At 34.3% G+C, this 72,089-nt stretch overlaps 2 pseudogenes across 1 annotated transcript; one reads left to right on the top strand and one right to left on the bottom strand.

The window, feature by feature from the left end:
- The first annotated feature begins 11,330 nt into the window (after positions 1-11,330).
- On the top strand, positions 11,331-37,384 carry LOC143255554 (sulfotransferase ssu-1-like; annotated as a pseudogene). Its single transcript, XR_013030709.1, has 3 exons — positions 11,331-11,645; positions 12,475-13,200; positions 36,520-37,384. The product of XR_013030709.1 is annotated as a sulfotransferase ssu-1-like (transcript).
- On the bottom strand, positions 17,651-47,719 carry LOC143232725 (amine sulfotransferase-like; annotated as a pseudogene).
- Between the last annotated feature and the right edge of the window lie 24,370 nt (positions 47,720-72,089).

Raw genomic sequence — 72,089 nt, forward strand, 5'->3', positions numbered from 1 at the left:
CGTACTAGATGTTAATTCTTGCCTGTACTGTTATATAAGGATGATCAAAGTGTTATCCCTACATCTACTTCCTTTCTTGTAAAGCTTTTTGTTTTTTTAGTTATTGGCTATATACTTGTGCGCCAGCAATACCAAGCGTGGAACGCACGTATTTTCAATTTGATTTTATTAGTCATCGTTTTCTGGGACAGCAGCAAGTCTTCGAAATTATAACGCCAAAATTAGAAACTCCACATCTATCCGTGAACACAGCAAATAGCCCGATGTCCTTTTGCTACAAAAAACAAAACTTATTACTCATAAGGATCTGTAGTAACCTACTCTTAAATCTAAGTACAAGCCCAAAACAACGCAACATAACTTATAAAATAGTTAAGTAGACAATATAACACTTATAAGAGCGAATACTCCGTGTGAAACTGTCATCTCACTGAAATTTACTGACAACATTATTTTAGTTTTTCAGTGTTCAAAGAAGCAGCGGAAAGAAGAAACAGAAATTCAGACTGTGTGCTATGATATTTACAAACAATGCCAGAAGTGGGTCAGGCATAATAGATATGTTGTTATAAAAGGAAATTACCCACAGTGGCTCAGCGGTATGTCTGCGGACTTACAACGCTAGATTCCAGGTTTCGATACTTGTGATGGGCAGAGCACAGATAGTCCATTGTGTAGCTTTGTGCTAAACGCAAAAAAACAATAAAAAAGCACTGATTAGTGTAGTAAAGTTATGAAGAAGTACTGAAGAGATATTTAAAACTAACTGGAGTTACCATCCCTTAGATGGAAGATATACAAATTCGTGATTTAATTCAAGTTCATGTTAGGACATGAAAACTTCCTTCACTTGTATGTAACTGGAAAGAAATGTCCACAAAAACTGCAAAACAGAAAATGTGAAATCGTAAATTTGCATGGCCCCAGTAAACCTTCATCCCAAATTTGGGGAAGTTTCATGAAGAGAAGACGATATAGTAGGAACAAAAATACGCAAAAATGCTCTTTAAAAAAACACAAAACTGAAATTTTCTTTATATACTCCCGCATTGGCTTAATAAACCTCCTTACTAGTTCTGGTGAAGATCCATCCACTCTTTGCAAAATAGTTTCTTGAACATAAAACAGATTTCGATGAAAAACGTGGGCCATCCCTACGTAAGCATTGCTGTCTGTTCACACGTATGGTACATCTGGCTCACTTCTACTGTAACTCATAAGTACGACGATACTTTTGATATACACTCTTATGTATTACGATTTCAAAACTAAGTTATATTGTAATTAAGATTTAGAAGTTCATTAAATGTTGATATGTTTACCAAATTTATGATATAAACAAGAATGAAACACTCGGTTTTCTTTATTGATACAAATTTATTTTATGATAAAAACAATAATACAACTTATAATAATGGTTATTACAAATAGTTATTAAAAACTAACAAACAATATTGAGCCTTCTATTTAATCAGAAACTTTCTTAATATCTTATCAAGGGTTCACGATGAACGAATTAATTTCGATGTCAGATAGGTACACTTCATTTAACGACGAGCCAGCGAGTTCCTCGTGCGTGTTATTCACAGCAGAAGTTATATAATGTCATCGTAAAAGTACTGACGTCCCAAAGTTAATCGGATGAAATTATACGATTTGAACTGTTTGAGATCCATAAACGTTTCTGATCAAATATCTATAGTTTCCCGATTAATAAGCGATAATTACAGTTACAGATTTCGAAATTTAAATAATAGCAGCTCTAGCAAACCAATAATATATAGTATTGTTGTCACCTTGTGTTGGTTAATTTTATAAGCATGAGGCACACAAATACTGATGGTTACTAATGTTCATAAACACACATAGTGCATTGTTAATTGACACTCGAGAATTTTCTACATCTTTAATGAATAAATGAGAATTTCGCATCCATTATAATATGTATATTATAATTTATACCGGACGATTTTCGAATTTATTTCTTTTATTAAGATTTGAAATTTAATTGAAAAAAAAATTGTCTTTTATTCAGATCTCGAACATGGACCTTAGTCCGTTATGGCACGTTTGAATGTAGAAGACAATTAAATGTCGATATGTATCAACCTCATTATTTTGCCAATAAAATTGATACACACAATTGTCTTTCTTAACAAAAATATATTTTAATACAACAATAAATTCATAATAATGATTGTTACAAACAATGATTTATATCAAACGTTTTACAAACTTACAAACGATACTGAGTTTTTTTATTTGATCTGGAATTGAATATCTTATGAACGGTTGAGGATGAGCGAATTGATTCTTTGTTGATACACAAGTACACTTCTATTGACAGGAATATATATATACACTACATGGCCAAAACTATGATTTGACGGGTAAAGGTGAAGTCAAGTAACTGGTCAGGCTAGTCAAGTTCTTCCACACCAACCTCGGCAAATCATGTCTTTATGGGCCTCGCTTTGTGCACGGGGGCATTGTCATGCTGAAATAAAAAGGGCTTTTCCCAAACTGTTGCTACAAAGTTGGAAGCCCACAATTCTCTAGAACGTCCTTGTATGCCATATTTTTAAGATTTCCTTTCACTGGAGCTGAAGAACCAAGCCTAAACCATGAAAAACAGTCCCAGACCATCATTCCTCCTCCACAAAACTTTGAACTTGGCACTCTGCATTAAGGCAGGTAGCGTTTGCCTGGCATCTACCAAAACCAGATTTATCCTTGAGACTCTCAGGTTGTGAAGCGTGATTCATCGCTCCAGAAAACGCGTTTCTACTGCTCCAGAGTCCAATCCAGTCGACATTGTGTGCAGCTGCTTCGCAATGGAAACCCATTTTATGTAGCTCTCGACGAGCAGTTATTATGCTGATGTTGCTTATAGATGCAGTTTGCAACTCTGTAGCGAATGTTGCAACTGTGAACTGACGATTTTTACGGCAGTCCCCTTCTGTGAGCTTGTGTGGAATACAAGCCAAACCCACTAACTGAAAGGGGTGTTCACATTCTTTGGAACATGAGTGCAACAAAACTAAGATTGTAACAGACTTACTGTTATACGTTTATTTTAATATTTGCGTCTGTTTAAGTTTAATTCGTGAGACGTTTATTGTTGGACGTGCATTGCGCAAGTCCCACTTGTTCTCGAGAATAGTTTACAAATTTAGAGCAACAATACCATATATTGTGAACTATAAATGCAAAGTTTTGATTTTTTTACACATAATCATTAAAACTTGTTATGTGTAATTGTTTTACACGTGTTAATAATTTTAAACTTCTTTATCTTTAGTTCATAAATGTTATTTATTTTCTAAAAATTATGACTACTGAAATCATCACACAAACACAAGTACAACACAAATTGGCTGTATTAAAGTTCCAGGTTTTATCAATTGAATTACACAGTTTATGTAACACAGATAAGTTGTTTGTTTCTCAGTTCATATTTACTGTATTATATTGTTTTACTAACACAAATATTTGTAAAAACCAGACAAGTGGTTTTATTAGACAGCTCACCGTATAGTTATGAATATTCTTGCATTTTGAAATCATAATTATAAATTTTCGTTACATTTTAAGTAATTGTAATTTTTTGTTATTTGCTAAGTTTTATTAGTTCTCAAGAAGTGCACTTTTATATGATTCTTGACAACTGATCTTTTTCTTCCGTTTATCTATAATCGTGTAGGTTTCCAGTATCTATTGATTAAACAATACAGCTGTAACTTGCCTAAGGGTACTTGACCAAACTTTGTAGATAATGCGACATTTACAATTAGCACTCAATCTTTGTGGTGATAATTTGCTCATTATATATATCTATATATAAATCTGGTTATTTCTATTTCACGAGAACCATGAATTTAGTGAGTGGCACACATGAACTCTGCTAAAAAGGAGCTATGATTCCATGCTTTGTTTTCTGTATTATAACGCAACACACGTTTTTTGTGATGTCTTACTAGGCAATATCTTTCATTCACATTATATTTTACTAAGTTGAAGAATTTTGTATATGTGTGAAAAGGTCTCGAAATATTGTATTATTCGGTAAGGGGGTATGGTGGTTATAGCATTCGATTAGTAAGTCGAGGATCGCTGGTTCGAATCCCCGTCACAAGAAAGATGATCTCCCTTTCAGCCGTAGGGGCGTTATAATGTTCCAGTCAATCCCACTTTTCGTTAATAAAAGAGTATCTCAAGAATTGGCGGTGAGTGGTTATCACGAGCTGCCTTCCCTCCAGTCTTACGCTGCTAAATTAGGTACGACAAGCTTAGATAGCCCTCCCGTAGCTTTGCGCACAATTAAAACAAAACAAGCAAACTGTTTACTGGTAGCAAACCACTTTTACTGTTACTAGTTATATGTTTTCGTGTAGAATGCCCCCCGAGTGGTTCAGCGGTATGGCTGCGGACTGACACCACTAAACCCGGGTTTCGATACCCGTGGTGGGCAGAGCACAGATAGCCCATTGTGTAGTTTTGTGCTTGATTCAAAAACTACAACAACAGTGTAAAATATCACCTTTACCAATTTTTAAGAAACATTCCTAACAACGTAGGACTTCTAATTGTAAGAATTACTTACATACTTGTCATTTGAGAATTTATCAATACGAAAATGATTGCACTCTACATAGGCTTCGCCTTTATATAAATATATATTTGCAATATAACGTTTTCATACATTGTCATCTCTTGATGTAAAGATTATCTTAATGTCGGTCTATCGCTCTGAGGTACTTGTACCACCATGGAGCAATCATTCCAACTTTACTGGCCCCAAAATTAAAGAAAGTGATGAGACTGGTATTAATTGACAATGTATATAACCATTGAATTGTAAAAATATAAAATTATAAAACATATTTTGGAAAATTAATTTTGACATACGAATGGCGATGCCTAAAAGAACACAGAAAAGGCAAGGATGAATAGAAAAATCACACACATTAGTACTGTGTCAATGTGACAATGGTTATTAGTCACTATGAAACTGTATATCAATATACAGTTTAAATGCTTTTACTCAAAACTGAATTCATGAATTTAATAATTTGTTGTTTTTAAAAGTTATTTTTGAAAAGAATCTTTACTTATGTAGTAACGTTTCTATGGTTTTTGTGTATTTATACCTACCTGTTTCTGTTATTTTTTACATTGCTATCAACCATAGTACAATTGCTAAATTCAGCACCGAGTAAAACTTTAGCCTAATACCAGAGTTCATCATCTTGACTTGGATACGACAATCATATTAACGGTGTATATCAGCAATTCCCATAAACAGTTGTTATGTTGTGAACCAGATGAAGCAAATTAATTGTAGTTTTTATTATTATTATTTAATCGTTTTCTAATCGGATTTTAGGGTAGATATCAAGAACAAGATATTTATTTTATTTTATTTTTAACACTGGGTATGTAATGTAATTCGCTAAGAAGAAATTAACTTTAGAAGCTGTTTGTACTTTCAGATCTTTACATTTTAAATAAATTTGCAACAAGACGGACAGAATTTTCATCTGTACGATCACAAGCTATGAACGCATGTGTAAGATGGTTTGACTACTCAAATGTTTTCCATAATTCATGAAGAGCCCTCCAACCTTGCCATCTTATAAGTCTGTTCATAATAGCATTTTGAATATGCTATTATTGTAGAACAATACTGGATTAGTAACAACTGAACTTGAATCTAGAAAATGGCAAACAAACTGGACAGAGTGTGTAACGTACAATTACAAGAAATCCATTAAATGTGGATACAAAAGAACAAAAATCTTTACAAATGAAGTCAGACAAAAATCACAGTGTACGTACTTATATTGTTAGCTATAAAAAATAGCACACAGTAAAACTGTTCGATTCGAGAGTTCAACAATAAATGTTATCAAAATACCCTCTTATCTGAAAGGAAACATCGCTTTCCTTTTCCCTGTGTCGTCATCACGTGGCTGGACACTCTTTCTCTCTCTCTTGACGTCCCTTGCTGAGACAGCGATAGATCTTAGGATTTAAAACGCTAAAATCAGGCGTTCAACTCTCCTCGGTCGACACAGCAGATATCTCGGTGTGAGTTTGTAATAAGAAAACACACACATACATACTCTTTCTCGATAACGTCAGGTTTTACCCAATGGATCAGCAGAAGAAGCGTTAACGTTTTCATCCCTGTCCAAAATGGTGACACTCAACCTGGTAAAGAGAGGTCAGACTGATTCAAAGAAAGCGTTAACATTTTTTTCTGAATCGTGTATTATATGTCATATATATATACATATTCAGAATTAAATAATAAATTTAGAATTAACATTAATATCGGAAAGAAAGAAACCTGTGATTTATTCCTATATCACATCAATTTCGAAACATAAAGGCTTTGCATTTTTAAACTATGCTAGTCATAACCTTGGGAATATTACTTTATTCCTCGTTTTCTCTTATTTTAGATGGACAGTACAGTTCCGAAACGTATTCGAAGTGTATCCCCTCTACCCCTGAATCGCCCCTAATCGCCATACACTTTCTTACCACTCACATGAATTGTTTTTAAAGCCATAAAATTAACATTCAACAAGTAATTAGTTTCGCTTTTAAAGCTCATACAAGATATGGTTTACTTTGTAAGCTAGAACAGAAATTCCAAACAATAACACTTAAAAAGTAATATATATCTTGATCAAAAACTTTTGTTTAAATTTTGAAACGAAATTTGGAGTAGAGTCAGATGTACAAAATACAGAAGACAGTCAGGTGTCACAACGTACTGGCATTCTTAAAAGAACTGCACAACAAAGTTTTTGCTTCTTGAACACTGTTGGGTGTTCCTCATAGATTTATGGCTGCTGATCACCAAAACCACATCCAAATTTGCCCATCACTTACCGTTTCATCAAAATATTCAGTTTTACCAAGACATTGCTATAATGGAAAAACGATATCAGGGCAACTGGAATCTGGCTTGTTGACTACTGTTGGACACTGCAATGTGATTCACCGGACATTGAATACAAACGAAAATCAGGAGTAAAACACTTTTAATTACGTTGAACTTATTTATCTACCTAGAATTTATTATAGAGAAAAGTATAGCTGTGCTCTTTGTAATAAATTATCGTTACTTAAGCCATTTCGTGTCATTTAGTTAAGTCCTCTTTCTTTCAGTAAAATATTATACTGAAAGAATAAGGATAAGAGGTCATCAATAAAGAAAGAGTGGTTTAATTTAAAATAAGAGACGGAATTTTATTTATCAAAACAAGCCGTTTCATTATAATACTAACAAATACTCATCAAGGTTTGATTATGTGGCCGAAAATAAGCATCGCTTCTTTCCACAGTTCCAGTTTAAAATAATGTGTATATAGCAGGCATCACTTTCGGTCACAGTTCCCTTTCAGAATGTTGTGTATAAAACAGGCATCATTTCTGGTCGTAATACCCGGTCAGAATGATGTTTATAGAACAAACATCACTTCTGGCTTGAATCCTCATTCAGAATAATGTAAGTAGTAAAACCCGTCTCTCGGGGGTTAAGTAGTTTGTTTGTTTTTGAATTTCGCACAAAGCTACTCCAGGGCTATCTGTACTAGCCGTCCCTAATTCAGCAGTGTAACACCAAAGGGAAGGCAGCTAGTCATCACCACCCACCGCCAACTCTTGGGCTACTCCTTTACCAACGAATAGTGGGATTGACCGTCACATTATAACGCCCCCACGGCTGAAAGGGCGAGCATGTTTGGCGCGACGGTGATGGAGTGTTAAGTAATCAAAGGTGACGACGTTAAAAGTTACAAATGTTGTGAAAGTTAAACACACGTTGCTAGATATGGGTTCGTTAGTTTTATGAATTAAAAACAACGTATAGAGATTTCTATGTTTCTGTTTCGTTATAGATAGTGTGAAAGCTGTAGTATTAGTAATCAGTAGCTCTTTCATTTAGTTGTATGGATGATTATTGGTTATGAATAATTTGTGAAACAGTGTCCTACAGAAAATTGACTGAAGTTATGAACAGTTCAGAAATGTATTCCATACTTTCACAAGTTTTATATACATTTGGAGGTAATTTATTAATTTTATTACAAATAATGGTTTTAATATAATGAAATATATACGTTGACGTCGTATATTGTCGCTGTGTATTTGTTAAAATGCTGTCGTTATAATAGAAATTAAGTATATGTGAAACTGCGCCTTTTGTAAAATGTGGAAATTATTTTGTCACAAATTAGTAATAGTGTTGTCGTATAGTAACCATTTTATTAACGAAGTAAACTGTTGTATAAAGTATAAGTTTTAATTATTGTATGTTAGAGCTTTTTTAGGGCAATTTAAACATACAGACAAGTATTGTGTGCGTCGTAAAATCGTATATAATTGTGTTATGATAAATATTGTTTTTTAAAATTTATTATATTTCTGAAAATCTTTAATGATTTAAATAAAATATAGTGCTCTTAGAACAGGAAATTTGATTAGCTGATGAATTAATATGAAACGTTCTTTCTAGAACTAATTGTTTCTGATTGATTTACCGTTAAGCATCTTTTTTATGAATGAATTGGTCTTAACCACCGTCTTTAGGATGATTTACTTATAAATGATTTAATTAACTATTGAATTTGTGATTAATTATATTCTTGTTGAGCCATGTACTGTGCGAGTCGTAGTTGCATAGAAACATGTCCTCTACTTTCTCGTAGGATGATTTAATTATTAATTAATTAATTAATTAGTGTTCACTCTCCTTTTTAGGATTAACTAATCAATTTGTGTACTTTTTAAGGTGCTTTATTTTTTTTAAATTTAGCTGACTAATTATAATTTCTTTAGTTAAACATTCTTTTTATAACGATTTAATTAATTTTTGAGGATAGAAATAACTAGAGTATTCATGACAGAAAAAACGTTGCTTTTATAAGACAGCCGTTTGGGTTCGTTAGGTTTTCTTTCAGAACTTTCTTGTAATGATCATAATTCAAAACGTTTAAAGCTCCGTCAAATGTCGGGGCCTGGCATCCCCGTCGCGCCAATCATGCTCACCCTCCCAGCCGTGGGGGCGTTATATGTGACGGTCAATCCCACTCTTCGTTGGTAAAAGAGTAGCTCAAGAGTTGGCGGTGGGTGGTGATGACTATTTGCTTCCCTCTAGTCTTACACTGCTAAATTAGGGACGGCTAGCACAGATAGCCCTCGAGTAGCTTTGTGCGAAATTCAAAACAAACAAACAAAACTTCTAAGAAGTGTTTAGGTACGCCACTCATAACATTTAGTGCTTTAGTACAAAAAAAATACCATTTTCGTTTATAACACGTATATAATTCTCTATGTAAAAATGCTAACTTTGTATAGTGAGATCAGGATTTCTGATATCGGTTTCATTTTACTTATTACTGGAAAGCTATCACCCTTGCCACTGATTTCTAAGTGGAGATGTCCCTTTCTTCACACCGTAAGGTCGAATACCTGAGGGCAGTTTCAGCTACATTGTCTGACAACTGGAAACTGGAAACCAACACTGTTGCCGATAAACGACATAAGATATCAATTTCCAAGAAAATTATAAAAAAACGTATTTTTTGAGAACGAATAAAACTTGGTAAATAACAAATAATTACAATTATATAAAAAGTGATTAAAATCCTAAGAATTGTTTACAACTATGATTTCAAAATGCAGAAATATTGATAACTGAGATCCAGAACAATCTCTCACCCAAATATTTTTTGTTATATAGTCTACCATTTTATTTATTTTTTATTACTTTTTTACATATATCTTGAATATCTCTTTCTTTGTTTCAAGGTAAGAACTTGAATTACGTCAGGAAAATTACTTCAAAAGAGTGTTTGTTCTTGTAGTGAGAATATAACTAGGTAGGTAATTTGCTAATTATAGCTTATATTTTTCAAGATGAGAAATTACACATTGTCTCGTTAGAAATAAATGGTTCTATTTCAATGAAACAATTGCGAAACACATTTTTCTGTAGAATAAAATAGTTGGTAATTGTTTACTTGTTGTTTTTAATTTCGCGCAAAGTTACACGAGGACTATCTGCGCTAGCCGTCCCTAATTTAGCATTGTAAGACGAGAAAAAAGGCATCCACTCATCACCACCCACCGCCAACCCTTGGACTACTCTTTTACTGACGAATAGTGGGATTAAACGTCACATAATAACGCCCCTATGACTGAAAGAGCGAACATATATGGTGTGACCGGGATTGAAACCCACGACCCCTTAGATTAGTAGTTGCGTGCCTTAACCATCTGGATATGCTGGTCTCAATACAAGAGACTAAAATTTTTCATAAAATGACCAGAAAATACAAAATACATTTATATTAAAAAAAACAATTTTGTCTGAATACAAAAAAATAAAATATGAAAATTTAATTAATTTAAAGAAAAGTTAAAACAATTACCTACAATTGAAACATCGTTAAAAAGTTCTTGAATATTTATAAAAATTTTGGTGATCGACACCATTTAATTACCGTATTCAACTTTTATAGTTATAATTTTTCACAAAATATGAATCGTATGCTTTGACAAAGAAAGGCCAAATTTTTGCAAAACTCTATTTATACAGTGATCATGGAGGTAAGACATTGTCTTGTATCCTTTATGACTACACAATAAGCTGTTTTATAAAACCACTTGCCGTGTTACTTACAAATATTCGTACTTCTAAAACAGTATAATACAATAAATACTCTATGAACTGAGAAAAAAACCACGGATTTGTATTTCATAATCTGTGTAAATACAGTTTACAAAACTTAAATTTTAATACAGCTAATTTGTGTTGTATATAGGTTTCTGTGAAAATTTCAATAATCACAATATTTGGAAAATAATTTCAACTGAAGATAAGAAATATAAAACTATCGACACATGTACGATCATGTGTAAAACTAAAACAAAACTTTATATTTACAGTTCACTATATGTCATAATTTTTGATATTTTATTTTATTTTATTTTTTTTTTTGTATCTTCTGTCTTAATAGAATCACTTATTGATTCTATGCTAAAAGCGTTTTCATTTAATATTTCTTCGAAGACGTTAGATGTTGTCGTCGGGAAAACTCATGTGTGAAGAATAGAGCTAGCTAGCATCCCTGCCAAGTGAAGTGCATCGGTGTATCAACATAAAAATAATTTGCTTATCGTGGACTAGACCAGATAAAAGACGGAATATTGTTTGCGAGTTTGCAAATTCGTCTATAAATAATTATTTGTAATAACCGTTATTATGAATTATATTGTTTGTTAATGTATTAAAATATATTTGTGTTAAGAAAGACAACACTCTTGTTGCCAAATATCGTAAACGTGATACATATTGACATTTAATTATCTTCTACGTTTAAATTCAAATTTCCGGTATTTTGAAATCGTTTTAATAATTTCATCTGTACGCGTGTTCCAATTGCTCCCGCTCTACGTGCCTCGACACTTCAAGTTCAAGCTTCAATCAAGAAATGTTTTTCTTATCGTTTCATCTTAGTTTCACCGAACTCTTAATAGCTTTCCTTGGATGCTTAAATGGCAACACGATTAGCTGGTGCTCTACCCAATTAGTTAGGTATTAATTTCAAAACCCTGATTCCATTCAGGTATAAAAATATAAATTTATAAAATATAAATTCTTCTTTATAAATTGCTCTGTTTTTAAGAAAAATTAATTTAATAACTTATTTCTGAACAGTAAAAATCTGTGTACGTATGTAATGTGTAATATATGAAATGTGATTATATCTTACAAAATACTAGTCTCTTAAAATACAACAAAGACAGCGTCACTTTAGAAAGACTAAAGGTCAAATTTATATTACTGGATACGATAAGAAGGGTGCCAAGTCTTTGTAACTTCTATTTTGTTTGTAAGCCAGCACGTCTGAAAGGTCAGTATAATAGAAATTTAAAGTATATTTAATCTAAACATTTATGTTTTCATGTTATAATTTGAAGCCATTGTAGAACGAAAGAAGCATGATTTATGCTTTCTAATTTTTATGGTGGTTACAAGAATGATTAAATCTATCAAACCCATACAGAGATTCGTAAGTGAAAATAACAAACAAAATATATTTTTTTCTCTTGGGAACCGTTAAATAACTATCTAGACGTTATAAAGATTTTTCACGTAAAATGTGAAAATATTTTGATGGATAAAAGTGTTTTTTATTCTTAATGTGAAAATTACTTTGCATGTTGGATACTCAATTTCCATAGTCTTTCAATGCAAGATATTATACAAATACATTTACAATTAGTTTTATTATCAGTGCTTAAGAAATGTAAACTCAATAATCAGATGTTTATCTTGTTTTATAGCATTTGTTTACTTCCATACTATTATTTTTTAACTGATATAACAATACTCTGACCTGAAACAATTGTGCATTCCTCAGTAGCTAAGATAATATCATTATTCTTTCACAGATATTCCTGAAGAATGGTCCAAAATGTGAATTTAAGACCTGCTTACCAGGAAGTAGATGATTTTAAATTACCAAAGTGTTTTTCATCCAACTGCTTTCGAAAAGCTATCTCGTATAAAGCGAGAAATCCATATTCCTCTAACGCAAAATACATCTATGTAGCTAGGAACCCGAAAGACACCTATGTGTCATTTTATTATCACACGAAAATGATCCCGTCATACGAATTTACAGATGGCACGTTTGATGAATTCTTTAATAATTTTATCTACGGTAGTGACGACTGGCTCCCTTTCCTCTATTCTTGCACTACTTAGGGTCGACCCAGATAGCCCTCGGGTTGGTTAGCATGAAATAAAAAACGTAAAAAAATTCTTCGAACCTCGTGCCCTCTCCACAAATTTAAACAATACCACTTTAATGACGTTATTTATGACCAGATAAGTGAAATCCAATCTTGGTGTAAAAAGTAGTTATCTATGTTATGAGGAAGGCAAGTGTCCACAATTTATTGTGTTGCTTTGCACTATGAGAGAGAGAGAGAGAGGGAGGGAGAGAGATCGTATTACTTCTTGGACTGTCTTATTTGACCGTTATTCTTATGATGCATGTACAACCATGAGATGCGCAGTGTATTTTTGCACTCAACGGGACGCAAACCATAAACCCACTATTTTACAGTGCAAGCACGCCAAGGAAAAATGTATGGAAGTCATCTGAACCAAAGGTAAAGCACTGTGTTTATATACTTATTATTTATTGAGTTACTCAGTTTCTATTAGAAGCCATTATCAAGATTGAAACTTTTAGTAAATGCACTCAGTCTGTGTGTCTGTTTTTCTCGTGTACGTTTAGGCTAATCTCTATGTTGATTATTTTGCTATTCTTTGATAATATATCGCCTTTCGTTGTTTTCTATTCAACCTTTGGCCTTTCTGTTGTTGAACTTAACCTTCTTCACACCGTATTAGTTAGTTTTTTTACAGCGATTTCGGAAAAAAACAATCTCTGTGCGACTCTCCTTACATTTTCTAGTCGTTTTTATTATTTCTCAAAAAATTATAATTTTTGAAGTAGGTGGCTGTTTGGAATATATTTGTAGTTTTCATGTAGAATCGGGATATTATTATGATGAAATTCTTTTTTTAATTAACCGTTTTAGTTTGTAAGTCGATAGCCATCAATTGTAGCATTTTAAATTTAATAATTCCAGTGTTGTTATAGTGACCCAGTAGTGGTCTGTTGGATTTTTTTTCAAAGTTCAGCATAAAGCAACACACTGAGCTATGCCCGTCACAGGTATCGAATCCGGTTTCTAGCACTGTATATCCGAAAACTTGCCGATCTGCCACTAGGAGAGGGGTTACCATAAAGTAAACAATCCGTTAGATAGACTTGTTATTTCTTTAGCAGAAGAACATGTTGTAGAGCAGAAAACGAGTACTCATGATACATCGTTGAAAGATTTGTATCAATCCAAACCGAATCATATATATTTCTGGAACAGACGCAGTTGCTTGAAAACAACGAAGAAAAACTTTAGTGAAATAAGATACCGTTTTTTTTAAGTAAATAGCCTTTAATTTTTAAAATATCTACGTTAATCTCAAAGGGTAAGCAATCGTATGTTTATAAATAAAAACCAGAAAATGACTGAAAATATTAGTTATTTTTAAATTGGTTGCATCACCATAGTTTGTATCATCGCTGACACGAAGTGTGTTAGTGTGCACAAACTATTCTCCATATTATATTTTCCTTTTGTGAAATCTATATTAGTTAATAGAAAAATAGAAAAAAATTCGATTTTAATCTCTTTCAAAGATTTTGTCTCTGTACAGCGTTGTAAAAATCTTAAGGTTAATAAACATAAAGAAAACATATACATTTTGCGTTGTTAAACTCAAGCACTTATTTGAGTAAAGCTTCGAAAGATGAAAACAAAAAATAAACTTTTTTTAGCATTTGATAGAGAAAATGTAAACACTACGAAATTAGCCTAAATACTAGCTGGTCAAAAGTTTAAGACCATACTGAAACGAAGTGTTAATCGGTAAACACGTAACAATATTTAGTCGTTTGTGTTCAAGCATTAGCGTTGTCAACATCTCCCACTGACATCTCTTGTGTTACATTAACATGGCAAAGACTAAAAAATTGACAGAATTTGAACGTGGCAGAAATTTCGAGCAAAGTCTCTCTCAACGTTCCTTCGCTGGTGAGATTGGGTGTAGTAAAACTGGGGTTGCAAATTTCTTAAAAGAGGGATACGGAAGGAGAATTTCAAGAGGTCGGCCCAGGATAATTTCGCCGGCGTTGAACAGGATTCGACGGGTTGTCCGGCAAGACACCAGCTGATCGTCGAACCAGATTAAGGCACTTACGGACGCAGAATGCGGCTCAAGACCAATAAGACGCCATCAATAAGAGAACAATAAGAGAAAGGCTTTAATAACCAGCAAACATCTTTAAAGGCCACGCCTCCTTCCATACCACAAAATAGCTCGATTAAATTTTGCTGAGAAGCACCAAACATGGGACATAGAGAAGTGGACGAAAGTTTTGTTCTCTGATGAGAAGAAATTTAACCTGGATCGTCCAGATGGTTCCCAACGATACTGGCACGATAACAGTATCCCACCGGAGACATTATTTACACGATACAGTGGAGGGGGTTCCATCATGATCTGGGGTGCTTTCTCCTTCCACGGAACAATGGAGCTTCAGGTTATACAGGGCATGTTTGAGAGAACATCCTTATTGACTGAAGACCCTCGCTTGTGTAGAAATGACTGGATCTTTCAGCAGGACGATGCTGCAATCTACAATGCATTCAGGACAAAGGATATTTTTCATGGCGACTAACGTGATTTTTTTTTTTAACCATCCAGCATATTCGTCCGAACTGAACCCCATTGAAAATGTTTGGGGGTAGATGGCAAAGAAAGTCTATAGAAATGTACGCCAATTCCAAACAGATCTTCGTGAAGCCATCTTCACCACTTGGAATAACATACCAGCTAGTCTTTTGCAAACGCTTATATCGCCCATGCCAAAGAGAATGTTTGAAGTTATTCACTTGACGGCTGTGCAACTCACTACTGAGATCTCTTGTTGGTCATTTCCTGTCCTATTTAGAACTTTTTTTTGATATGGTCTTATACGTTTGACCAGCTAGAATTTAGGCTAATTTCGTAGTGTTCACATTTTCCATATTAAATGCTAAAAGGTTTTTTATTTTCTTTTTTTTCTTACTTTCATCTTTCGAAGCTCTACTCAAATAAGTGGTTGAGTCTAACAACGCAGAACGGATATTTTTTTTCTTTATGTTCATTGGCCTAAAGAGTTTAGTCAGCAGTGTATTTTCGGAATAACATATTTGCTTTGACTACGTATCTAAGCCAATCCAATGTCATCCCCAAGTTTACAAGAAGTTTTCACAGAATTAGTGAAATACACTACGTGTTTTTAACGTTCACAGTTTCACTTCTGTGGCTGTTTATCCATGATAAACTTGGAAAAGGGGATCAAATACGGTATAACTTAGGAAAAAATATATTGTACATCATTTTAGAAAAACCCCAGAGTGAATACCAGGGAAGCTGCAAGGTTTATTCCAAATACGTTTTTCAGTATTGGATTTTTGTAAAGTTGTCACTGCATATACGAAAATCACGATTACATGAATTACGTAGTTGAGAATATTGGGTTAATATTACGTCACAAAATAAAGAACTGTAAAGTGATATCGCAAGGAACCCGATGTGTTTCAGTCGCTTCGAATATATATTTATAGCGAATATTTACACAATTATCATAAACTACTGTACTGATATAAACATCACTGCCGAAGTGAAGAGATTACGATTTCATTCAGAGCTTATAAATATAAAATATCACAATGGGTATTGCCAGGAGTTTGTTTTTAATGGACGTATGTTTCATTATGATTATGAAGAAACTACACTAAAATAAGTAATCCTGGAATTTTTAAAAATGTACTGGATACCAGCTATCAACTTTTAATTGAAATTTATATTACAGTTATACACATAAACTAATGTAAATAACTATTTTATACCTTTTACGTTATATAGGTAGACATGCAGTACAGTCTTGACTGAAATGTAAATACTCCTTGAAACGTGTCTTCATTCTTACTGCATCAATTGCCATAAACTGCCGGTTGTTTATTGCTGATCCACAGCTACATTAGTTTTTTCACTCCTGTTGAGTGTTCTTTGACGTGTGTTTAACATTTAGTAGTTTTAGAACAGAAATAAGGTTCCCATATTTACTGCCCGAAACAGTTAAAATTACGACAATGCATTTTTTGCATTTGATATTCAATTGTATGTTTATTGCATCACGTTTCAAAGCCGCATATAAACAAATTTTTTTTAAAGCTCAGATAGTTAAAAATAATAATCTACTAAGGAGTAATATAAGGTAAAACGTGATTCAGTGAACAACGCTTCAAATATATACTTTAAGTAAAATTGTTAGAGTGTAGCATTACGGATTGTAAGTTGTCCTTATTTGGTTGATCTTCAGTGTTTTCTCAACCAGCTAGTAAACTTTATAGAACTTAGATTACCATATCTGCAATATTCCACCTTTTCTTATGAACCCTGAAATTGAAAGAACGGCCTTGCTTGCACTAGATATGACAAATGTCGTGTATTTTAATTTACTCCAACATAATCTTCTTTCGTTTCGTAAGTTATAACTCTACGTTAAACAAAAAATGAACAGTTACATGCGAAATATCACGAGAAAAGATTAAATTATTAACTTTACATAATATCTTAAAACAATTTTGCAAAATATTTAATAATATCAAAAGGAGACCGCTATTCCTACAGAATAAAATACAATATAAATAAAACATGAAACGGTAAGACATTTTAGGTGAATAAAATTAGTTTAGTTTAAATTTTTTTATATACGATCTTTATTTTTCTGTTACTTGAAACATGATATCTAAAAAGAAAAACGTTTCAAAGCAGTTTCAAGAAATGTTTTTTATTCCATTTACAAATTTAAGTTGCTACTGTCACAAAAAAATCAAAGGACCAGTAAAAAATAACACAAGGTTAAGCTTTCAAGTATTTGTTTTTACCCTAATTTAAGCTAAGTACAACTTAATTTTGACATTCATTCCGTACATTGTATCATCAAATCTGATCTTTCGCAAGAAAAGACTCTAGCCACAACTGGTCAATGTCAGTTTCTTGAATTATTTGGCAAAACTTTGCCATGACTCGTTGTGATTGTGTTGGAGAAAAGTGTTCTTTCCAGTCACCGACAATACCTTTCCTTACTATTTTGATTTCTGACTTTGGATTAAATTCAATGTTTTTCATAAATTTTAGGATGTATTTTAATCCTTCAGAAAGATTCGGATCTTTTATTTGATCGTCGTTGGGATTCAATCCGAAAAAATTTCCAAAATTCTTATTAACAGAGTTCTTCATATTCTCCACATTAGTCTGACGAATAATTCTCTCCATTAGATTGTCATCCTCAAGTAACATGCGTTTGTGCTCCTGATTTAGGAACTTAGCTATTTTTAAAACATCCCCTTGTGTGTCAGCCTTCATGTTTTCGTAGACGAGAAATAACACGTTTGGATCGTTTCGGTGCTCATACCAAGACAAAAGATGGACAAAGTAATCCCCCAAATCCGTTTCGACGTTGATAAAAAAAAAAAAAAATATTCACCAAATATCCCATCCGGAAACTGATAGAGCGGAAACTCCTTGGTGTGATGGTAAAAAGATACACAACAATCAAAGGAATTTCTGGCCACGAAGATGTACCTGGCCTGGGGAGAGTAAGGTTGAAGACTGAAAGGAAGTAAGTTTTAATTCCTCCGGGACGAGGCATGGTTTCTACAACACCAGGCCCTGTAATTTCAAGGAAAGGACTAAGCTTTTGAAATTCTTCAAAAGTTTCTGGTGGGATTCCCCTTTAAAGAATGTTGATTACGATATGCTGTGTCCACGTTGTTCCACACTTAGGAAAAGCTACGAATTATATCATCGTTTCGCGGTTCATAAGAAAGGCTTTGCGAAATGTCTGGTGAATAAACTTTAGGAATCCTGAAGCCATCGACAAGTTGATAGCTGGGAGTCATACGTTCTTGTGTTATAAAATATTTAACAATGTTGTTAGCTGAAAGATTGCAAAACAAAATATATAGTTATTCAGCTTTGTGTTTGGCATTTATTTTCTGAATATATTTTATAATTGATACAAGACCTCGTCGGAAGTTGGATGAAACTGCTAATTACTGTTTGAGGAAAATCAAAATTATTGTACGTTTTACAAATAAGCCATTCATTACAACCACGAATCTATCGAGATCATTTAATATAAAAAAAAAAAAAATTAAATAAGAGTGTTGGCCTGATGGAAATATTATCACTAATTGACAAAAAATTCTTTAATATGCTTATTGGTCAATTTTTAATTGTATAAATAGAGGTTTTTTTTTAATAACATTACATTCCTGAAGGTGACCCATTGATATATATTGAAACATTTTAAATGCGTGAGATTGGAAGTTGTCATATTTTTTAGAATTAAGGCCATTTTCTAATTTAATATGGAACTAGTTGTACCTCAAAAAGGAATCATAAAAAAAGTCTAATTTATGAATTAAAAACTTAAATAGTGTTTAAAAGGTCAATGGCCTTTATAAACTAAAAATCATTTGCAAAATGAACAGTGTCACCATCGCCGATAACACTGTCCAACGTTATGGATAAGCTTTGGGACAAAACATGTCTGAAATGGTGCCGTCGTTGAAACTCGTAATGACAGAAACACAATAAAAGATGGTTTATTGTAATTTGAGTGTCACACAGACAACACTTTGGTGCATCAGTTCCAGACAAAAGAAAACGATGAGTTAAAAATTGTGACCAACACGTAGTCTAGTTAGGACAAGTTCCTCTTTCCGATTCTTATGGAAACAAGATGCATCAAAGTAAAATAAAAGGTTTTATTTGAAAACGTTTGTTTTCACGTCGCTCACTCCACGTCGACTGCCAACTGGCACGGAGCCGAGCCTTAAATACAGGACCATAGCTGCAGACAGATTTAGCTACGGTGTTGAAGAGCTTGTTCCTAAGAATACCAACATGGCCTGGTATTCAGAAGAACTGGATAGAAAGAAGTAAATGTTAAAGAAAAATGGGCCAGTCGGTTTTGAATATCAGTGAGAATAGGGTGAGAACTAACATGAAGCAATTCCAGAGCTAAACAGACAGCTAAGTGTATCGGTATAAATAGTACAGTTCGTGTACTGCATATCTTCTACGGAATTCGGGGCAAGAGAAATGGTGTACAATTTGGCAGTGAACTTAGAAACTGTAGAGGGGTTGTACAACAACCGAATCACGGCAAACAATGGCAGAGCCCACAGAACCATCCATCCATTCCCATTTATACAGATGGTTCGAATGATGTTGGGCAAATAGAAGGCGATACGTCATGGTGGGATGAGCTGATCTCTGCATACCGCTATGTCATCCAAAGATAGACCCAATTCATCTAAGTACAACCGTAGATGAAAACTAAAAGGAACAGTGATAGGCTCTCTATTATGTACAAATGTGGCCCACTGAGGAAGGAAAACGCAACCCAATGTGGGATGCTGTGGTAAAGATGGAAGTTTTGAAGCATACATTAAACATAGTTGCAAACGACAAAGGTGAAGAGGGGGTTCATATGATTCTGTGTACAAACACTGGACTGAAGAAATGTGGAAGGCTCCTGATGTTGAACAGAGTGCAATACTTTCAAGGCTCAAGTTTGGCAGAGCCATAGACCAGAGATTCATAGTCTAGCTTTGATCCAATAAGTGTACCTTACATTTTTAGCACAAATCATCGATTCGCCCCTAAAGAGGTGGAAGAGAGGACACAAAGGATGTTTAATGCGCTTGTATAATGACATGTAGCTGCTTGATGTGTAGAATAAAAGTCAACTTGCGGTCAAATATAAGCCCCAGGAACTTTGCCTCATGGACCACGGGAAGCATAGCTTCACCAATACAGAGTTCAGGATCATGGTGAATACCACGTTGACGGCAAACGTTCATGCAAACAGTTTTGGAGAGGAAAAGGTTGAAAGAATTTGCTCTGGTCAACGTTAGTAAATGATGGAGAGCAGTCTGTAGCTGCCGCTCAATATACCTCACATTTGACGACTGACATGTGATGTGGAAGTCATCGGTAAAGAGACCATTTGCAACTGTAGGTTTAGTTGTTCACTCACGCCATTAATCTTTATAATGAAAAGTGTGATACTCAATACACAGCCCGGAAGGACTCCAAATTCCTGAGGGAAAGAATGGGAATTTCGAACCCACACGTTATGCAATCGCCGATTCATAAAAAAAATACAAGAACAAGACGTTGTCGTTTGGGAAAGGTTCCCTGATTGATGTTTCAAGTCGAATCAGGTTGTCCATAGTGGAACACTCTTTTCGGAACCTACACTGAGTGGGTGAAAAGAGGTTGTTTGATTCGAGGAACTAAAAAAGACAAGCATTAATCATCTCCTCTAAGACCTTGCAAAGACAACTCGTCAAATCAATTATACGGTAGTTCAAAGGAATCGTTTGGAAAGGTTTGGAAAAAGGAAGTACAACAGCATGGCGCCAAGCATCGGGAAAACATTCCCGTGCTAAAGATGGTTAAAAACAATCAGAAGAATAGCAAGAGAGGCAGGAGAAAGGTAGTGCACCATCTCATAATGAATATCACCAGGTCCGACTGATAAACTGCCAGACCAATGAAGAAGCAAGATTAAATTCCATCAGTGTAAGGTATGCTTATAGTCATAAAGACGATCAGCTGAAATGAAAGAGGCGATTTTTCTGCCCATATTTTCATGGCAAAGTAGATGGGGTATGAAGCAGAAGTGCGAGATGCCTGAGAAAATTGTTCGGCGAAACTACTGGCCATGCTCTGGGTGTGAGTAACTTCCTGGCCATCAGAAAACAAGATTGCAAGGGGGCAGAAAAATACTGGCCACTAATATTTTCAAATTTTTCCTCTATGACCTTGGATCTGGTGGTAGACGAAATGCTAGAGGTGTATTTAATCCAAGATTCTTCCTGGCTTTCACGTCTGAACTGCTAAGCATGTGCACGGGTCTGCTGAAATGCGATGCGGTTGAAAAGTGTGGGATATCCACGAAAAGTATCCCAAGCCCGTTTTTGAGCTTTACTTGTAAAGTGGCTGGCAAAATTCCACCAAGGACGAGGATAATGTCGGAAATGTGTCTAGGTTTTAGGAATAATCTGAGTACCTACGTGGACAATACAGGCAGTTACTGCTGCCACACAGTCATCTATCGATGCTTACATACGATGGCAGGATCAAGTTCTAAGATAGGGGTGAAAGTATGCCAGTTAGACTGGTCAAACTTCCATCGAGCCACGCTGGTCGGATGTTATCGACCATGGTAGGTCTCTCTCAAAATGATTAGAAAATGATCACTGCCTTGTGAATTACCGTCCACTCCCCAAGAAAAGTAAGTGAAAACTGAATGGGAAGAGATAGAAAGATCTTTAGCAGTAAAAGACAGAATAGGTGCATGAAAATAAGTATAATAACCAGTACTAAAGACAGACAGGTTATGGTTGAAGAGCATGACCCATCCCATCAATATTAACACCACCCAAAGGGGATTATGTCAATTAATATCTCCAGTAGTAAAAAGGGGAATGGTGACTGTTCAATTAGGGCATCAAGGTCTGAATGATTCTAGATCTCTCCTGGAGGCAGGTAGAGAGAGCAAATAGTGGTGGTATGACACAAGGACACGTGGATAGCTACAGCCTCCAAGGGTGTATCAAGTGACAAGGGCAGAGTGGGCACACGTTGATCAACCAGCAATGTCACCACACCATGCACTCGTCCATCACATGACCTGTCGTCGGTATACATAGAAATTTGCTGAAGGTAACTGTAAGAAGAAGCACACTGGATGATAAGAATTTATCACATTCTTAATGTCATCGAAATTTGATCAAAAACTTCTACAGATTCATTGGATCAGAATGGCAAGTGCTATTTGTGTGGAGAAGAATGTGGCTGGGTAACCTACTATTTGCGATCACGTTTTTATCGTCATTGGACGAAGATCTATCAACCTCCATGAATCCTGCCATGAATAGAGTATCTGTGGACAAATACTTCAATGACTGAGGGCGTGAACAAATGGTTGATTTATTTTTCGGGGCTGCAGAAGAGAATGGACCCGAGGAAACATTTGAAACTGAAGGAAATGAAACTGAGCAGTCAGTGGAATGAGTAGTAGAGACTGAGATTGAAGTAGACATATATGTGTCAACATTTTTTAATTATGGAGTGCACAAGATTCTTAACATGTTTTGTAAACGACTCTGTTGGAGTCACGGAAAGATCTGTTTGCACTCTCACTGTGGTAGTTGAATGGAGTGCAGCAGCATATATCTAAGACAGAGGTAGGGACAATAATTTCCGAGCCTCTAATTAGGTGATATTATTAACAGCTTTTAAGCGTTGCACCTATTTCGTACCCTAAATAGGAAGAACAGCTGGGTCCATGTTGCACTTGTAAGCGTTGGGGCCTTTTCCACCAGAACGAGCACATACCAAAGAACCAAACCGCTGGCACTTGAATCATCTGAGAGGGTTGGTGGTATGGTAAAGACAAAATAGTTAATTTTGTTAATTATTTTAATAGCACTGATAATTCTATAAGATTTAATTATGAAATTGTGACAAATGGATGTTTACTTTGAAGTTCAGTTAACCTGATTTGACAGTGGCAGGAGAACAAGGTGATTCAAACGTTAATATCAGAACATTAGTAGGGTCTATAATTCAGTCTTTACGGGTGAAGATTCGACTTATCGTAGTGATGCCTTGGCATGAGACACCAGCGTGGATTTGACTCGAGAATGTTCTTTAAATCTCTTTCTACTATAGCTCTTGTGGAATAATTCAAAGTCGCATGGGGAGTAACCTCAATGGGTATAGCCCTAATGGCTTTTAATTTCAAAAGAAGATTGGTATGTTGTGGTCTCCAATGCGTAACATCTTTACTGACTTTGGGGAGCCAGCAAGTATCTCTATTCTCTTCTGAATGAAAAATGGAGACATCTGCCCCAATGATTTCTCAAATCTCCAATCGGAAATTGAGGTGTAGAATCTGGCGGTAATATTGACTGTACAACAGAGTCGTCCGTGCGTGGTCGTTTTTTCCAATTCTTTTATTTATTTTGTTAGAAAGAGGGATATCCATAGCAAAGAAGCTACATTTCAGTGCCACTGACCACACCAACCATGGATCCCTACTAGGGGACGCACTACATGCCAAACTAGGGCACTGCAACAACACCAGTGTTTCGTGAGCACCATACCCAAACACAACCATTAGATACAATGTCCAAAACACCTGTTGAGAATGTCCAAAACGGGTACTTTGTTGACTCTAGCCCAAGTGGACCTACCGATTGACCCAAGGGGGCCACACCAAGGCCACCCATCTACAGGAATTCAAGGCCAAAGCGGTGTGTTAGGGCTGATCTTTTCAAACACCAGGACATTCTGCCCTCTTCATGGATCACCATGCACTGCAAACACGTGGATGGATGTTTAGATCCCAGAGGAGGTAAACTGAAAGACCAGAACCTTCCCTGGGAGGTCCCCTCACCACGTACAGAAATACACAACAAGGGTTGGTGGTATGGTAAAGACAAACTAGTTAATTTTGCTAATTACCTTAATAGCATTAATAATTCTATAAGATTTAATTATGAAATTGAGAAAAATTGTTGTTTACCATTTTAGATATTTTAGTGAGTAAAGTGTGGATAAATTGAAAACTATTGTGAAATTTTCTCTGTAATCTTTATATTACATCAAAAATTTTGTTACATCTAATGTCAAAAAACTAGTGTTTTTATTCTTATGTGGATAGGAGCCTAAAATGATGTTGTAAACAGGACGATATTAACAATGAGTCATTATTAATTAAACCCAACGTCGTATGAAAAGGTTTTAATCCAGCTGTTTTGAAAGAGCTGTCAAAAACAGGGCTAAGTATTATATTAAAACAAGTGAACAAGAAAAATAATCCTATAGTGAAAAAATTAATAGATTTAAAGATAAAATTTATTTAAAGGAATAATTACATATATATATATAATCATGTGAATGTAAACTAGCTTAACATGTTTAGAAAGACATATCGTTGAAACTAAGCACAATGTTCAATTGGAAGATATTTTTAGCACAACCTGTGAATCTAATTAGTGTGAATATACGTAAATCTATTGAGATAACTGAATGAAGAAAAATAACTTTAAATTATTGAATATGGATGATGAATCTTATGGAAATCTTGTTAGTAGTTAGCGTGAGTTGAGTTTTTTAATATGCAAATTGGTGATGTAATAATTGTATAAAAGACGGTTATTTACGGAATATATTGAGGTCCTGAAGGTGACCTTCAAATACGTCCAAACGTGTGAAGTGTATCAGACTCTTTTCTCGTCTCATTGGATTTTTACTGATTTAAGTCCTGCACAGTAAGTTACTTTATAATTTTGAGATTGGAAACTGTCTAATTCTTAGATTTGTGTATAAAATAGTTTTTATGTGATTTTTAAAAATGTTTAATTTATTCAAAGAAATTTTAAAATGGTAGTGTGTTTTCATTAGTAAGTTAGAATAACTATTGTCACCACCACATCGATAAATATCAATCACTGGAGAATCGACGATAGTGAAACAGATTTTATGATTTCAGACACTTCACTATGGTTGCGTCAAGTTTGAAATGATCACTTTTAAAATTAGTTTATACAGGGTGGCCCGTAAGTCTCTACCGATCCATATATCTTATGCATCCAGTGTATCTGTGGTGTTCCTCCTTCTCGGTGCATAATATTATGCGACGCCATGTTCTGTGATACATTTGTCTCAACACAGCAGGGGTTATTGTTCCAAATGTGGATGAGTAGGGGCTTGCGGGCCACCCTGTACATTTAATTTATGCAGATTACTATTCACTTCTAAACATCTACAAATATAGTCGTTAATGAATTATGAGCATAGTCAAATTATAAAGCTAAATAAATATCAACAGAACTTTATCACTACATAAATAAAAACATGCAAACGCACAAACATATATCAGTGTGATATATATAACTAGCTTACATAGTTATTCTTATAACTCAAACAATGAGTAAGTTTATTTAAAAATAAACCAAGGTGAAAATTCAACTACACCTTGCAAAATAGCTACATGAACATAAAACAGATTTCGATGAACAATGCGGGCCATCCCTACGTAAGCATTGCTGCCTGTTCAGAATTAATACATGAACGTATGTATTCCCAATTCGATTTTATTAGTCATTGTTCTCTGGGACAGCGGCAAGTCTTCGGAATTATAACGCCAAAATTAGGAACTCCACATCTCTCCGTGAACTCAACAGATCTTCCGATGTGTTTTTGCTACAAAAAACAAAACTTATTACTCATAAGAATCTCTAGTAACCTACTCTTAAATCTAAGTACAAACCCAAAGCAACGCAACATAACTTATAAAATAGTTAAGTAGGCAATATAACACTTATAAGAGCGAATACTCTTGTATGAAACTATGTCGTCTCACTGATATTGGTTGACATCATTGTTTTAGTTTCAATGTTCAAAGAAGCAGCGGAAAGAAGAATAAGAAATTCAGACTGTGTGCTATGATATTTACAAACAATGCCAGAAGTGGGTCAGTCATAATAGATATGTTGTTATAAAAGGAAATTACCCACAGTGGCTCAGCGGTATGTCTGCGGACTTACAACGCTAGATTCCGGGGTTCGATACTCGTGGTGGGCAGAGCACAGATAGTCCATTGTGTAGCTTTGTGCTTAACTCAAAAACAATAAAAGCTCTTATTAGTATTGTAAAGTTTGATGAAGTATTGAAGACATATTTAAAACTAACTGGAGTACCCATCCCTTAGATGGAAGTTATACAAATTCGTGATTTACTTCAAGGTCATTTTAGGACATGGAAAGTTCCTTCACTTATATGTAATTGGAAAAAAAAATGTCCATAAAAACTGCAAAACAGAAAATGTGAAATCGCAAATTTGCATGGCCCCAACAAAACTTCATACCAAATTCGGGGGAGTTTCATGAAGTGAGGACGATATAGTAGACATAAAAATACGCAAAAATGCTCTTAAAAAAAATTGAAACTTTCTTTATGTACTCCCGCATTGGCCTAATAAACCTGCTTACCAATTCTGGTGAAGGTCCATCTACACCTTGTAAAATAGCTACATGAACATTAAACAGATTTCGATGAACAATGCGGGCCATCCCTACGTAAGCATTGCTGCCTGTTCACGGGCATGGTACATCTGGCTCACTCCTACAATAAATCATAAATACTACGATACTTATGATACACACTCTTACGTATTACAATTTCAAAACTGAGTTATATTGTAATTAAGATTTAGAAGTTCATTAAATGTTGACATGTTTACCTTATTTACGATATCAACAAGAATGAAACACGCGGTATACTTTATTGACACAAATTTATTTTATGATGCAAACAATAATACAATTAATAATAATGGCTATTTCAATAGTTATTAAAATCTAACAAAAGCCCGGCATGGCCAAGCGTGTTAATGCGTTAGACTCGTAATCCGAAAGTCGCGGATTCGAATCCGGGTCGTATTATACATGCTCGCCTTGCTTGTCCTGGAGGCGTTGTAATATGACGGTCAAACTCTCTAACAAACAATATTAAGTCTTTTATTTAATCAGAAACTTTCTTAATATCCTATCAAGGGTTCACGATAAACGAATTAATTTCGAGGTCACCTAGGTACAATTCATTTAAGGACGAGCCAGCGAGCTCTTCGCTGAATACATACGTGTTATTCACAGCAGAAGTTATATTATGTCATCGTAAAAGTACTAACATCCCAAAGTTAATCGGCTGTAAATAAACGATTGGTACTGTTCGAAATCCATAAACGTTCCTGATGAAATATCTATAGTTTCCTGATTAATAAGCTTTAATTACACTTATAAATTTCGAGATTCAAATAATAGCAGCTGTAGCAAACCAATAATATATACTAATTTTTGTCACCACGCGTTCGTTAATTTTAAAAGCATGAGGCACAAAAATACTGATGGTTACTGACGTTCACATAGTGCATTGTTAATTGACACTCGAGAATTTTCTACATCTTTATGCTTTTTGCCAATAAAACTGATACACACAATTGTCTTTCTTAACAGAAATATACTGAATATCTTATAAACGGTTCAAAATGAGCGAATTAATTCTTTGTTGATACACAAGTACACTTTTATTGACGGGAATATATATATATACACTACATGGCAAAAACTATGTGGACACCCGATCATCACACCGGTATGAACGTGTGGAACATATCATTCCAAAACCATGGGTATTACTATGGAGATGGTCCCCACTTTGCTGTTTTTACAGTCTTCACTCTTCTGTGAAGACTTTATACTAGATTTTGGAACATGACTGCGGGGATTCGCGCCTATTCGACCACAAGAGCATTGGTGAGATCCGACACTAATGTCAGGCGAGAAGGCCTGGCTCTCAGTCGATGTTCCATTTGATACCAAAGAGCTATGATAGGTTAAGGTGAGGTCACGGAACTATGCAGGCCAGTCATGTTCTTCCACACCAACTTCAACAAATCATGTCTTTATGGGCCTCGCTTTGTACACGGTGACATTGTTATACCGAAACAAAAAAAGGGCCTTTACCAAACTGTTGCTACAAAGTTGGAAGCACACAATTATCTAGAACGTCCTTGTATGCCATATTATTAAGATTTCCTTTTACTGGAACTAATGAACCTACCCCAAACCATGAAATACAGCCCCAGACCATTATTTCTCCTTCACAAAACTTTACAGTTTGCACACTGCATTAAGACAGGTAGCGTTTGTCTGGCATCTGCCAAAACTAGATTCTTCCTTAAGACTCTCAGATAGTGAAGCGTAATTCATCACTCCAGAAAACGCGATTTCACTGTTCCAGAGTCCAATGGTGATGTGCTTTACACCACTGCAGTCGATGGTTGGCATTGAGTGCAGCTTCTTGGCCATGGAAACCCATTTTACGAAGCTCCCGACGAGCAGTTCTTATGCTGACGTTGCTTATAGAGGCAGTTTGCAACTCGGTAGTGAATGTTGCAACTGTGGACAGACGATTTTTACGCGCTTGAGCACTCAGCTGTCGCGTTCTGTGAGCTTCTGTAGCCTACCGCTTCGTGGCTGAGCTGTTGTTGCTCCTAGACTTTTCTATTATACAATAACAGCACTTACAGTTGACCGCGTTAGCTCTAGCAGGGCAGAGATTTGAGAAGCTAACTTGTTAGAAAGGTTGCATCCTATGACAGTGCCACGTTGAAAGTCACTGAGCTCTTCAGCACGACCCATTCTATGCTAATGTTTATGCACGGAGATTGCACGGCTGAATGATTGATTTTATGCATCTGTTAGCAGTGGGTGTGGCTGAAATAGCTAAACACATTAACTAAAAGGGGTGTCCATATTCTTTGGCCATGTAGTGTATATCGCGACTATAAATGATAACTATGGAACATGAGTGCAACAAAACTCAGACTATAACAGACTTACTGTTATACGTTTATTTTGATATCTGCGTCTGTTTCAGTTTAATTTGTGAGACAGTTATTGTTGGATGTGTATTGCGCAAGTCCAACTTGTTCTCTAAATTTGTAAACTATTCTCGAGAGCATGAATTAACAATATATGGTTTTCAAAAATACTAGCGTGTATTCGGATATTACTGAACATTCGAGAATTTCGCCTTAAAATTTATATATCGAAGCAGTAAACAGAACGGAATATATCTGGTTTCCACAGTCAGCATACTATAAGCTTCGGAAGCTATAACTGTGTGATAAACTCTTACTAACAGGAAAACTGTAGATATTTGACCAGGGTAGTTTATAGTTTTCGAACATCACTAACTTCGGTGAATTAACTTCGGACATCAGTATTTCTACGATAACACTAAATATCTTCATCGATAAAACGTGAGGCCAGCCAAGAAGAGACGGGTAACTAGCTAAGGTGAGGTGTAATAATGTTTATTCAGAATTAATTCGCTCTTCGATAAAATATTCTATTCCAAACCAGATAGGAGACTCAGTATAGTTTGTAAGTTGGTGAATCCCTTGTATATAAACCAATATTTGTAATAGCCGTTATTATGTATAATTGTATTTTTGTTTGTATATTAAATATATATGTCTTATGAAACAAACTTGTGTGTATTGATTTTGTTGGCATATGTCATAAATGTGACACATATTGATATTTAATTATTTTCTAAATTAAAAATTTCGGTTATTTAAAATTGTAATACGTTACGTACGTAGCAAAATAAATCAGAGACTCGTCCGAGATAAATTATAATACGTAACATAATAAATTGGAGGGTCGTGTCCGAAATTTGAATTCGCCAACGAGAAAGAGGTTTATTTCGATCGATTGTGTAATTCTATGCATATTAGCAACAGTTTTGACAAATTATTTACGTCTCATCGAAAAGTGTAAAAGCTCTACAAGTGACGACACAAAAAACTTACGTGGTTGAAAAGGAAGTTGAAACAGTACAGGAACCGGCTGTTATTTCCGATTATTACAGATAAAACCACTGCTTGTTTCATACCGATACGTATTTTACGTCATACAATGGCGACTCAATCATTGTTTTTAGAGGATATATTTTCTTTAGATTCGAGTTATGCCACTGATGAGACTGTTATTGTTCAGGGTAGTGAGGGTGTTTTTTTAACATTCCTCTATATAATATTTAGTTAACATCAGACCTAGTTTCAGGACCAGTTGTGCCTGCTATGCCAATTGATGGTGTATCATTATTGCAAGGAAACGATTTGGCTGTGAGAAAAGTTGTTACCGAACCCAAGACAGTTAGCGAGCTGATCAATGTGTCATCTAAGAATGATGTTATTGTTGAGGAGAATCCAGGCGTGTTTCCCTCGTGTGCTATGGCTTGAGCTCAGGGTAAGGGATTAAGCCACAAACAAACGATAGACGGTTTTTCAAAAAACGATATTATATACTTGTCTCAGACATGTTTTGGATCCAACAGCGATCTTGTGAATAAATGTCCTCCTGATAATTGTTGCGTATTATAATTTATCTCGCACATGTCTGTAAGTTATTATATTATATTAGTTATATCGCGCAATTTCATATAGCCGAAAATGCTACTCAAGGTCTATCTACGCTAGCTGTCTCTAATTTACCAGTGTAAGACTAGAGGGAAGCCAGCTGGTCATCACCACCCATAATTGGACTACTCTTTTACCAACGAATATGGGGAGTGACTGTCACAGTATAACGCTTCCACTGCTAAAAGGGTGAGCATATTTGGTGTGACCAGGACTCGAACCCGCGACCCTCGGATTACCAGTCGAACGCCTTATTCCACCTGGCCATGCCGGGCCCTATTTAATAAGACAAAGTCAGGTGTCATACCATACTGGCATTGTTAATAAACATTTTGGCTTTAATTTTTTTGACTTAGCGATACTGAAAATACCCGTATACTTTATCTCTTATAAAAGGTACATACCATGTAGGAGTTTCTACTTTTAGTTTTCAGATTACTGATTTCAATAAAGGTATGATATTTACAGATAGTTTTTTGTTGTTGTTTATATATGTTATAAATACTTTATACATCATTGTTGTCTTACTGTGGAAAACATTCCACTTTGGTTTGTCTGATATCATCATAAACTTGTAAATAGTCATATTTAAATACGTTGATTGTTTGCTTGAGAATTTTGAGCGAAGCTACACAAGCATTATTAGTTGATCAACTCCAGGGAAAGCATTCAGTCAATAGCATCCAACGTCAACTTTTGAGTTTCTCTGAACTTCGTCATGTTTCTTATGGTATATTAAATTCATAGGCTACTACTGCAAAGCACGAGTTTTTGGCATTGAGATTCACAGTTATGTTACGTGTATCAACCTGGAAGCACCAGATTCTGTCTGAATAAGTTTACGAGATGTTTATTTCATTTATTGCGTATGAAGTTCTTCAAAACTAATACTTTATTAATAGAAAATATTTGCTTTAAAATATCTACAATATTCTTCATTTTTGTATAGTCAAAAACGAAACAATATTTCCTATACGGTACATTCATATTATGAATTAAGTGGTCTTATTTATTAAAACCAACTGTAATAAGCCCTCATGTTTTGAAGCCGAAGAATCTGTGTGAAGTAAAAATTATATATTTAAAAACGGCTGGTAGAGAAAGCACTCGTGGAGGAGCGAACAACGTATATAATTTTCTCTTACAAGTGGGTGTTCTCGTCACGACAGATTAAAGTAAAAATTATTGAGCAGGAAACCTTGGTCAAGGGATTTTCCTTACAAATACTTAAATAGCTGCATAAAATCTTAAGGAGCTTACACGTGCCATCCTTATATATTCACTGTTCTGTAAAAATACTCATGTCGTCTTTCGGATAGCCTCCAATAGCATATTTCCAGGAGATTTAAATTTATTAGGTAAAATGAGGTTTTCAAAGTCATATTTTTTAAATGTAATTACATAAATAAACATTTTTCTGTAGTTTATTTTTACAAAAGTACTAGAGTAAGATTTAAATCTCATTTGAAATACACAATAAAAAATATATAGCGGGTCTTTTTAACATTTTCATGACTATGCATTAAAACAAAACATTAAGAATGAAGTCAAAATAGCACAACGTTTAGATTTCTTACGTAATATTCAACATATCGAATTCCATTCTCTGCGTCGTACACTATAACATCACGATATTCAACTGACCAAGTCACGGTGCTTGCTTTTTTTTTGCCACAATAACTCTAACACAACATGATGACTAAATAAACTAAATAACACCTGTTCTGGGCATATATGCAGTGTCTGTATTGTAATGTGTTCTCTCATGTAACACACATTTTTTTTTGTATATTCCAGAAATATTGTATATTTCTGCCTCCGCGAAGTGAGAGTTATTCTATTCAATAGATAAATATTTCTGTGTTATCCATGCTATGCAAATTATTTTCATTTATAATTTATTAAATATTCGTCCATCTATACAGCAAGCCTAAAACTTTGTACTTAAATCCCCACTCCCATCTGCTCCTAATAATTATTGGGAATGGAAAAACTTACATTAATTATCTACCTACAATTTATTATAGACAAAAGTATAGCTGTGGTCTATGTAATAAATTATCGTTACTTAAGCCATTTCGTGCCATTCAGTTAAATCCTCTTTCTTTTAGTAAAATATTATACTGAAAGAATGAGAATAAGAGGTCATCAATAAAGAAAGAGTCGTTTAATTTAAAATAAGAGACGTTCACAAAGGGCGGAATTTTATTTATCAAAACAAGCCGTGTCATAACAATACTAACAAATGCTCATCAAGGTTTGATGATGTGGCCAAAAAATAGTCATCGCTTCTGACCACAATTCCAGTTTAAAATAGTGTATATATAGCAGGCATCACTTCTTGTCATTGTTCCCGTTCAGAATTGTGTGTATTACAGGCATAATTTCTGGTCGTAATACCCGTTCAGAATGATGTTTATGGAACAAACATCCTCGTTGAATCCTCGTTCAAAATAAAGTGAGTAGTAAGACCCGTCTCTAGGTGGTTAAGTAATCAAAGATGACGAGGTTATAGTTACAAATGTTGTGAAAGTTTAGCACACGTTGCTACATGGCCATGACAGGCGGCCTTGTGAGGGTTGATGTCATCAAAGAAATCAAACAGGGTCAGTTATGCTGTGAGTAAACGTTGATTACATTACTGTCTTGATAACACCATATTTGGTTAAGAAGAAGAGATTGCCACTACTTTAACGAATGGTCACATATTGTTCTGTATACAATTAGTTTACTAACATTCAAAATAGCAAAACCTAGTATTATAATTTTTCATGTTATATCATACCACAAAAATGAAACACATAAAACTTTGCACTCATAATTCTATGTTATTCAAACCCACTACTAAATAAACAAAAAATTAAAAATTATATTTGAGTTCAGTAACATTTCAGTCAAATTTCGACACTGCGATATTCGTAGTTGTCATAGCTAGTATAACTTCACGCCATATAGAGAGGGGGAAATTGATACACATGACAAATATCATTTCTGAGTTGACAAAGTGTATTTCGCATCACACAGCTGAATCTGGTTGCTCGACCATTTTTAGACAGTTGTCAATTCATTTGTAGATGTCCTATACCTAATGACAAAATGATGCAGTGTCAATACATTGAGGAAAAAATGAAAAACCAGTCCATAAATGTAAGTATATCGTTACATGCATTTCTTCATTATATTTCTAATTTATGTGTTTCTTCGATATAATAATGGTTATTTTCAATCATGTTCATTGTATTATTAAATAACGGTGATGTAATTTACTAATTATATATTATTTTATATTTTAAAGTATTTTAAAGAATAGAAGTGCTGTTGGCAATAGTAAATGGGTGAAAATGTTAAATTCAGCAGTGAAAAAGAACTAGTAAAACATAAAAATGACAGTTAGGTTTTTCTACTATTGTACAACATGAAGTAGCACCTGATTCGTCTCATGCATATCTTATTGGGAATGGACAGTGTTCGTGGCTATCACTAGTAGAAATATGAGATCTTGTATTTGCATGAATGTTGAATACAAAGTGATTGTAAACCGATTGACAACTGTTTATATATGGTTAAATTAGAGGGTTCGGCTGGGTATAGTGAAATATATTAACCTGGTTTATTTCTTCATTCACTATTTTAACAACATTATATTTGCTGTTTGCCATAATAATTATTGTCACGCATGCTGAATACAATTTTCATTTTGTTCTAAGTCGACATTATGTTGAACACGTATGCTATAATTCATGTTTTATCATTGAGAATTATGTGTTAGAAAAATACAGTTTAATTAAATAAAAAAGTTACATTTAACTGAAATGTGTCACCACAGTGATCCGTCTATTTTTAATGTATTGTAAATACATAGAGAGCGACAGTATGTTATAATTAAAGTTTAATATGATTCACTGATAAATATAAATGTCCTACATTTAAACAGAACTTTAATTTTACTCTAAGTAGACGGAAACTCTGTGATTATTATCTACATTGAGTAATAAACCAATTATTTAAACGTTATGTAAAGAAATTTCACAAATTAAAGTATAATGTATATACGTAGAGTTCATTATTAAGTATGTGTATTTTTTAATTACAGTCTGATTGGTTATATTTAGCAGTTTGTAAAAGTGAACATTAATTATTATAATTACTAATGTTAAATATGCATATGTGAAACACTAAATTGTTACCAAAAATTTTAACACTTGGGCCTTGAACTAAATAGTTAGTCTTTGAGAAATAGACTTGGTAATCATATGTTTATTCTAATTTTAAATATTTCCTTAACCAAGATGAGTTTTTGCACTTTGGACTATCACGCTTTATTTCGAAGAACTCTGTTCTACTTCGACATTGTAATACAGTACTTATATAGTGTTAGTGTAGAAACGTTTGAATGTAAATAAAGTTCTAAAAGATGTAGAAAGAAACAGGTAATGATTTAATTGACTAATTACAATTAATATAGTTAAACAACCTGATTAGCTAGGAATTAATCTCAAAACCCTGATTCCATACATGTATAAAAATAAGAACCCTTATATATTTTTAACATCTTCAGTGATATCGCTTCTGTACTGCACCAACCACAGTGGCTCACCTTTGTCCTACTTTGGAAACGGTCCCTTATATATATATACATACATTCTCTTTATGTAGAGGTTCCCCAGTCATGTTTAAATGCTTGGAAGCCACAATATTAATTTCAACCAAGAAATTAAAGAGGTAGGCTATGTGTTTATTCTGCTCAAATTTTTGTATTGTTTTGGACTGAAATATAGCTAAGTTCCCAAGCTTATTAAATTGCAATGGTATTCTGCGGTATCCATATAGTAATTTATGATTTCTTGGCTATTCAACTACATACGTAAAACCGAAATATTATTTCGTTCCATGTACAAAGGTAGAAGCGAGAAAAGATAATTGTTTACATCATTTTTTTATAAATTGTTCTGTTCTTAAGAAAAATGAGTAATAACTTATTTATGAATAGTAAAAAATTGTGTACATATGTAATGTGTGATATATAAAATGTGATTATATCTTACAAGATACTAGTCTCCTAAAATACAACTAAGACAGCGTCACTTTGGAAAGATTAAAGGTCAAATTTATATTACTGGACACGATAAGATTGGTGCCAAGTCTTTGTAACTTCTATTTTGTTTGTAAGCCAGCACGTCTGAAAGGTCAGTATAATAGAAATTTAAAGTATATTTTGTCTAAACATTTATGTTTTCATGTTATAATTTGATGCCATTATGGAACGAAAGAAGCATGATTTATGCTTCCTAATTTTTGTGGTGGTTACAAGAATGATTAAATCTACCAAACCCATACAGAGTTTTGTAGGTGAAAACAACAAAGAAAATATAACTTTTTTCTCTTGGGAACAGTTAAATAGCTATCTGGACATTATAAAGATTTTGCACGTAAAATGTGAAAATATTCTGATGGATAAAAGTATTTTTATTCTTGAAGTGAAAATTACTTTACATGTTGGATACTCAATATCCATAGTATTTTAATGCAAGTTATTATACAAATTCATTTACAATTAGTTTATTATCAGTGCTTATCAAATGTAAACGCAATAATCAGGTGTTTATCTTGTTTTATAGCATTTGTTTACTGTCCGTCCATACTATTATTTTTTAACTAATATAACAATACTCTGCCCTGAAACAATTGTGCATTCCTCAGTAGCTAAGATAATATCATTATTCTTTCACAGATATTCCTGAAGAATGGCCCAAAATGTGAATGTAAGAGCTGCTTACCCGGAAGTATATGGGTTTAAATTACCAAAGTATTTTTCTTGCAACTGCTTTCGAAAAGCTATCACGTATAAAGCGAGAAACGACAACATATTTATCGTCACGTTTCCAAAATGTGGAACTACTTGGACCCAACATATTGTTCATAATATTTTACACAAAGGGAAATCATATGAAAGTTTCCAAGATTTTCAGAAATATTCTACTTTTATGGAAATGACTGGCTCGGAAACGGTTGCTCGGATGACTCGTCCTGGAGCAATCAAAACTCATCTGCCCTTTCATTTAAATCCATATTCCCCTGAAGTAAAATATATCTATGTTGCCAGGAACCCGAAAGACACTTGTGTGTCATTTTTTATCACACGAAAATGATCTCGGTCTACGAATTTACAGATGGAACGTTTGATTAATTTTTCAATATTTTTATCAACGGTGAAAACGATTTTGGAGATGATTTTGATCATTTGTTGTCATGGTATGAGCACCGGAACGACTCTAATGTTTTGTTTATCACATACGAAGACATGAAGGCTGACAGGCGAAGTGTTATCTTAACTATAGACAGTTTTCTTGGTAAAAAGTACGAATACATGTTACTAAGTAATGAGGAGCTAATGGAAAAAAATAATATTTGAAACAAGTACCAAATATATGAAAAAATGCGTAAATGATCATATGCACAGCTTTTTAAATGGGAAAACTGAAGATACAGAGGAAGACCCATACATTCCCGAAGGAATCCAGCATATCAATCAATATATGAAAACCAATAATATTAAACCTCCTGAAGAGGTCAACTTTGTTCGAAAAGCAGTAGTGGGAGATTGGAAAAATAATTTTACTCCTGAACAATCTAAGATATTAAAAGATAAATTCCAAGAGAAAACAAAGGGAACAGATATAGCTAATCTTTGGCCTGATTTACATGAAGATGTGAAAGATACAGTTATATAAAAAATGTGTGGAAGATAGAAGACACTTCGCTTTAGAGAACAAAATATTCTTTCTTGCTGCTATAGAAAGTCTTATTTTTTGGAAATGGAATATTTTAATTATTTTTCTAAGAATATTTTATTGTCAGAACATACTGATCACTTTATTTTTAACCTATCGTCTTCTAAATTTTTCTCTTCCAAAGAGCTTAAAAGGAACTCATAATTCTTAAAGAGATAGTACTGTACTTAACATCATATGTCTTTTTTGTCAACTTATTTTCCTGAATTTTCTTGACGAATATTGTTTTCATTACCAAATTTCAACACATATTACAAAAGAAAAGTTATATCTATCACTAATGTAAGGTTTGCAGGTGCAGTCTTTTTGTGAATAAATTCATGTAAATGGAAATAACAATGCTGCGCTTTTTCTTCACTTTTACAGCTTTAAAAGTTTATTTAGAACCTGAGCTTAAATGTTCCTTTTTTTTTCATTGAAATATAGAGTATACAAATGGACTGAATGTGGTCAGAAGAAGAGCTTCCCGTCTGTGACTTGTGTTTATTTTCCCAGGGATATAAACACAAGGAAAGGTAGCATTTTATTGATGATGGAACAAACTACATGTTTTCGACGAACCACTCTCAGTCTTAAAGGACTTTTCTCACTACAACCATCCTTTCTTCTCCTACGTCCCCAAACCAGAGACGACTCCGAATACGACCAAGCTTCCGCCCAGCCTAACTTAGACATTTTGTCCTTAAGTCTATTCTACAATTCTTAAAATGCTTGTGCTCACGCATTCTCTCTTTTTATTCATCTTTTCTTTGGGTACGGTTCAGAAATTATTTGGAGCCCTGGCTGTGCAAGTGGGTTTTCTCTGGGTGTTTCCATTACCTACCTTCTCCCACATCGAAAGTTTTTTATGTATAGAATTTATAAATCCCTGTTTTGAAAATGGCCGTTTCCTTAGTTATCCAGTTAATTTAATTCAAATTGAATCAGTTGTCTTGAAATGATCGTTTACATCTCTACCAGATCCATTTTAAAATTTTGATCAAAAAATTAACCTCTAGGGTTTAATTTCATTTTTGTCCCAGTTCTTCTTTGTTTCATTGCACATGAACCAAACACTTAGAACTATTTTGAACTTGTTTCTTTTGTTGCAGCCTTTGGCACATTTCAACAACGCTTATTCCTAACATTCATATATATATATATATATATATATCAGAAATTGGTTTGCAACTAACATCCTATTCAATATTTTGCTAAATCCCGTAAATTTATCATTAACCACACCCTTTACCGCGCGCGAGGTGAAGAGAAACAACAGATTCTGATCGTCTCTTGCTATATTTCAGACTTCAAGTTCGTTGGGACGTGAAGGATTTGAAAACCTAAACACTTACAAAACTGCAATGGATACGGATCAAACCCGAAGAAGACGGGACAATGTTCTACCGAAATAGTGTTCGATCATCAATAAGATGTTTTCCCATGTTTAAAAATCTTTATTAACGTAGGTTTCTGTTTATCAAAACAATATATTATTGTGTATTTCAAGCTGTGTTACACTATTCTGGATTTAGGGTAAGGCATTACTTCACCGTTGATTTACGATATCAATTACAAATGTTTTCACGATGTGTCAGATATTATCTTCTTTATAATCATCATGAACCGACTATAATCAAAGGATGGATTTTTGACTGATTTAGTTACAGGTGAAAAAGAGAAACAAAATGCACTTCCTACTTTGTTTCCGTGTGTGTATTATAAGAATAGAATATTATTTCTACCGTTGTGATTTCGCAGCAACTACTGTGGCTTCTATAATTTATATTTTCAAGCATATTACAACAAGCCACTAAACTGGAAATGCTCGAAAGAATGCTTAGACTCCATATCTGTGATGTTTGACAAAGTTTCTGTAAAGTTGTTTTCTTTTAAAGCATGTATTGGGGACAGATAATTCATTTCGATGTTTCCATGAAGACGAGAAAAGAAAGGTACCTGAAAAATGCACCCGAACTGTTGCTACTCATAAAGTGACTTAATAGATCTAAGCCGTACAACTTCTAATATGCTTTGAACGCAATTGATAAAGTACGCAGTTGTTTTGGAACTCAACAAATGTTTTTCATACGTGGAAGATATGGAACAAGTGTTCTAGATAACTTTAAACATCAAGCATGTCGCACGAAAATCAAAAAGTATGTGTACATTCTGTTTAATTAATTCTTATGTATGCAGTATACTTCAACAATGTTCCCGTTATTATTTGCAGTTAATGTATGGGATGAATTAACTACCTGAAAGAGTGAAGTAATTTTGCATGTAAACATAGTTACATTTCATTGTATTTTGACTTTAATGGTTGACTTTCGTTTCTGTATTGCATTATGAAATGCATAAAAATCGAAATTATTATTTTCTTTGTTTCTGATCGAATAAAAAGCTACACAATTGGTTATTTGAACTGTACTCCTCAAGGGTTTCAAAACCCGGCTATTGACGTTATATGTCTTACAGCTTACGACTAAGCCAGTTGGGGAGGGCTGTTTAGTCTCAGAGAGATTAAACATTGAATAATAATTAAACAAAATATATCACGTTACTTTAACACTATGTTGCTATTTAATTAAAACCTGTGAAAGGTTACGTTATACAGAAAATACTTGCGAATAACTGAATGAGGCAATAAGTCATATTGAGGTAGTTTTTCAGTATCTGTTCTGTATGTTGAAGATGCTTTGCTGTTAATAAATTCAGCATGACATGGAATTGAAAGTCAATTGTTTGCAGTTTAAACACGGTAGAATGCATTTATGTATACACCTATAATCACGTCCCTCGTACAGCGGTAAGTCGATGGATTTACAACGCTAAAGTCAGGAGTTCGATTCCCCTCTATGGACTCAGTGGATGTGGCTTTGCAATAAAAAAATACAAAATCACACACTCTTCAAAATAGACTTTCTAACATGACGTCGATTAATAAGCTGTTAATCACATTTAAATATATGTTGTGTTCGAAACAACAAATTAACAGTTTGTAAACATAGTTTTTTTTTTGTTTTCGTGCGATATATCTTTGTTTAAGATTAACAGCATTATCCCCTCTAAATCTTTTGTGTGTGTTAGCCTATCTGTTGAGTCTACCGAGGTGAATCGAACCTTGATTTTAGTCTTGTAAATCCGAAGACTTACCGTAGGACAAATCTTTTATGTTAAAAACAAAAAAACATGTGTAGAGTTTCCAGAGAATTGGGATAGTTTCTTTCAAATGTATTAAAAGCGCTTTAGAAGTTGTTAGGGTTGGTGGTTTGTATAAATAAAAAAATAACACCTCATAGTTTACTTCGAACTATTTCTTTAAGCAAAATATAAGTATATGCAAAGCTGGATATCTTATCCACATATCTTATCTTAAACGAATATCTTATCAAAACCACTAAGTGTTCTTGATTAGAATTTGGACTTCGTAAATTTTGAACTTATGTTCAGGTCTGCTGCTTGATAAAGTAAGAAGGAGGTACTTTTACATTAGGACGCTACTCCTCTTTCCAAACTAACTACCTTGGAAGTAATTTACGTCTTATATCTATAAGATTTAGTATTGTTTATAAAATATGTATATACAAATTATTATTTGTACTAAATATTTGCAATAACAGTTATTATAAATTGCCATATTGTTTATACATTAAAATATATATTTGTGTTAACAAAGAAATTTGTGTATATCAGTTAAGATGAAACCTTGTAGAAAGGACGGCAACTGCCTGTTAAAGAGATACAATTGTAGAAAGTCTTCCGCATTTCGAAACGTTCTCCTATACTCTTGTGTCTCCACAACAAGATGTTGCCGTTAATTTTACAAAGTTTCATCATGAATGCTCTTTATCAAAGTATATCAGAGTTGTTGGCAAATATCATGAGTTTGATATATTTGGATATTTAATTAAGTTCCAAATTCTATTTACAATTTAAATCAGTTCAACTAGGAGACTCGTCCGAGATAAATTATAATACTTGGCATAGGGCAGAGAAGATGGACGACAAAGGCAGTTGACGTGAATTTGTAGAAAAGAAGCAAAGCCACTAATGTTCAACAAAGTAATGAATAAACTTTCCATAATCAGAGTCACGGAGTGGCTGGGATCTCTAAATCTATCTGCCTTTGAATTTTCTGTGGAGAGAAACGAGAGTACCTCAAGGAAGTTGAACGTGATTGTCGCTTGAAATTGATATGAACATGTGATGCTTGCATGAAAGTGAGGTGACTTCATGCACGGCGTTACTTGACTTGGTGTGGAGACAAGATTAAATATAATATGTGGTAACTAGATATTTGAACATAATGTGGAATATTTCGCATATATATATATATATATATATATACAATTCCTGGAATAACCGTTGCTCGTTGCTCCGTCTGTTATAAAACTTCTTGCAGGTTATCTTTAAAAATTCGACATTTTCATTGGAAAACTATATTGATCATTTTGCTATTCTTTGATAATGTGTCGCTTTTCGTTTTTTTCTATTCAACCTTTGACATTTCTGTTGTTGAACTTTACAACCTTCTTCACACCGTATTAGTTAGTTTTTTACACGATTTTGAAAAAAACAATCTCTATGCGACTCTCCTTTTCCTATCCTGTTCCTGAAAAGCCAAGTCTTTGGAAGCATTTGTTTAATTACATCTTCTAGTCGTAGGTGGCTGTTTGGAATTTATTTGTAGTTTTAATGTAGAATCAGGATGTTATTATGATGTAATTCTTTCTTACTTAACCGTTTTAGTTTAAATGTCGATAGCCATCAATTGCAGCATGTTTAAATATAATAATTCCAGTGTTCTTCTAGTGACCCAGTAGTGATCTGTTGGATTTATTTTAAAGTTCAGCATAAAGCTACACACTGAGTTATGCCCGCCACAGGTATCGAATCCGGTTTCTAGCACTGTATATCCCCAAACATACCGATGTGCCACTAGAAGAGGGGTTACCATAAAGTAAACAATCCGTTAGATAGACTTGTTATTTCTTCAGCAGAAGAACATGTTGTAGAGCAGAAAACGAGTACTTATGATACATCGTTGAAAGATTTGTATCACTCCAACCCGAACAACAACAGCATTCAGGAAGTTGAGACACTAAATAGGACTTCATCATGGGATATACAAAAATCCGAAAACTAAATGTGAGACTAAATTCCGGAACAACATGAACGCGGTTTTTGTTAAAAATAGCACATTTCATTTGAAAATAATCTAAAGAAAAAAATACAATGAGAGAAACACCATAAAAGTAATCTAAACTAGACAGGAACATAATATCATTCGAATCATATATATTTCTGGAACAGACGCAGTTGCTTGAAGACAACGAAGAAAAACTTTAGTGAAATAAGATACCGTTTTTTTAAGTAAATAGCCTTTAATTTTTAAAATATCTACGTTAATCTCAAAGGGTAAGCAATCGTATGTTTATAAATAAAAACCAGAAAATAACTGAAAATATTAGTTGTTTTGAAAGTGGTTGCATCACCATAGTTTGTATCATCGCTGACACGAAGTGTGTTAGTGTGCACAAACGATTCTCCATATTGTATTTTCCTCTTGTGAAATCTATATTAGTTAATAAAAAAATAGAAAAAAATTCGATTTTAATCTCTCTCAAAGATATTGTCTCTATACAGCGTTGTAAAAATCTTTAGGCCAATGAACATAAACAAAACATATACATTTTGCATTGTTAGACTCAACCACTTATTTGAGTAGAGCTTCGAAAGGTAAAAATGAGAAAACAGAAAATAAAAAAAACCTTTTAGCATTTGATAGAGAAAATGTAAACACTATGAAATTAGCCTAAATACCAGCTGGTCAAAAGTTTAAGACCATACGGAAACGAAACGTTAATCGTTAAACACGTAGCGAAATTTAGTCGTTTGTGTTCAAGCATTAACGTTGTCAACATTTCCCACTGACATCTCTTGTGTCATATAAGCATGGCAAAGGCTAAAAAGTTGACAGAGTTTTAACGTGGCAGAATTGTCGAGCAAGGTCTCTCTCAATGTGCCATTGCTGGTAAGATTGGGCGTAGTAAAACTGGTGTTGCAAATTTCTTAAAAGAAGGATACGGAAGGAGAATTTCAAGTGGTCGGCCCAAGAAAATTTCTTCGGCGTTGAGCAGGAGGATTCAACGGGTTGTCCGGCAAGACACCAGCCGATCGTCGAATTAGATTAAGGCCCTTACGTACGCAGAATCTATCTCAGGAATAATAAGACGGCATCTACGAGAGAAAGGCTTTAATAACCGCAAACATCTTTAAAGGCCACACCTCCTTTCACACCACGACACAGCTCGGTTAAACTTTGCTGAGAAGCATGGGACGTAAAAAGTGGACGCAGGTATTGTTCTCTTAGGAGAAAAAATTTAACCTGAATGGTCTAGATGGCTTCCAAAGATACCGGCAGGATAGGAGTATTCCATCGGAGACATTTTCTACACGATACAGTGGAGAAGTTTCCATCATCAACTGGGGTGCTTTCTCCTTCCATTGAACAATGGAGCTTCAGGTTATACAGGGGCGTCAAACAGCAGTTGGCTGCATTGGCATGTTTTAGAGAGCATCCTTATTGGATGAAGATCCTCGCTTGTATGGAAATGACTGGATCTTTCAGCAGAACAACGCTGCAATCCACAATGTTCGCAGGACAAGTTACTTTTTAATGGCGAGTAACGTGATTCTTTTGGACCATCTAGCGTGTTCGCCCAAACTGAACCCCATTGAAAATGTTTGGGGGTGAGTGGCAAGGGAAGTCTAGAGAAATGGACGCCAATTCTAAACATTGCATGACCTTCGTGAAGCCATCTTCACCACTTGGAATAACATTCCAGCCAGCCTTCTGCAAACGCTTATATCGCCCATGCCAAAGCGAATGTTTGAAGTTATTTGGAATGACGGTCATGCAACATACTACTGAGACCTCTTGTTGGTTATTTCCTATCCTGTTTAGCACTTCTTTTTGGTATGTCTTAAGCTTTTGACCAGCTAGTATTTAGGCTAATTTCATAATGTTCACATTTTCCCCAGTAAATGCTAAAAAAGGTTTATATTTTTATTTTCTATTTTCTTACTTTCATCTTTCGAAGCTCTACTCAAATAAGTGGTTTAGTCTAAGAACAAAAAATTGATATTTTTTCTTTATGTTCATTGCCCTTAAGAGTTTGCTCAGCAGTGTATCTTCGGAATAATATATTTGCTCTGACTACGTATATAAGCCAATCCAATGTCATCCACAAGTTTATAAGCAGTTTTCACAGAAGTTTTGGAATACCTCCCGGTTTTTTAGCGTTCACAGCTTTACTTCTGTGGCTGTTTATCCATGATAAACTTGGTAAAGAGAATGAAATACGGTATAACTTTTACAAAATAATTTATTTTCTATCAATTTAGAAAAACCCAAGAATGAATACCAGTGAATATGTTTTTCAGTATTGGATTTTTGTAAAGCTGTCACTGCATATACGTATATCAAGATTACATGAATTACATAGTTGAGAATATTAGACCTAAAATATTACGGAAACAATTCTTGACTACTGCTAAAAGATGGGTCAATATTACGTCACAAAATAAAGAACTTTAAAGTGATATCGCAAGGAATCCGATATGTTTCAGTCGCTTCGAATATATATTTATAGCAAAAATTTACACAATTATCATAAACTACTGTACTGGTATAAACATTACTGCCAAAGTGAAGGGATTACGATTTCATTTAGAGCTTATAAATATTAAATGTCATAATTGGTATTGCCAGATGTTTGTTTTTAATGGGGATATACTTCAGTTACTAATACACCATTTTTAATATGATATATATTCATATATATGTATGCACTTCTGCAACTGCATGTGTTATGGCGAGATCTCATTTGTGAACAAACTACGTTAAAATAAATATTCCTGCAATTTGAAAAGTACACTGGATACCAGCTATTACTTTTTATTTGAAATTTACATTACAATTATACACATATAAACTTATTTAAATAACTATTTTATACCTTTTTACGTAATGTAAGGTAGACATGCCGTACAGTCTTGACTGAAATGTAAATACTCCTAGAAATGTGTCTTTATTCTTACTGCATCAATTATCATAAACTGTCGGTTGTTTATTGCTGATCCACAGCTACACTAGTTTTTTCACTCCTGTTGAGTGTTCTTTGATGTGTGTTTAATATTTAGTAGTTTTAGATCAGGAAAAAGGTTCCAATATTTATTTCCCGAAACAGTTAAAATTACGATAATGCATTTTTACATTTGTTAATCAGTTTTATGTTTATTGCATCACGTTTCGAAATCGCCTATAAACAAAATTTGTTGAAAGTTTAGATAGTTAAAAATAATAATCTACTAAGGAGCAATATAAGGTGAAACGAGATTCAGTGAACAACGCTTTAAATATAGCTCCACCTGATTTTGTTTTCAACACGTTCCACTCATGCTGAATGAAGTTTGTTCTATGCCAAAAGAGAAAATCGTTTTCAACATAATGTAAATTCAAACTACAATTTACAGGAGTAACCAGATCTTAGTTTCTTGTAGTTGGAATCATTTGTTGTTGTTGAATTTCATTTAACTAATTATTATGTCAAAATACTCTTCGATTGAACTCATCACTAAGTTTTGTGTTAGTAAAATTGTTAGAGTGTAGCATTACTGATTGTAAGTTGTTCTAATTTAGTTGATCTACAGTTTTCTTCTTAACCAACTAGTAAACTCTTTAGTACTTAGATTACCATGTCTGTCATATTGCAGCTTGTCTTATGAACCCTGTCTTATGAACATGCGAAATATCATGAGAAAAGATTGAATGATTAACTTTACATAATATATTAAAACAATTTTGCAAAATATTTAATAATATCAAATAACCGAGACAGCTATTCCTACAGGATAAAATACAATATAAATAAAACGTGAAACGATAAGACATTTTAGGTGTATAAAATTATCTTAGTTTGAATTTTTTTTTATATTTGATCTTTATTTTTCTGTTACTTAAAACATGATATCTAAAAATAAAAACGTTTCAAAGCAGTTTCAAGTTTTTTTTATTTCATTTACAAATTTAAGTTGCTACTGTCACAAAGAAATCAAAGAACCAGTAAAAAATAACATAAGATTAAGCTTTCAAGTATTTGTTTTTACCCTAATTTAAGCTAAGTACAACTTAATTTTGACATTCATTCCGTACATTGTATCGTCAAATCTGATCTTTCGCAAGAAAAGACTCTGGCCACAACTGATCAATGTTAGTTTCTTGAATGTTTTGGCAAAACTTTGCCATGAGTCGTTGTGATTGTGATGGAGAAAAGTGTTCTTTCCAGTCACCGAAAATACCTTTCCTTACTATTTTGATTTCTGACTTTGGATTAAATTCAAGGTTTTCCATAAATTTTAAGATGTATTTTAATCCTTCAGGATAATTCGGATCTTTTATTTGATCGTCGTTGGGATTCAATCTGAAAAAAATTCCAAAATGTTTATTAACAGAGCTTTTCATGTTCTTCACAAGAGTCTGACAAATAATTCTCTCCGTTAGATTGTCATCCTCAAGTAACATGCGATTGTACTCTTAATTTATACGTTTATATATTTTCGGTGCTCATACCAAGACAAAGATGGTCAAAATAATCCCCAAAATCCGTTAGGCCGTTTATAAAAATCTCAAAATATTCATCAAATGTCCCATCCGAAAACTGGTAGAGCGGAAACTCCGTGGTGTGATGATAAAAAGATACACAACAATCAAAGGGATTTCTGGCCACGAAGATGTACCTGGCCTGGGGAGAGTAAGGTTTAAGACTAAAACGCAGGTGAGTTTTAATTGCTCCGGGACGAGGCATGGTTTCTACAAAACCAGGCCATGTAATTTCAAGTAAAGGACTAAGCTTTTGAAATTCTTCAAAAGTTTCTGGTGGGATTCCCTTTTTAAGAATGTTCAATACGATATGCTGCGTTCACGTTGTTCCACACTTAGGAAAGGTTACGATGAATATATCATCGTTTCGCGGTTTATGAGAAAGGACTTTGCGAAATGTGTCTGGTGAAAAAGCTTTAGCAATCTTGAAGCCATCGACAAGTTGATAGCTGGGAGTCATACTTTCTTGTGTTGTAAAATTTTGAACAATGTTGTTAGCTGAAAGATTGCAAAACAATATATATATAGTTATTCAGCTTTGTGTTTGGCATTTATTTTTTGAATATATAATTTTATAATTGACACTAGACACTGTCGGAACTTTGATGAAACTCCTTATTACAGATTGAGGAAAATCAAAATTATTGTACGTTTTACAAATAAGCCATTCATTACAACCAAGAATATATTGAGATCATTTAATATAAAAAAATAAATTTAAATGAGAGTGTTGGCCTGACGGAAATATTACCAGTAAATGACATAAAATTCTTTAATGTGCTTATTAGTCAATTTTTAATTGTATAAATAACGGTTATTTCTGCAAAACATCACATTCGTGAAGGTAACGCATTGATATATATTGAAACTTTTAGAATGCATGAGATTGAAAGTTGTCATATTTTTTATAATTATGGCCATTTTCTAGTTTAATGTCGAACTAGTTGTACCTCAAAAAGGAATCATAAAAAAGTTCTAATTTATAAATTAAAAACTTAAATGGTGTTTAAATGGACAATTGCCTTTACAAAACTAAAAACATTTGTAAGGTGTGTTTTGTCACCATCGCCGAAAACACTGTCCAACGTTATGAGTAGTCTTTGGGACAAAACATGTCTGAAATGTCTGAGTTACAAATTGTGACCAATGCGTAGTCTTATTATGAGAACTTTCTTTTTCCGATTCTTATGGAAACAAGACGCCCAGAGTCCAGTACAGGGTTTTATTTGAAAGAGCTAGATTTCACGTTGCTCGCTCCAAGTAGACTGCCAACTAGCACGGACCCGAGCCTTGAATACAGGACCATAGCTGCAGATAGACATAGCTACAGTGTTGATGAGCTCGTTCCTAAGAATACCAATATGTCTTGGTATTCAGAAGAACTGGATAGAAGTAAATGGTAAAGTAAAATGGGCCAGTCGGTTTTGAATATCAGCAAGAATAGGGTGAAAACTGACATAAAGCGATTCCAGTGCTAAACAGACAGCTAAGTGTATCGGTATAAATAGTACAGTTCATGTACTGCATAGCTTCTACGGGATTCAGGGCAAGAGAAATGGTGTAAAATTCGAACACAGAAACTTTAGATGGATTCTGTGTGCAACAACCGAATCACTGCAAACAATGGCAGAGGCAACAGAACCATCCTTCCATTCCCATTTATGTAGATGATTCGAAAGATGTTCGGCAAATAGAAGGTGATACGTCTTGGTGGGATAAGCTGATCTGTTGATACCGCTATGTCATCCAAAGATAGACCAAATTCATCCAAATACACCCGGAGATGAAGACTAAAAGCAAGAGTGACAAACTCTATATCATGTGCAAATGTGGCCCACTATGAAAGGAAAACAACTCTATATGAGATGCTGTGGTGAAGATCGAAGTTTTGAAGCATACATTAAAAACAGTTGGACACTACAAAGGTGAAGAGAGAGTTTATAGGACTCTGTGTACAAACTCTGGCAGAAGAAATGTGGAAGGCTCCTGTGCAGAGCCGAATCCCCGATGTTGAACAGGGTCAAACACTTTCAAGGCTGAAGACCTGGTAGACCCATAGACCAGAGATTCATAGTCTAGTTTTGATCCAATAAGGGTACCATACATTTCTAGCACGAAACATCGATCCGCCCCTGAAGAGGTGGAAGAGAGGACACGGAGGATCTTTACTGCGCTTGAACATTTGACATGTAGCTGCGTGATGTGTAGGATAAATATAAACTTACGTTCAAATATAAGCCCCGAGAACTTTACCTCAGGGTCCACGAGAAGAATAGCTCCACCAATGCAGAGTTCAGGATCATGGTGAATACCACGTAGACTGCAAAGGTTCATGCAAATAGTTTTGGAGAGAGAAAGGTTGAAACAATTTGCTCTAGTCAACGCCAATATATGATGGAGAGCAGTCTGTACCGGCCGCTCAATATACCTCCAATTTAACGACTGACATGTGATGTGGAAGTCATCGGCAATGAGACCATTTACAACTGTAGGTTTAGTTGTTCAATCACACCATTAATCTTTATAACGAAAAGTGTAAAACTCAAGACAAAGCCCGGAAGGACTCCAAATTACTGAGGGAAAGAATGGGAAAATATCGAACCCACACGTCCTGCAATCGCCGATTGATTAAAATTGTTTAATAAAAAGCGGTAAATTCCCACACAACCCATACGAGTCGAGGCCTCTCAAGATACCATTCCTCCACGTTGTATCATAAGTTTTCTCAAGGTAAAAAATACAGAAAGATGTTACAAAGACAGCTCGTGAAGTCAATTAGACGGTAGTTCAAAGGAATCTTTTTGTGATCCTTTCCAGGTTTGCAAAAGGAAGTACAATAGCATGGCGCCAAGAATCGGAAAAACATTCTCCTGCTAGAGATGGTTAAAAACAATCAGAAAAATATCAAGAGAGGCAGGAGAAAGGTAGTGCACCAGCTCATAATGAATATCACCAGACCAATGAAGAGCAAGATTAAATTCCATCAGTGTAACGGATAATTATAGTCATAGAGACGATTAGCTGAAATGAAAGAGGCGATTGTTCTGCCCATATTTTGTTGGCAAAGAAGATGGGGTATGAAGAAGAAGTGCTAGATGCCTGAGAAAATATTTCGCCGAGACTAATGGCCATGCTTTGGTTGTGAGCAACTACCTGCCCATCAAAGAACATGATTTAAAGGGAGGCAGAACGATACAGTCCACAACTTTTTCAAATTTTTCCTCTATGACTTTAGAACTGGTGGTATAAGAAATGCTACAGGTGTGTTTAATCCAAGATTCTTTCTGGCTTTCACGTCTGACTTCCCAAGCATGTACATGCTTCTGCTGAAATGCGATGCGGTTTAAAAGTGTGGGATATCAACAAAAAGTATCCCAAGTCCGTTTTTGAGCTTTTCTTGTCATGTGGCTGGCAGAATTCCACCAAGGACGAGGATACTGTTGGAAATATGTCGAGGTTTTAGGAATACGCTGAGTATATAGTCAGTTACTGCTGCCAGACATTCATCTCTCGATGGCTTATACACCGTGGCAGAATCAAGTCCTAAGATAGTAGTGAAAGACTAGTGTAAACGTGGTCTAATTTCCATCGAACCACACGGGTCGGATGGCATCGAACACAGCCAGTCTCTCTCAAAATGATTAGAAAATGATTACTGCCTTGTGGTTTACCGTCGACTCTCCAAGAAAAGTAAGTGAAAAAACTGAATGGGAAGAGATTGAAAGATCTATAGCAGTAAAAGACAGAATAGGTGCTTGAAAATAAGTATAAGAACCAGTACTAAAGAGAGACAGGTTATGATTCAAGAGCATGGCTCATCCCATTAATATTAACACCACCCAAAGGGGATTATGGTAATTAATATCCCCCAGTAGTAAAAAGGGGAACGGTGACTGCTAAATGAGGGCATCAAGTCTAACTGATTTTAGATCTCTTCTGGATGCAGATAGAGAGAGCAAATAGTGGAGGTACGACACATGGATGGCTACAGCCTTCAAGGGTGTATCAAGTGACAAGGGCAGAGTTGGCACACTCTGATCAACGAACAATGTCACCACACCATGCACTCGTCCATCACATGACCTGTCGTCGGTATACAAAGAAATTTGCTGAAGGGTGACTGTAAGAAGAGGCACACTGGATGGTAAGAATTTATGATATTCTTAATGTCATCAAAATTTGATCAAAAACTTCGACAGATCCATTGGATCAGAGTGGCAAGTGCTATTTATGTGGAGAGGAATGAGGCGGGGAAACCTACTGTTTGCGACCACGTTTTTTTCGTTATTGGACGAAGATCTATCAACCTCCATGAATCCAGGATTTGTGGACAAAGATTATAATGAGTGAAGGCGTGAACAAATGGTTGATTTACATTTCGGGGCTATAGAAGAGAAATGACTCGAGGAAACATTTCAACCTTAAGGAAGTAAAACTGAGTAGTCACTGGAAGGAGTAGAACAGACAGAGATGAAAACAGACATAGATGCGTAAACTTTTTGAATTATGTAGGGCACAAGATTCTTAACATGTTTTGCAAACAACTCTGTTGGAGTCACGGAGAGATCTGTTTGTACTCCCACTGTGGTAGTGGAATGGAGTGCAGCAGCATATATCCAAGACAGAGCTGGGGACAATAATTTCCGAGTCTCTAATTAGGTGATATTATTAACAGTCTTTAAGGGTTGCACCTATTTCTTGCCCTAATAGGAAGAACAGCGTGATTCTAGGATGCACTTGTAAGCGTTGTGGCCTTTACCAATAGAACGAGCAGATACCACAGAACAACAACATGACTTTTTTCAACGACCATACCGCTGGCACTTGAAATATCTGAGAGGGCTGGCGATATGGTAAAGACAAACTAGTTAATTTTGCTAATTATTTTAATGGCATTGATAATTTTATTAGATTTAATTGTGAAATTGAGACAAATGGTTGTTTACCTTCCAGTTCAGTTAATCTGATTTGACAGTGGCAGGATTTACGTATATTCATAGAAATAAGATTCAGAGATTGTGCTAAAAAAGTTCTTCCTATTGAGATAACTGAATGAAGAAAAATAACTTTAAATTATTGAATATGGATGATGGATCTTATGGAAATCTTGTCAGTAGATAGCGTAAGTTGAGTTTCTTTAATATGTAAATTGGTTATGTAATAATTGTATAAAGGAGGGTTATTTTCGCAATATATTAAGGTCCTGAAGATGACCTTCATTCACATCGAAACATTTGTAGTGTATCCAACTGTTTTCTCGTCTCATCGAGTTTTTGCTGATTTTAATCCTGCACAGTAAGCTACTTTATTATAATTTTGAGACTGGAAACTGTGTAATTCTTAGATTTGTATAGAAAATAGTTTTTATGTGATTTTTAAAAAACGTTTAATTTATTCAAAAAAAATTCAAATGGTGGTGTGTTTTCATTAGTAAGTTAGAAATGATCACTTTTAAAATTAGCTTATACATTTAATTTAAGCAGGTTAAATATTTACTTCTAAACATCTTCAAATATAGTCGTTAATGAACTATGAGCATAGTGAAATTATGCAGGTAAATAAATATCAACAGAACTTTATCACTAAATAAATGAAAAAACATAGAAACATAGAAACATATATGAGTGTGTTATATATAACGGCTTAACTTTTAAATAATCTGAAACTAAATTAAACTCCTAAGTAAATCTAACCAATATTATAGAAAATTAGTATCAAATATGATTATACACTGAAATACGAACAATCTGTCGTAGGCCTTTTTAAAATTAATGTCTTTTAATAGGTTAGTAAGAGTACTTATCGAATACTTTTAAACTAAATTTAGTTTACGAGAACTACAATGTAAATTTAAACGAAAAGAAATTAAAATCTGAGGATATATTCCGGTTAAGAATCCTTGTTGTTAAGCTTCGTTTCTTCCAAGGGCCTGTCTTCACTTCGACGACGTTTTCAAAACTGAGTTATATTGTAATTAAGATTTAGAAGTTCATTAAATGTTGATATGTTTACCTAATTTATGATATCAACAAGAATGAAACACGCTGTTTTCTTTATTGATACAAATTTATTTTATGATACAAACAATAATACAACTTATAATAATGGCTATTATAAATAGTTATTAAAAACTAACAAACAATATTGAGCCTTCTATTTAATCAGAAACTTTCTTAATATCGTATCAAGAGTTCACGATGAACGAATTAATTTCGAGGTCACCTAGGTACAATTTATTTAACGACGAGCCAGCGAGTTCTTCGCTGAACACATGCGTGTAATTCACAGCAGAAGTTATATGATGTCATCGTAATAGTACTGACGTTTTAAAGTTAATCGACTAAAATTAAACGATTTGTACTGTTCGAAATCCATAAACGTTCCTGATCAAATATCTACAGTTTCCCGATAAATAAGGTTTCATTACAGTTATAGATTTCGAGATTTAAATAATAGCAGCTGTAGCAAACCAATTATATATAATATTTTTTGTCACTTTGTGTTTGTTAATTTTATAAGCATGAGGCACAAAAATAATCATGGTTACTAACGTTCACAAACAGACATGGTGCATTGTTTATTGACACTAAAGAATTTTCTACATCTTTAATGAATAGGTGGGTCTCCAGTTTGTTATGTCACGTTTGAATGTAGAAGATAATTAAATGTCGATATGTATGAACTCTATGCTTTTTGTTAATAAAATTGATACACACAATTGTCTTTCTTAACACAAATATATTCAATATCTTATAAACGGTTCAGAATGAGCGAATTAATTCTTTGTTGATACACAAGCACACTTCTATTGACGGGAATATATATATATATATACACTACATGGCCAAAACTATGTGGACACACTATCATCACACCCATTTGTGCTTGTGGAACATATCATTCCAAAACCATAGTTATTAGAAATGGAGTTGGTTTCCACTTTGCTGTTATACAGTCTCTACTCTTCTGGGAAGGCTTCATACTACATTTTGGAACATGACTTTGGAGATTCGCGCCTATTCAGCCACAAGAGCATTTGTGAGGTCCGCACTGATTTAGGCGAGAAGGCCTGGCTCGTAGTCGATGTTCCAATTGATATCAAAGAACTTGGATGGGTTGAGATGAGGTCATGGAACTGTGCAGGTCAGTCAAGTTCTTTCCCACCAACCTCGGCAAATCATGTCTTTATGGGCCTCGTTTTGTGCACGGAGGCATTGACATGCTAAAACAAACTGTTGCCACAAAGTTGGAAGCACACAATTCTTTAGAACGTCCTTGTATGCCATATTTTAAAGATTTTCTCTCATTGGAACTTAAGAACCCAGCCTAAACCATGAAAAACAGCCCCAGACCATCATTCCTCCTCCACGAAACTTTAAAGTTGGCACTCTGCATTAAGGCAGGTAGCGTTTGCCTGGCATCTACCAAAACTTGGTCTTGATACTCTCAGATAGTGAAGTGTAATTCATCATTCCACAAAACGCGTTTCCACTGCTCCAGAGTCCAATGGCAGTGTGCTTTACACCACTTCAGTCGACGCTTGACATTGTGTGCAGCTGCTTGGCCATGGAAACTCATTTCATGAAGCTCTCGACGAGCAGTTCTTATGCTGATTTTCCTTATAGATGCAGTTTCCAACTTGGTAGTGAATGTTGCAACTGTGGACAGACGATTTTTAACGCGCTTCAGCACTGGACTGTCCCGTTCTGTGAGCTTGTGTGGACTACTGCTTTGTGGCTGAGCTGTTGTTGCTCCTAGACCTTTCTACTATACAAAAAATAACAGCACTTACATTTGACCGGGGTAGCTTTAGCAGGGCAGAGATTTGACGAGCTGACATGTTAGAAAGATAGCATCCTATGACGGTGCCAAGTTGAAAGTCACTGAGCTCTTCAGAACGACCCATTCTACTGCTAATGTTTGTCCACAGAGATTGCTCGACTGTATGCTTAATTTTATGCACCTGTTAGCAGTGGGTGTGGCTGAAATATCGCGACTATAAATGATACCATGGATCATCAGTGTAACAATACTAAGATTATAACAGACTTACTGTTATACGTTTATTTTAATATCTGCGTCTGTTTCAGTTTAATTCATGAGACGTTTCTTGTTGGATGTCTTTTGCGCAAGTCCCACTTGTTCTCTAAATTTGTAAAGTATTATCGAGAGCATGAATTAACAATATATGGTTTTTGAAAACACTAGCGTGTATTCGTACATTACTGAACTTTCGAGAATTTCGTGAAGTTCATAAATCGAGGCAGTAAACAGAACAGAATATTTTTGGTTCCTACAGTCAGCATACTATAAGGTTCATGGTCAAGTGTGCTAAAGCGTTCGACTCGTAATTCAAGGGTCGTGGGTTAGAATCTAGGTCGCACCAAACATACTCGCCCTCCCAGCCTTGGGGACGTTATATTGTGACAGTCAATCCCATTATTCGTTGGTAAAAGAGTAGCCCAAAAGTTGGCGGTGGGTGGTGATGACTAGCTACCTTCCCTCTAGTCTTACACTGTTAAATTAAAGACGGCTAGCACAGATAGCCCTCGAGTAGCTTTGTGCGAAATTCAAAACAAACAAACAAACTATAAGGTTCGGAAGCTATAACTGTGTGATAAACTCTCACTAATAGGAAAACTTCAGATATTTGACCAGGGTAGTTTATAAATTTCGAACATTATTGACTTCAATGAATTAACTTCGGACATCAGTATTTCTACGATAACACTGAATATCTTCATCGATAAAACGTGAGGCCAGCCAAGAAGAGACAGGTCACTTGCTGAGGTTAGGTATAATAATGTCTATTCATAATTAATTCGCTCGTCGATAAAATATTCTGTTCCCAATCAGACAGGAGACTCAGTATAGTTGTAAGTTGGTGAATCCCTTGTATATAAACCAATATTTGTAATAACCGTTATTATGTATAATTGTATTTTTGTTTGTATGTTAGATATATTTGTCTTATGAAAGAAACTTGTGTGTATTGATTTTGTTGGTATATGTCATAAATGTGACATATATTGATATTTAATTCATTTCTAAATCAAAAATTTCGGTTATTTAAAATCGTAATACGTTACGTACGTAGCAAAATAAATCAGACTCGTCCGAAGTAAATTTTAACACGTAACATAATAAATTGAAGTGTCGTGTCCGAAATTTGAATTCACCAACGAGAAAGAGATTTATTTTGATCGATTGTGTAATTCTATGCATATTAGCAACAGTTTTGACAAATTAAGACATTTACGTCTAATAGAAAAGTGTAAACGCTCTACAAGGGACGACCCAAAAAACTTACGTGGTTGAAAAGGAAGTTGAAACAGTACAGGAAGCGGCTGCTATTTCCGATTATAACACATAAAACCACTGCTTATCCCACTGTGGCTTGAGCTCAGGGTAAGGGATTAAGCCACAAACAAACGATAGACAGTTTTTCAAAGGACGATATTATGGATTTGTCTCAGACATGTTTTTGATCCAACAGCGATCTTGTGAATAATTGTACTCCTGATAATCGTTACGTATTGTAATTTATCTCGCACATGTCTGTTATTTATTATTTTATGTTCGTTATATCGCAAAGTTTCATACAGCCGGAAATTTTTACTTTAATATAGAAGTCAAATGAATGCCAATATATACCAAATTTATGATAATTGCTAACAGAACTGATACTTCAAATTTTCTTTTTTTAACACACACATATACAAATAACAATAAAACTTATAATAATGAGTTATATACAAAAGTGTTACAAACATACAAACTATACCGAGTCTTCTATCTTATCTTCCCGCTGTTTTCAAGTTGACTTTTCTCTGTCGACGATGCCTGATGTCCTCATAGACATACATGTCACAAGGTATTGCACTGAAATTAAAATGTATGCGATGTTCAAAATCTACACATGTCCCTGATCAAATATCTATAGATTTTCGTTCAAAATCGTTTATCAGAATTATAGTTTTGAGGCTTATAGTATACTGAATGTGGCTGACCAATAATATTCTGTCTCTTTTGGCGTCTTGTAAACCACCTATTTTTAATTTCACAGTGAAAATGCAAAATTTATTTTAAATTGCGACGTATTGTGAACTATAAATGCAAAGTTTTGATTTTTTTACACATAATCATAAAAACTTTTAATGTATAAATGTTTTACATGTGTTAATGATTTTAAATTTCTTTATCTTTAGTTCATAAATGTTAATTATTTTCTAAAAATTATGACTATTGAAATGATCATACAAACACAAGTACAACACAGATTAGCTGTATTAAAGTTCCAGGTTTTATCACTTGAATTTACACAGTTTATGCAACACAGATAAGTTGTTTGTTTCTCAGTTCATATTTACTGTATTATATTGTTTAACTGATACAAATATTTGTAAAAACCAGACAAGTGGTTTTATTAGACAGCTTATCGTATAGTTATGAATATTCTTACATTTTGAAATCATAGTTATAGATAAGTTTTAGCATTTTCGTTACATTTTATGTAATTGTAATTTTTTATTTGCCAATTTTTATTAGTTCTCAAGAAGTGCAGTTTTAAAGGATTCTTGGCAATTGATGTTTTTCTTATGTTTATCTATAATAGTGTAGGTTGCCAGTATCTATTAATTAGACAATGTAGCTGTAACTTGCCTCAAGTTACTTGACCAGACTGTGTACATAATGGGACATTTCCAATTAGCACTCAGTCTTAGAGGTTACAATTTGCTCATTATACAAATCTGGTTATTTCTATTTCACGTGAACCATGAAATTTGTTAGTGGCACACATGAACTCTGCTAAAAAGTAGCTATGATTCAATGCTTTGTTTTCTGTATTATAACGCAACAAACTGTGTTTGTGATGACTTAGTAGGCAATATCTTTCATTCGTATTACATTTTACATTTTCCTGAAGAGTTTGGTATATGTACAAGAAGGTCTCGAAATATTGTATTATTTGGTAAGGGGTATGGTGGTTAAAGCACTCGATTAGTAATTCAAAGGTCTCTGGTTCGAATCCCCGTTAGAACAAAGATAATCTATCTTTTAGCCATAGGAGCGTTATAATGTTCAGTAAATCCCACTTTTCTTTAATAAAAGAGTATCCCAAGAATTGGCGGTGGGTGGTGATAACGAGCTGCCTTCCTTCCAGTCTTACGCTGCTAAATTAGGTACGACAAGCGTAGATAGTCCTCCCGTAGTTTTGCGCACAATTAAAACAAAAGAAGCAAACTGTTTCCTGGCAGCAAACCGTTTTTACTGTTACTAGTTATATGTTTCCGTGTAGAATGCCCCCCAGTGGTTCAGCAGTATATCTGCGGAATGACACCACTGAAAACGACTTTCGATACCCGTGGTGGGCAGAGCACAGATAGCCCCTGTGCTTAATTCAAAAACAACAACAACCATGTAGAATATTACCATTACCAACTTTTAAGAAAAATTTCTAACAACGTAGGACTTCTAACTGGGAGAATTACTTAGATACATGTCATTTGAAAAATTTATCAAAACGATAATCATTGTACTCTGCATAAGCTCCGCCTTAATATATATATATATATATATATTTGCTATATAACGCATTCATACATTAGTGCCACCTATTGGTGTAAGGATGATCTTTACGTCGGTCTAGCTCTCGGAGGAACTTTTACCTCCATCGAGCAATCATTCCAACTTTACTGGCCCCAAAATTAGAGAAACTGACAAGACTGGTATGAATTGACAATATGTATAATCATTGAATTATAAAAATATAAGAAAAGGTGACTTATCAAACTACTATAGTGAAATTGTTTTAAAAAAGAAGATAAATTAGTAAAATATATTTTCAAAAATTAATTTTGACGTTAGAATGGCGATACCTAAAAGTACATAAAAAAGGCAAGGATGATAAGACAAATCACACATATATCACTACATAAATAACTAATAAGTACTGTGTCAATGTGACAATGGTTATTAGTCACTATAAAACTGTATACCAATATACAGTTTAAATGCTTTAATTCAACACTGAATGCTCGAATTGAATAATTTGTTGTAGATGAAAGTTATTCTTGAAAAGATTTCTCTACTTATGTAGTAACGTTTGTATGTTTTTGTGTATTTATGCCTATTTGTTTCTGTAATTTTTACATTGCCATCATAATGTTTTCATTACTACTTTTTCATGTGTCATATTTATTTTATTTTATTTTTACCATTGAGTATGTAATGTAATTTTCTCAGAAGAAATTAATTTTAAAAGCTATTTGAACTTTCAGGTCTTCACATTTTAACTAAATTTCCAAGAAGACAGACAGAGTTTTCAACTGTACGATCACAAGCTATGAACGCATGTGTAAGATGGTTTGACTACTCAAATGTTTTCCATAATTCATGAAGAACCCTACACCCTTGCCACCTAAGAAGTCTGTTCATAGTAGCATGTTATTCAAGATGCTACTATTATAGAACAATACTGGATCAGTAAAAACTAAGTTTTAGTCAAGAAAATTGCAAACAAACTGGACACAGTATGTAATGTACAATGACAAGAAGTACATTAAATGTAGATACAAAAGAACAAGAATCTTTACAAATGATGTCAGCTATAAAAAGAAATAGAATACTGTTAAACTGATCGATTCGAGAGTTCAACAAGAAATGTTATAAAAGTACCCTCTTATCTGAAAATAAACATCGGTTTCCTTTTCCCTGTGTCGTTATCACTTGACTGGGCACTCTTTCTCTCTCTCTTGACGTCCCTTACTGGGACAGCGATAAATATTAGGATTTACAACGCTAAAATCAGCGGTTCGATTCCCTCGATTGACACAGCAGATATCTCGGTGTGACTTTGTAACAAGAAAACACACACATACATTCCCTTTCTCGATATTCGTCAGGTTTTACCCAATGTACCAGCGAAAGGATCGTTAACGTTTTCACCCCTGTCCAGGAGGGTGACACTCAACCTGGTAAACAGAGATCAGACAGATTCAAAGAAAACATTAATATTTTTTGTGAATCGTGTATTATGTGTCATATATAAATACATATTCAGAATTAAATAACAAATTCAGAATAAACATTAATATTGGAAAGAAAGCAACCTGTGATTTATTCCTATATCACATAAATTTCGAAACATAAAGGCTTCGCATTTTTAAACTAGGCTAGTCATAACCTTGGGAATATTACTTTATTCCTCGTTTCCTCTTATTTTAGATGGACAGTAACAGTTCCGAAACGTATTCGAAGTGCATCCCCTCTACCCCTGACTCGACCCTAAACGACATACATTTTCTTACAACCACAAAATTAACATTCAACAGGTAATTACTTTCGCCAATAAAGCTGATACAAGATATGGTTTACTTTGTAAGCTAGAACAAAATTCCAAACAATAAAAGTTAAATAGTAATATATACTTTAATCACATCTTACGGGCATTGTTAATAACACTCCACAACAAAGTTTTTGCTTCTTGAACACTGTTGGGTGTTCCTTATAGATTTATGGCTGCTGATCACGAAAATCACATCCAAATTTGCCCATCACGTACCGTTTCATCGAAATATTCAGTTTTACCAAGACATTGCTATAATGGAAAAACGATATCAGGGAAACTGGAATCTGTCAATGCTTGCTGACTACTGTTGGACACTGCAACATGATGCACCGAACATTGAATACAAACGAAAATCAGGAGCAAAACACTTTTAATTATGTTGAACTTAATAGCGTATCAAAAACATAAACGTAATTAAATACGTTATTGTCAATAAACAGTTAACTGTCTATTTTTCAGAATTCCTACGCGATGAAGCAAAACCAAAACTATATTTGTGCATACCCACAAGGTACCTGTCACTATCAGCAAAAACTTTTCAGGAAGCAAAACTTTTCAAAAAAGTTGTTGTGCAGTGTAACCATTCAATAAAACAAAGTCAGGTATCACACCGTTCTGACATTGTTAATAACCATTTAATAAGTATGTTTGTTTGATTTTTGAATTTCGCGCAAAGCGACTCAAGGGCTATCTACGCTAGCTGTCCCTAATTTAGCGATGTAAGACTAGAGGGAAGGCAACTGATCATCACCACCCATTCTTGGGCTACTCTTTTACCAACGAATAGTGGGATTGACTGTCACATTATAACGCTTCCACTGCTGAAAGGGCGAGCACATTTGGTGCGACCGGGATTCGAACCCGCGACCATCGGATTACAAGTCGAACGCCTTAACCCACCTGGCCAGGCCGGGCCCTGTATAATAAGACAAATTCAGGTGTCATATCATACTGACATTGTTAATAAACATTTTGGCTTTAATTTTTTGACTTAGCGATATTGAAAATACTCATATACTTAATCTGAGGCACTTGGTTTTGCCTTCGCGAAGTGAGAGTTATTCTATTTAATAGATAAAAATATCAATGTTATCCATGCTATGCAAATTATATTCATTTATAATTTATTAAATATTCGTCCATCTATACTGCAAGCCTAAAACTTTGTACTTAAATCCCCACTCCCATCTGCACCTAATAATCATTGAGAATGGAAAAACTTACATTAATTTTCCACCTACAATTTATTGTAGACAAAAGTATAGCTGTGCTCTGTGTAATAAATTATCGTTACTTAAGCCATTTCGTGCAATTTAGTTAAGCCCTCTTTCTTTTAGTAAAATATTAAACTGGAAGAATGAGGATAAGAGGTCACCAATAAAGAAAGAGTCGTTTAGTTTAAAATAAGAGACGTTCACAAAGGACGGAATTTTATTTATCAAAACAAGCCGTGTCATAATAATACTAACAAATGCTCATCAAGGTTTGATGATGTGGCAAAAAAATAGACATCACTTCTGACCACAGTTCCAGTTTAAAATAATGTGTATATTGCAAGCATCACTTCTGATCATAGTTCCCGTTCAGAATGGTGTGCATAAAACAGGCATCATTTCTGACTTGAGTCCTCGTTCAGAATAATGTAAGTAGTAAAACCCGTCTCTAGGGGGTTAAGTAATCAAAGATGACATGTGAGGGTTGATGTCATCAAAGAAATCAAACAGGGTCATTTATGCTGTGAGTAAACGTTGATTACATTACTGTCTTGATAACACCATAATTGGTTAGGAAGAAGAGATTGCCACTGTTTTAAGGAATCGTCACATATTATTCTGTAAACAATTAGTTTACTAATATTCAAAATAGCAAAACTTAGTATAATCATTTTTCATTTCATGTCATATCATAAAAATGAAACACATAAAACTTTGCATTCATAATTCTATATTATTCAAACCCACTACTAAATAGACATAAATTAAAAATTATATTTGAGTTGAGTAACATTTCAGTCAAATTTCGACACTGTTATATTCGTAATTGTCATAGCTAATATAATTTGATGCTATACAAAGGGGGATATTGATACACACGACAAATATCATTTCTGAGTTGACAAAGTCTATTTCGCATTACATATCTGGTAGCTCCACCATATTTAGACAGTATTCAATATTTAAACAGTTGTCAAAGGTATCCTATACCTTTCACCCCCAAGAATCAAAGTGATGCAGTGTCATTACATTGAAGAAAAAATGACAAACCAGTCCATAAATGTAAGTATATCGTTACGTACATTTCTTCATTATATATCTAATTTATGTGTTTCTTTGACATAATAATGGTTATTTTTAATCATGTTCATTATATTAATAAATAACGCTGATATAATTCACTAATTATATTTTATTATATATTTTAAATTATTGTAAAGAATAGAAATGCTATTGGCAATAATGAAAGGGTGAAAAATATTAAATTCAGCAGTGACAAAGAACTAGTAAAATAGAAAAATGACAGTTAGGTTCTTCTACTATTGTACAACATGAAGAAGCATCTGATTCGTCTCATGCATGTCCTATTGGGAATGACCATTACATCACACAACTACTTACGATAATAACTTAAATATTCATATTTGACAGTTCATGGACTTTGAAAACGAAAAACTAAACCCAACCAGGAAAGCATCACTTTTCTTCAACAGAATGGAAGTAATTTAAACAGTGGATCTCAAAGCATTAATTTTAATGTTTCGTGAACCTTTAATAGAAATAGCAAATCATTCATTTATTATTTTTAGTTGTAGCGATAATAAGTTACGAGATAAATTACATATAAGTGAAAGAGTACGTGTTTTGTATAACTTAATGTTAATCGGTTTACAATCACTTTGTATTCAACATTCATACAAATACGAGATCTCATAGTTTTACTGTTGATATCGACGAACAACTGTACATATATGGTTAAATTAGAGGGTTCGGCTGGGTATAGTGAAATATATTAACCTGGTTTATTTCTTCATTCACTATTTTAACAACGTTATATTTGCTATTTGCCATAATTATTGTCACGCATGCTGAATACAATTTTCATTTCGTTCTAAGTCGACATTATGTTGAACACGTATACTATAACTCATGTTTTATCATTGAGAATTACGTGTTAGAAAAATACAGTTTAATTAAATAAAAAAGTTGCATTTAACTGAAATGTATCACCACAGTGATCCATCTATTTTTAGTATATTGTAAATACGTAGAGAGCGACAGTATATTATAATTAACGTTTAATATGATTCACTGATAAATATAAATGTCCTACATTTAAACAGAACTTTAATTTTACTCTAAGTAGACCGAAACTCTAACAAAGTATTTCTGACGACATGCCCTCTGATGACAACTTTAAGTATCGCGGCAGCTTAGCAACGCTCCCTGACGACGTACCTCTGTTTACAACTTTTGAAACTATGATTTTTCATCCGTTCTTTTGACCACCCTAGAGATGGTCTGTGTCACACCAATGGCGGCCTAACAACGCGTCCCTGAATTTTGAAACTGTGATATCGTCATCTTTGACGACATTATTCTTCTCCCCTCTCTTGATGCAGTCAACCAGCGCAGAATGATATGTATAAACTAGCCATCACTTCTGGCCACAGTCCACTTTCAGAATGATAAGTATTCTTCTTATTTTGTTTTTTTTTTACTTTTATCATGTCAGATCCATGAAATTGACGTGTTGTGCTGAAAACCTGTTACATTCAGTTTATTTCCACATATCAGTTTCTATTTGGCAATTAAAAATGATTTTAATGCCGCAAGTCCTAATATAATATTATAAATTTCACCTAATACAATTAACGTCAATTTCATGACCTTCGGAGGAAAATAGGCCCGGCATGGCCAAGCGTGTTAAGGCTTGCGACTCGTAATCTGAGGGTTGCGGGTTCGCATCCCGTTCGGAGCCAACCATGCTCGCCCTTTCAGCCGTGGGGGCGTTATAATGTGACGGTCAATCCCACTTTTCGTTGGTAAAAGAGTCGCCCAAGAGCTGGCGGTGGGTTGTGATGACTAGTTGCTTTCCCTCTAGTCTTACACTGTTATATAAGGGATGGCTAGCACAGATAGCCCTCGAGTAGCTATGTGAGAAATAAAAAAAAAATCGGAGTAAAATTTTTGAGGGTAGAAAGAACTAGAGTATTCATGACAGAAAAAACGTTGCTTTTATTAGACAACCGTTTGGGTTCGTTCGGTTTTCTTTTAGAACTTTCCTGTAATGATCATAATTCAAAGCGTTCAAAGCTACATCAAATGTCAATAAGATCATTTGTGAAGTTTCTGGGAGTTGATACTTTGGAGCCACAAATGGATCTGGTGTTGTTGGCACTGAAGTTGCTGGAAAGGAAAATAATTTTAGAAATATATATATATATATAAAAGATGCTTATTGCTTATCACAATTTGAAAATTATTCACTTGAAATATGTTATAAAAATTATGGTTTGCTCTAAAATCGCTGACACTGTGAATTTTAAAGTATCGCTGCTGATAATCTTTTATACTTCAGTTAATAAAAACTTTCAATATACTTTGGTGCAAATTTCTTACAGTTGAGAGATCTGATTGTGATTCACTGTTCATCACTTTATTATGTGAACAATGATGGAAAAACTGAAAATACAATTTAAGAAAGATTCACTTGAAAGGTTTCTTGCTAAAGGAATTACTACCATCTAGTTTAAGCTTTCAATTTTTCATGATCCAAGTCGACAAACGTATTGGAACTTTTGACAGCTTGTTTTTGCCTACAAGCTATTTAACCTCTAAATTTATACAAATGAAAATAAATATTTAAACAAAAGGAGAAAAGCGTATTAACTTGCTTGAAATGAACTCTACAACACTATTATCCTATAAAAATATGGCATACTTGTAAACACGCATAAACATATATTTAAAAAAGAAATGCTACTTTTAACTCTACTAAAATTAACAAGTTTTCTTTGGGCCAAAAATGTTATAACAATTCCGCAAAGGTTTCCTATAAATAGCACTCCGATATCAACGTTCTTCAGACATGGACATTCCTTGAATTTATCAATAAAATATTCTGGAATACAACTGTTGTTCAACATACAGGTTACTCCTATATTTTTCTCATCTTCCTTGCTCATTTTTCGCCAGAACTATATAAAGGGTTATTTGCATTTTACAAAAACGTGGTATATGCTAATAAAATGACGTGTCGCAGCAAGTAAAAGCCATGTTACATCGGGGAAACTTATTTAAGACTTATATATTAGATTATCACTGAAGTTCTTACCGTCTGGAATAATTAATTTAGTGCATTCTTTTGAAACCTATTGCTGTATGAGGCTATAAATCACTAAGTTAAAGAAAAAATATTCTCTTCAAAATAGTTATTGCAATAAAAAGGGGTATACCTCTTGGTACCATTTACAATATCATGAAGCGTGACTGAGAGTTGATAAAGGTTCATTGTCAGGGTTCTGTGTATATAATGAACTAGGAATGTCCAATAGTCGGTTTCTGTGGCTTGATAAATTCGAACTACAAACGGGCAGCGCACAGTCCACAGGGAAATGATGGAATACAAACAATTCTTGTCAAAAAAGGCACTCCAAAATTATGTGACCACCTATTAGACATATTTAATTTATCTCTATACTCTATATACATCAGAGTTTCTTGAAAGCAAGCTAATATTTTAATGTTTCACAAAGGAGGAAAACCAGCCAATAAACCAAACAGTTATCGACCGATCAGCCTGACCAGCTGTGTAGGCAAAATTCTTGAAGAATAATAAGCAATAAACTCTCCACATTTAGGGAGATTAATTCAAAATTACCAGAAGAACAAAACGGATTTAGAAAATACAGACAAACAACAGATCATTTAATTAGATTAACTGAAACAATAATAAACAGCTTTAATAAAAAGAATGCACTGTAGCCTGCTTCTTCGATATCGAGAAAGCATTCGGCACTGTATGGCACAATGGTCTTCGGTTCCGTATGTATGAAATGGGACAACCGTGTGGAATTATTCGCTGGTTATCTAACTTTGTGGAAAATAGAAAATGTAAAATAAATGTAGAGGGAACTTTGTCGGAGTTCTTCACTCCAGAAGCTGGCGTTACTACTGAGCTTCTGGGAAATTCTGTGCACTCCATGATCTTCTTTATTTGTGGTCCAACGAAGACACCAGTTTTGACCTTTGCCTTAGACAGCTTATGGAAGAACTCTCAAAGGTACTTGAAGGCTGCAAACTCCTTGTCAAGAGCTGAGATAATTGTTTCATAAGACCCAATTTTATGTGCAATGGTGGGACCAACACCTTCTTGAAGTCCACTAATGGCTCACACTTGACATTGCTACTCCCCTCAAAGAACTCGGTTCATTGTGACCAGTGCTTCCTGTTGTAGTGCGTTGCAGTGTCCCTGCTGTCCCAAAGACAAAGATTACAGGGAAACTTGGTAAAACCTTCTTGAAGACCCATCAGAAATGCCACTATTTTGAAGTCTTCGGGGATCCAATTTAGGCTGATTCAATTATTTGAGAATCTAATTGAGAAGACAAATAAATTTTCTTTGTCATGTTTCCTCACAACAAAAATCACCTATGTTACCCCTTGGTTTAATAATTTTTTGAATAAGCTGCACTTTACTTAACTTTGCTTGTTTAGTTCTTAGCTTGCACTTGCTTGGTTTATCACTTAGGTCTCGCACGTTCTGTAAAGTGTGCAAAAGGCGCTGATTTAACAATACTTAGTTAAGGAAACGAAAAATATAGCATGTTCGAGTAATGTGACATCAACAGTATTAGTTAAGCTTCAACAGTAATGTAATTCCAAACACAACGTAGAACTATTACCGACATACGTAACAAAACTTGTCATAACTATCGCCTTTAAATGATTAACTTTTAACTCTGTTGTTATGAAACCGCCAGTGGACTTACAGCGCTAAAAACTGGGTTTCGATACCTGTGATGGGCAGAGCACAGATAGTCCATTGTGTAGCTTTGTGCTTAATTCAAAACAACTCTTGCTATGAAAAAGCTAAACAATTATAAACATTAACTCATAATATAAGTTAAATAATAACGCCTACAAGAAACAGTGTCATCGACATTCGCAATCTATAAATTCATAAGTCTCCTCCCGAAACCGAAATTTCTACTCACAGTGATATGTCTCTAGAACGTTTGTCAAGACGTGTTGTTCATGACTAAACCACCATCTTTTCGAAAATTAACGTATCGTATTTCGCAATTGTAGATTTCAAACTAAGCACGATCGACAATAGAGGAAGTAGTTTTTCAAGGGCTACACAGAGTCTCATACAACGTTTTCATGAAGTTTAATTAACCCACGTCAAAAATCAATTTGTTCGAAATAACTCCGCTCATGCAACATATAGGCTAAATGGCTAGGTCACAAACAAGGTGCAGTCGTTTAAACTTTAAGGTCTATATTAATCCAATGAGAAGCATCTGTGTGTGCAAGCCACTTTTATAGACTGCTGAGACAGTGTCAAGCTGGCTCCTGCCTGCCCAGGCATGCCTGGGCTGCATACTTTAGCAGAACAGCTTCCAACCTGGCCTGATTTCATGCCTAAACATGCCCAGACTACACAAAACATTGTTCACAAGTCCCTCAGAAACAACAGTTTGTGGACACAAATATAAGAAAAACATGACAAAACTGAAGATTTCCATGAAACGGTACGTGATGGTCAAATTTGGATGTGACTCTCGTGATCAGCAGCCAAAATCTATAAGGAACACCCAACAGTGTTCAAGAAGCAAAATCTTTGTTGTGCAGTGTTATTTAAATTCACCACTTCTAAACAGTTTATTATGGAACTTTTCCATAGAAACAAATAATCCCTTTACCTTAGCCTGGTAGCATGTTACTTTTTGTTGTCGTGTGTTTCTGTAAAAATCGAAAAAAAAGAAAAAAAAGTAGTAGACACAATACAGATAAGAAATACCACCAAAGAAATAAAACCCAAATTATTTTATAAGTTGAACAAAATTGCCAAAAACACTCCTTCCCATTTTGTGACGTAATCTTTGTTTTAATTTGGAATGTTATAATTTATTGATTAACTTGTCAATAAAGGAGTTAGTATTCATTAATTGAGTGTAAATAAAATGAATTTTGTATAGATTAATTGAAAAATGATATGCAAATCAGCACGTCATGAAAAGTGCAGGTCAGTTTTTTTTTTGTTATTTTTCATGTGGCACTATCTGCAAGGCCACGGCTATGAAGACGACGAGTAGTTTTATCAGTAATAATGAGGTTAAACTGTAACGTTCTTTGATAGATATTTCGCTTTGCATCTTTCGCTTATCTGTTACGTGGACAGCTTATCCAGAGAATTTGTTTCGCGTTTCATTGTCACACAAACACTCTCCTTACTTTTAGCACATGGAGTGCGTTATAAAATTGTCTGTAAAATCTTACTACTTGGTCGTAAAATATCAGAAAAACACATTCTGTTCCATAATGGTTAAGTGGATCTCACAGTACAATCAATACCTAAATCCGATTAACTACATATTTTAAAGTACATCATGAATCACGACGGTGATTCGTAATAATGTTCACCAAGAAATTTCACAAATTTTGCAATAGAACATACGAGCAAAACCCATCTTAAAAAACAGAAATGTTCTTTAAACAATACTCGATATTTTTATGTCAATAGAGGCCTGGCATAGCCAGGTGGCTAAGGCGCTCGACTTGTTAATCTGAGGGTTATGAGTTCGAATTTCCGTTACAACAAACATGCTCTCCCTTTCAGCCGTAGAGGAGTTATAATGTGACAGTCAATCCAGCTAATCGTTGGTAAAAAAGTAGCCCAAGACTTGGTGATGACTACCTGCCTTCCCTCTAGTCGTACACTGCTAATTTAGGGACGGCTAGCGCAGATAGCCCTCGTGTAGTTTTGCGCACAATTCAAAAACAATAAAATATATATCAATGGCTAAGACTGCTAAAATGTTTGATAAGAGATAAAAAGTTGATTTTCCGATTGTTAGACAAATTACACCCAATTGTTTTTGATATTGTTATTCTTATTAAGCATTTTTCACAAACTTACAGAAAAAAAAACGGATTTGAATATTGTATTCAAACCTGAGAAACCTACTAAAAAAACTCCTGATTAGTCATAGGACTACTTTTATTTGGATTCTTTAAAGAGAAGGAGAAAGTATATCAGTTTTCTTTTATCGCTTCTGGCTAAGCTACTCTTTAAAGCCATTCAAGCACTAAAGCCAACAGCAAAAACGAATAGGCACAATAGGTACAAAAGTATTAGGATAAAGGCAATAATTAAATTTCATGCTGCTTTCAAAAAACAATGCAAGGTAAATCACGGGTGAAACATCAACGCTTTATTAATATTCATATTTAGTACAACAGAAACTCAGTGAAAGTTCTTGAGCTCAACAAACAGTTAATATTTTCGTTGTCACCCTTTTGCATTAACAACTGCAGACACTCTTTCAGATATTACTGCAACATAATTAATCAAAGTTTTACTCAAATATTCCTAAGAAACTTCCGTAAAGTATCTTTGGAGTTTCACTCAAATGTTTCTAATATACTTCCATAAAGTTTCTTTGGAGGTAACGATTGATTTTTCAGGTTTTTGATCTATCAATTCCCAGAACTACTCAATTTGGCTGAAATTTTTAAAAGCAATTGCATCATTTGAATGACTCCAGCAGCTTCTTTCTCAGCCAATTTTTTTTTCCATATACTGGATCAGTGTTTGAGGTCATTATGTTCTTGATAGTAGAATCCCTTAACAATAGTACAACCACTGAGTATACCATGACGGATCACTAACTTATGGTACTTGCACCAACCGCCAACTCTTGGGCTACTTTAGTATAATGGAATAATTAGATTTGACAAACAATGAATGTCTGGGATTCATAATCAGGGTACGCCAATCGCTACTATTGTTGATACTATTCATACAACCTGACAAAAGTCATAACCTTCTAAAATATCGCCTTGATATACCGACTATATGTCGATTCACAAATGCGAAAGAAATGATATAGGTTTAATTATAGAGCGAAGTCCCTGGTTTAATATTTTACTAAAACAACAAGTTTAAAAAGGTGTTCAAATTGTGTTACAGTCGTGACCACTTCACTTATATAGCTTACGTGTTTACAATATTATGAAGAAATACGTCTCTGATTCGAATTCTTACAAATTAAAACGCTGTTATTTATCTTTTAACTTCGTTAAAGATACAAGACATTGATCCCATATTATTAAAATACTGCTTGCAATTGTTTAAATTTAATGATTTATATATTTATGAGTGAATATTGACAGAAATGTGCATTTGGTATACTCAGAAGACCATACCAACAATGACCATAGAAATATTATTTACTTAAATCGACTAGCTTAATTAAACCGTATCGGAACTTGTTTGACTAGAAAGGTCGAGGCAACCACCCATCTTCCATTGGCTAGACCTGAGACATCGGCATTAATGAAGTAACACGTTTCTTAACTTAGTAAATGTTTTAAATACCTCGGAAATACTTAAACCACGGGATTACCTTGAGGCTACGCCACAATGTCGTACAAAACAAACTTGCATGGAGACTCTACCATGAAATAAAATTCTTAATTATGTTTGCAATTCCTTAGTCATTTGCTAATAAGAGATTTCAGAATTTCTTTGTTTGTCTAAATATTAAACATTATATATTGTTTTATATGTCACTGCTTCACGAAAGTTAGGGCGGAGAGTTCAGAAATCTAGTTTCTTATACTTTTGTTGCTGTTGCTTTGAAGCACAAAGCTGCAGAATGGACTATCTTAACTGTGCATACCGGGGGTATCGGAAAATGATTTTCAGCATTAAGTCTCTAAACCCTTAGATTTACCGCTAAGATATCAAAGGAAAATCTCTTTAGTCAGTAGTTAGTGTTTTACTTTAAAATAAAGACTATTTAAACTTTGTTGTTCATAAATGTGATCAAATAGAGGGCGAGAATTTGAATTCATCTTTATACAAAGACTGATAATCTGAACCCTAACAACCTTAAATGTGTACAAAAAATTGTTTGACTGTGAACAAAGAATTCAGAATGCATCAGAAATTTAACAAAGACATGCGACCTTTCACATCATATTATGTTTTATTAATCTCTCAAAAATTATGGACAACAGTTTTTGAGTATGATTTTCACAGGTTAAGATCTCAGTAGCCGTGTACAATTATGTCGGTTATCGATTTAAGAAAATGAAAAACGTTACGATGAGAAGAGAAAAATATCTTATTCTTACTATTTTTCCTTTTTCCCAGTTTCCTTGACATCTTTTCACTGGATTCTAACGTTTTCGAAACGATTTCTTGTTTTGATATTTTTAACTTCAAGAAACCCTATCGTGACTTTACCTGTTTGCAACCAAGACTGCAGTAAACACGATTCTTAT

Source organism: Tachypleus tridentatus, chromosome 1 (assembly GCF_004210375.1).
Source record: "Tachypleus tridentatus isolate NWPU-2018 chromosome 1, ASM421037v1, whole genome shotgun sequence".
Lineage (NCBI taxonomy): Eukaryota > Metazoa > Arthropoda > Merostomata > Xiphosura > Limulidae > Tachypleus > Tachypleus tridentatus.